The sequence below is a fragment of the Camellia sinensis genome, chromosome 11, assembly GCF_055761805.1.
Source record: "Camellia sinensis isolate YWXY chromosome 11, ASM5576180v1, whole genome shotgun sequence".
Classification (NCBI taxonomy): Eukaryota; Viridiplantae; Streptophyta; class Magnoliopsida; order Ericales; family Theaceae; genus Camellia; species Camellia sinensis.
The window spans coordinates 94,606,209-94,678,297 of NC_138971.1; the positions used below are offsets into that span (position 1 = coordinate 94,606,209).

The window sequence follows — 72,089 nt, forward strand, 5'->3', positions numbered from 1 at the left end:
AAGGGTTCAAAAGGTTCAAAAGCAATTACTGGCCGGCCACCAAATATTGGTGGCCTCCCAGATGTGTACATCACAAATATGGGGTTTAGGGTGCAAGAAAATGGCCCAAGGGTGGTCAACATTGGCTTTTAAGTGAGAAAAAACGGGCGACGAAGGGCGATGGAGGGATAAAACTGGTTTTCTAAACAATTACTGGCCTCCCACCCTTCTATGACCTTTCCAATAATGAAACAGAGGTCCCTGCCAAAAATGAGCTCAAACCGATGCAAAATGGAGGTTCGGGGGCCGAAACGCGCAGCTCGAGGCCCCGAAAACTGGCTATTAGGCACCGGAAGTGGTGTTCGACCACGAAGTTGGTTTTTCGGGCCACAGTGTCCCTCAAAAGGGAGCAAACAAGATGTATGCCAAAAATTGAGGCAAATGGAGGTGGTTAAGTGGTCCCGAACCGAGGCACACGGCCAACGGCTCCGAAAAATCGGAAACCGGACTCCAAACGGGCAAAATGGCCTACGACCACGAAACGTAGCCTACGGCCACTGAGAGATGGTCTACGAGACCTCTCCCTCCCTTTGGGAAGAGAAAACAAAGAAAACAGAGCCTGGTTCGCAAACCGAGACAAAGCATGAAAGAGTCCGAAAGTCCGGAGGCAACGCTCACAGCCGGGACTCTGAAACTTCTGAACGAGCACGATATGCAACATCACCAAGCACTCAATCGGTGACGTCTGAGTTTTAAGGTCGGTCAAAAATGGGGTGTCTACAGTTGCCCCTCTTTGACAGAACTCGAAAGTCATAAGTGACGGGAGTGAATGTCAAAGCCCAGAGACGACCCATTTTTGACAAGGCCGAAGACTTAGACAGACATATGAGATAAACAGAGATGTGCCCGCAGGCGGGGGAAAAATGCAATTGACAATGCAAGAAGCCGAAGGTAACTCAATGATCGTGTAAATGCAGCAAGCTGTAATGAAGCAAGTATTCGCAAATAGATGCAACAGTTTTAAGCAAGAATGCAAAGCAACAACTACATTTCATGCAGTTAGGAATGCAGAGAATTATTCAATTCTCGTCGCGTCTCACACGGAGAAGATACAATACCTGCACGATTCGTCTGGTCGCACCAGCTTCAAATGAACCGTACATACAATATCGTGCCTGCAAAAGAAAGAAACTCAACAAGCACAACAGATTTAACAGCATATGTTCAATGTGATATCGAATGCAGACAATTGCGGTGTTGATGGAGAAGTGCATCGCAATGCGGGAAGAAACGCGCGTGACAACGCGAGTTTAAGCATGGAGGCTCGGTGATATCAAAGAGACGTGCATGACAATGCAAGTATGTGCATGAGAATGCAAGTTATGTGCATGATAATGCAGAACAAGCGTAAACCAGGGTGTATATTTGTCACAAAACAATGAGCAAGGAAATGCGCGTTTCGGCGAGGGCGACTCGATCGCGGTCTCCAGTTCACCTCCCCGAGAGGTTACAACATGTTCAGAAGGATATACCTCACTTTCGATGAGTAAAGGATGAGACATGCATCGGAAGTTGAAGCTGAAGTTCCGGCGGAGCGATTTCGCGACAGAAAGTGCACTTCTCTTGTACTTTTTCAGGTCTCGGGGACTCCAATCCCCCCCAAAATTTGCAGGGACCTTGGGGCGCATGTGAGGAACACCACCGGCCACCTTTATTGGGAGAGGGAGGCCACTGACCAGTTTTTGAAAAGTGAATGGCCGGCCTGCCAGAAAAAGTGGCCGGCCGGCCACTTTGCCAAATCCGGGGGCAGTTTTGTCTTTTCGGCCTCTTTTCTTTAAATACACTTATCCAAACACTTTGTGCTCACAAATGCAGCTCCGAAATCCTCTTCTCTAGCTTCCCAAATCATTTTCTCCCTTAGATCTGTGCTCTATATGCGTTTTCCAACGTCCCACGCATGTTGTTTTCGCGAAATCTTTCAGTTTTAAGCACTTTGAACCGATTAAATTTTGGTTTCGGGGCTTTTTTTCTCATTTTCGCCACTTGAGGTGAGTTTGTCTCAATATTTGGAAGATTTTCTCGGGGGTTGACTTTTGTTGACTTTTTCATTTCCCGAGAGTTGACTTTTGTTGACTTTTTCCAATTTTGGTTCATTTTTTGCTCATTTTTGCCCTTTTTGCAGATTTCTTGAAATGGCGGGTCAATTTCCCCATGGCGGAGGTTTCTCCAGGCGCTGGAGGCGAGCCTGACATCATGTCTTTGCCTCCAAGGGTTCGCCCCTTCATCCCCGAGAGGTATGACCCACCAGTACACCTTTTCCCGCGGGCTGTTTTCCATCATTTCACCGATTTTGATGAGCGAGCACCCGGGGATCTCTTTCTGCGGGAGCCAGAGTATCATCTCTCCTATGAGGCACGAGAGGTATTTACTTCGTTCCTACCTTTTCTGTAACGTATTATGAATTTTTCTTGCATTCTGCTTGCACTCTGTACACACAGTCTTATCACTTCAATTCCTGAACACTCAGCCCATAAATTGATTGTGAACACACGGCACACATCGGTTGAGGGTTGAACACGCAGCCCAACACACTGATTTTCTGAACACACAGCCCAAATTGAAGGTGAACACGTAGCACACAGTGATTGAGAGTTGAACACACAGCCCAAATACTGATTTTCTAAACACATAGCCCAAATTGAAGGTGAACACGCAGCACACACTGATTGAGAGTTGAACACGCAGCCAAAACACTGATTTTCTGAGCACACAGCCCAAATTGATGGTGAACACACAACACACACTGATTGAGAGTTGAACTCGCAGCCCAAATACTGATTTTCTGAGCACACAGCCCAAATTGATGGTGAACACGCAGCACACACTGATCGAGAGTTGAACACGCAGCCCAAAACACTAATTTTCTTGAACACACAGCCCGAATTGATGGTGAACACGCAGCACACACTGATTGAGAGTTGAACACGCAGCCCAAACACTGATTTTCTGAGCACACAGCCCAAATTGATGGTGAACACACAGCACACACTGATTAAGAGTTGAACACGCAGCCCAAATACTGAGTTTCTGAGCACAAAGCCCAAATTGATGGTGAACACGCAGCACACACTGATCGAGAGTTGAACATACAGCACAAATCATTGGTTTTCTGAACACACAGCCCAAATTGGTGGTGAACACGCAGCACACACTGATTGAGAGTTGAACACGCAGCCCAACTTACTTTACTTTGCACGCAGCGTATTCATTTTATTTGCACGCAGCTTATTCATTTTATGCTGAAACATGTATTCATCCTGAATGCAGGTGATTTCTCGCACTGTGCGGGGGTATGGCTCTACCACGGTGAGAGACTGGTACGCCGAGCTCCCGGAGGCTGTTCGGGATTTGGTTGACTTAGCGGGGTTCGGGCCCTTCTGTACTAGGCTGTCTCGTTGTCCTGCCAGGAGGACGTTGATGGCTGCCTTGGTGGAGAGATGGTGGGATACCACCAACTCCTTCCATTTTTCCGCCACAGGGGACTTGACTATGACCCCGTTTGACTTTGCTGTGCTGACTGGCCTGGACGTGGGAGGTTGGCCTATCCCTTACGACGAGGACATGGGCCAGTGGGAGGCCGCCTGGATATATTTGCTGGGGGCTCGCCCGCCTGTTGATAAAACTTCGGGGAGAGTCCGATACACCTGGTTCTCTTCCCATTTCCGGCGGGTGGAGATGGAGCCCGGGACTCTTGATGAGGCAGCACATTCCTCTTCGGGACCACTTTGTTTGCCGACAGGGGGAATACTGTTGGGCTTTTCCTATTGAGTGCCTTGGTGGACCTGTCACAGGTCAGACGGTATGACTGGGGTGGCGCTGGCTTGGCTACCCTTTATTGCTACCTGAGCGCGACCTCCCGCGGACGGGGGGACTTACTTGGCGGCTATTGGAGAGCCTGGGAGGTACTTCCTGCCCTCTTGATTTACATTTCTGCTCCTCATTACTTGCACATGGCACACACACGACGCACTTTATACTCTGTATTGTGCACTTTGCCCTCAGCACTTCGTATTCTGCTTTGTTTTCCGCAGTTGTGGGTCTATGTATATTTCCCGATATTGGCCCCAGAGTTGGTGGTAGCGGAACCCCTCGTGACCCCGTACTCACTTGTATTTGAAGGCCAGCACCGGTCAAGACCTCGGGAGTTTCTTCTTTACCTGCGACAGTATTTCGACACGGTGCGCTCATCGGAGGTACTTCAGAACTCTCAGTTCTTTATGTTTTTATCTTTGATTTGTCCTGTACATCTTCGATTTCTGCTTGGTTTATGCGCCTGTTATCTACAGATTACATGGCAGCCCTGGGCGCCCTTAGGTGAAGGTCTCCGATTCTAGTTTGCCGGAGGTTGGGGTGCCTCCCGGTACAGGATCCTGTTTGAAGGGCCAGTTGGCAGAGCCTGGTTTTTGGGAGATAGCTTCTTGTGTCAGGTTTGGGGGTACACTTCTCAGGACCCTCCCTCAGCACCCCCAGTTGATATACGGACTGCTGATAGGCTCCCTTCCCGGGATGTTGTCAGTGCTATGCTGGGTACTGATGCTTTGCTACATCTTGAGGAGGGGGATTACGATACTTACCGTCACATATACTTGATGCCTCTGTTGACGGGAGTTCGTACTCCGACGATGAGGTCTGCTGGCATGCCATCTTCGAGCCAGGCCCGGGCTCGGGCTGCAGACGCCCCTTCTACCAGCAGGCCTGGTATATCTAGAGGTGGGGGTGGATTGGTTCTCCCGATTCCTCCGACTTATCCTCATCCTGCATGGCTGGACATGCCGACCGAGCTGATGGGGTGGCAGTATGGGACTACCTCTCCGATTCCGATCCCGATAGAGCCTCCGATGCCCGGTCATCGATATGTCAGAGACCCCGACTCACCACCGGTATGTTTTACGGCTTTGATTCATTACTCAGACACTTAGACTTTCATTCTTTATCTGATACCCTTGCCTTTGCATCTGCAGCCCCTTGTTGAGTCTATGGATCAGGTGCTCGAGATGGTAGCCTCACTTGAGGGGATTGTCCTGCGGAGGGAGGCACAGTTGTCTATCATGGGCTTCCAGGTACCCTTTAGTTTTCTGGCATTTATCATACTTCTGATGACATGCTGATTTCTACTGCATTGATAGGCTACTTGTGTAGAGCACATCTGACACACACCTCACTTATACACTGTGTTTACATGTACCTACTTCATGTAGTTTTTGCTTGTATCTGCATCTGATGTACATATTTGGACTGATGCATTTAAATTGAAATCTTTATTCTCAGATGCCTCCGGTATATGCTCAGCCGCAGGCCGGGCCACCTGGGCCTTCTCGAGGAGCTAGGCCATCTGGGCCTTTTCGAGGAGCTGGGCCATCCAGGCCTTTTCACAGAGCTGGGCCATCCAGGCCTTTCCGAGGAGTTGGGCCATCCAGGCCTTTTCGAGGGGAGGGGTCGTCTCGTAGACGCAGAGCACACATTGTAGAGGAGGAACCTGGTGAGGATGAGGAGGAGGAGGAGGCTGCAGACCGTCAGTCGGAGACATCTGCTGACAGAGAGGACGGCTTTGGCCTTGGTTCCGGGAGTGGAGGCGAGGCTGAGGGGGATCCCGAGGATGACGACTCTGATTCAGATGATGGTGATGGCGATGATGGCGGAGAGTCGATTCCGCAGAAGAGGACGAAGAGGGCCTCTTATTATTGTTCTTGAGAGCACAGATGCGGCTGTTTCCTGTTTTATTTATCTTTTTGCTAGTAGTTGTAGCACATTGTACATTACCGGGCAGTTTTATTCTCTGTAAAACTTGTGCCTTAGTCTGTAAAATGTTGTAACAAGCGAGGCATGATGGGATGAAACAGTTTTTGAAAAAAGTATTGTATTTTAAACTTTTAGCATCATATTGCATCATTTTGCATCATAATGAGATTGAATGGAAATGTGCATTGTGCATTTTGCCTAGTTAGGTAGTGAACCGATGCGACAACTTAACTTTCTAAGATATAACAAGACCTTAGCAAGTTTACAACTCGATAAGCAAAAACACAATAGTGTTGACAACTTAATTAAACAAGACTCAAGCAAAAATGCTTAAACAAAGAGTAACAACTCCAAAACACGAAACACGACAACTCGACAAACAACTCGATAAGCAAAACGACAACTCGATAAACAAAACAACAACTCGATAAACAAAACTTAACAAAACGAAGTGTACTTCGGACGATCTGGGCAACGGAACGCGTCCGAAACAGAGGGAAATAGAGGCCTTCGACACATCTGTTGCATGGAAATGCTTGATACTTTCCCTCAGACGGTAAAGCAGGGTTGAAGACACACATTGGAGCATGGCCGACCACTTTTGGGAGCCGGCCGGCCAGATTTATTGCAGAGGGGAGGCCACCGGCCAATTTTGAAAAAAGAAATGGCCAGCCTGCCAGAAAAGGTGGCCGGCCGGCCACTCAGCTCAGCAACCGCCCAATTTTTGACACTTGTCCCCTGAATAGTGTCTTTTCCTCTTTAAAAGCCTTAGCTCTGTGGTTCATTCAATTCATCTTAGCTTTGCACAAAAAATGGAGGCGTTTCTCGTTGAAAATCTCACAGCTTGGATCGTTTCTCTAGATGGTTCGGAAAAGTTGAACTTCCGGGGTTTCGGCTTGAATGCACTATTTATGCTGAGCCGCACTCCGCTACATCTCCCTTTCCTCCATGCCGCGGCGAGGTTTTAGAACTCAGTAACTCATGTTTTTAGCTTCAGCGGGCAAGAGGTATGTCCAACTTTCGAATATTTTCAAGCTTTGATGGAATCTGAATGTCATGAAGAGATCTTGCCTCAGTTTCGCTTTGGCCACGCCCAAGCTTTAGCGCGGATGTGTGGACTCACCATGAATGACGCTCGGTCTCTGATCTGTAATGGGGAACTGGATATCCTCGGTTTGATTCATCACTTTTCTGACGCCGGTGATCGTGGCGACCATCATTGGCAAGGTTTCCGGCAACACGCCCCTTGCTTGTGGTTGCTGTCTCACTTTCTACTTTCCCCGGGCTTTGGCGGATTTAGCATTCGTCTGATTGAAGTTGCTCGAGGCTTGAAAGAAGGAAAGAGCTGCATTGCCATGACCCTGGTTGAGACACTGATGGGCTTGGATTCTATCTATCGCCGGGAGACGACTAGATTTGCTGGGAGTCCACTGCTGTTGCAGGTAATATTTCCCACCCAATCTTACTCATGTATTTGCTCACATCACTCGGCCCTCAGGCTCGGTTTTTCTCACAAAAAACCCTTTTCTCACTTTTCTCTCACCGTACATCTCTCTATTCTTTATTCTCTCATTTTTCGTCCCTCCCCTAGGTATGGTTAATGGACAAATTGCAGGTTGTGGACTCTTGCCCAGCCTACTCAGCTCGAGGCTATTCTTTCGACAGCGCCTAGTCGATGCCCCTGATGAAAGGTGGTGGTTTGACTGGATGTGCAATTTGTCTGCAGGTCGCATTGCTTGGCGTTGTCCTTGGCTCAATCTCCCGGTAATGAGCTATAGCATGTCCCGGCTGATCGGGATCCAATTGATTGGTCTGACCCACTGTGTGTTCTACTTTCCGTTCCGGTTCCTGCGCCAGTTCGATCATGATCAGATTTGTCCGCCAAAGGGGATTGAGTACCCGGCTGCTTTCCCGGTCCGAGGGGCACAACTTGCCCGATATGGCACAGCATGGAGGACTAGAGAGCTCCTGGCTCCTGCTCCCACTTTTAGTTGCACTTTGTCTGATAAGTGCTTGGATTGGCTCAACGAGGAGGCACAGGTTGGGCCTAGCTTGGCGTCAGAGGCTTCGACCAGCTTTGGGAGGGGGCGCAGGGATACTTGACTTGACTATGCCCCGGATTTATTGCTTTATTAGTACTTTCAAGTTTTCTTTATGAATGTAGTAAAAAGCAACTTCGATTGTATGCAAGAGCAGGAGAACTCTGTTTTGAAATCAATGAAATTGAAGGTTGTGGTACTGAAAATTTTTCGCTTTGGTCCAAAAATGGTCTTAGTTGTAAAGAGATTAATTTGAACAAAGTCAACTTTTATTAAAACTTTTCAAAACCATTTTCGATATAGATCAGAACTGGACACGCCTAAGATCTGTCACTGAGATGCACAACCCCAGATCCCTGCAACTGGAAAGTTGCCCCTAGTCTGAAGAGTACCGCGACACTGCATGGCAATGGAAAGTTGCCCCTGGTCTGAATAGCACCGCGACACCGTGTGGCAACGGAAAGTTGCCCCTAGCTTGAACAGCACTGCACTGGAGATCACGATAAATGCTGATGGATAAAGATGACTGAGATGGTCAAAATGGACAAAGTTGATCGGGGAAAAGTTTATGGCTGAACTTCAGGGTGAAGTTGCCTACGTATCCCAAAGATGGGAATCAAGCCTTACGTAGTTTAGGCTTAGGTTCACTCGAGTATTTTCACTCTCCTTTTACGCTCTAACTTTTGCCAAGGTCGCCCTTTGCGGGTTTTCAATCTTGCGAGCTTTGTTTTTATATTTTCCAATTTTTTGTGCTCTAACTTTTGCCTAGGTCGCCCTTTCAGGTTTTCGGCCTAGCGAGCCTCTCAGGGGTGATATTTCTTCAACTTGTCCATGTTGATCGGTTGGGAGAACTCTAGGCCATCTAGATCCATCAGAACCACAGCTCCACCTGACCAGATAGCTTTGATGATGTAGGGACCAGTCCAATTGGGTTTGAACTTGCCCCTTGGTTCGTGGATGGGAGCTCGGTTGTCCTTGAGCACCAAATCTCCTTCCTTTGGATTCCTGGACTTAACTTTCTTGTTGAAAGCCCGGGCAATTCTGCGCTGATAGCCTTGAACATGGTACAGTGCTTTCAGTCTTCTCTTGTCAAAAAGCATGAGTTCCTCAAATCTGCTCTGCTACCAATCTGCTTCGGCTATTTGACACTCAGCCAATACTCGTAATGACGGAACTTCAATCTCGATAGATAGAACGGCCTCCATCCCATAAACCAATGAATACGGAGTTGCTTCGGTAGAAGTTCTAATTGAAGTCCTGTAGCCCCACAGAGCAAATGGCAGCTTATCTGGCCAATCCCGGTAGGTTTCCACCATTTTCTGCAGTATGTGTTTGATATTCTTGTTGGCGGCCTCGACCGCTCCGTTGGTTTGCGGCCGGTATGTAGATGACTTATGGAAAGCCACGTTGTATTTCTGCAACAAGTCAATCACTTCCTTCTTAAAGTGGGAACCATTATCTGAAACGACCTCGTTCGGGACCCCATAGCGACAAATGATGTTGTTTCTGATAAACTTTGCAACGTGTGACGCCTTCAACACCGCATACGATTGGGCCTCGACCCACTTCGTGAAATAATCTATCGTAACCAGGATGAACTCATGCCCATTCGACCCCTTCGGAGTGACAGCCCCGATCACATCGATTCCCCAAACTGAAAATGGCCATGGCGAAGTCATGTTGTACAGCTTCGACGGCGAGATGTTCATGCGGTTTGCATGAATCTGACACTTGTGGCATCGCCGAACAATGCTAATACAATCCTCCTCCATGGTGGACCAGTAGTAACCGTGTCTGAGGATCTTCCGTGCTAGCATTACTCCGTTCATATGTGCACCACATTCTCCTCCATGGATGGCCTCCATCAGGCGCTTCGATTCCTCGGCTTCAACACACAGCTTGTGCATTCCCAGATGACCTCTCTTATACAGCTTGCCCCTGCAGATGATGAACTGAACGGCCATTCTTCTGATCGCCCTTTTATCCTTGGCATTTACCCTTGGCGGGTATGCTTCCTTTTCCAAGAAATTCCAAATATCGTAATACCAGGGGTTTTCGTCCTGAACCTCATCTATAGCAGCGATCGACTCATAGGCTGGCGCAAATTTCTGGTCAATGACAACTGGACGCATCCAGATTCCAAACGGGATGTCTATCATGGAAGATAGAGTTGCTAAACAATCTGTGAACCTGTTGTTCTCTCTTGGAAGATGAGCAAAGTTTAGCTTTTCAAACCGAGGGATGAACAAGTCCAAGGTCTGGTGGTACATCATCATCTTTTCTTCTTTGACTTTCCAGTCTCCTTTTGCTTGAGATATAACAAGGTTTGAATCCCCGATGACGTCCAACCGTCTTGCCCCTAGTTCCAGGGCCGCTTCTAGACCGGCAATGCATGCCTCATATTCTGCTTCGTTGTTCGAGACTTTGAACCGAAGCTTGAAGGCTAGAGGGATACGGGAATTGTCGGGTGCTATCAGCAACACTCCTATCCCATACCCGTATTGATTTGACGCTCTGTCAAAGTACATCGTCCAATATTCGTCGTCGATGTGCAAAATGGCTTCATCTGGGAATAAGTACTCAACCGCTTCACCTCCTTCGACTGGATGATCGGCTAAGAACTCTGCCACCGCTCTTCTTTTGACTGACTTGCGTGCCACATATTTCAGATCGAATTCGGAGAGCAACAACAACCAACGAGCTAGCCTACCTGTAAGTGCCGGTTTCTCAAAAAGGTATTTGATGGGATCCAGTCGTGAAACCAACATTACGGAGTGAGCTAACAAGTAGTGCCGCAGCTTCCTGGTAGCCCATACCAAAGCTAAGCAAGCCTTCTCGAGCGGAGTGTAGCGGGTCTCGTAATCCAACATCTTTTTGCTCAGATAGTAAATGGCCCTCTCCACCTTATCCTCTGATTCTTGTGCGAGCATGTAGCCCATTGTAGTCTCAGTCACTGAAAGGTACAATATCAATGGTTTCCCCGGCTCTGGTGGCGACAACACGGGCGGGTTCTGTAAATACTTCTTGATCTGTTCAAAAGCAGCTTGGCATCGGCCGTCCCATTGGAATTTCTTGTCTTTCTTCAGGAGACCAAAAAGTGGTTCACAAGTCAAGGTTAATTTCGAGATAAACCGTCTTATGAATTGTACTTTACCCAGAAAGCCTCGCATCTCCTTTTCAATCCTTGGTGGTGGCATTTCTAAGATGGCCTTGATTTTTGAAGGGTCGACCTTGATGCCCCTTTGTGTAATCAGAAATCCCAGCATTTTTCCCGCTGTAACACCGAACGTACACTTTTGAGGATTTAGCCGCAACCGAAATTCTCTGATCCTTTGAAAGAACTTTTGCAAGGTGGTGTAGTGGCCCTCTCTTTCTTTGGACTTGACAATCATGTCGTCCACGTACACCTCAACCTCTTTGTGGATCATGTCATGCAGTATTGTGGTCGCAGCCCGTTGATAAGTAGCTCCGACATTCTTCAACCCAAACGGCATTACTCTGTAGCAGTATGTTCCCCACGGGGTGGTGAATGCAGTCTTTTCTCTGTCTTCTGGTGCCATTACTATCTGATTGTACCCTGAGAAGCCATCCATGAATGAGAGCAAAGCATGCCCTGCTGTGAAATCCACCAACTCATCAATATGCGGCAAGGGGAAGTCGTCCTTCGGACTAGCGCTGTTCAAATCCCTGAAATCCACGCACACTCGGATCCTGCCATCCTTCTTTGGCACTGGAACGATGTTGGCCAACCAAGTCGGGTATTCGGACACCAGCAAGAAGCCTGCATCGATTTGCTTGGTGACTTCTTCCTTAATCTTGAGAGCCCAGTCGGGGCGGATCCTTCTGAGTTTCTGCTTGATAGGTCGGGCCTCGGGGTCAAGGGGGATCCGGTGCTGTACAATCTCAGGGTCGATCCCAGGCATGTCTTCGTAGGACCACGCGAAAACATCTTTAAAATCTTTTAATAAAGCAACTAAGCGCTCGCGTTCCTCCGAAGACAACGTGGACCTGATCTGGACCAGCCGCGGGTCCTCCTCAGTACCAATATTCACGGTGATGATTTCATCCGTTAAGGGTTTGACAAATCTCTCCTGCTCCTGCTCAATTAAACGTTGCAAAACCGGATGAATTTCGTCCTCGTCGTTTTCATCAAAATTTTGAAAGTCTGAGTTTATGCAATAAATTAAGGGCACAGAAAAGTACTCAGAAACCACAGTTACTTGATTCTCATTAAGCACATCCAAATCGTCCGAATTCTCGGTTACAACAGACTCAAATGAGAAAGAAAAAGACGACTTGGACATAACTGTGGCATCCAGGTTATCATCCCCAGGATTACCTGACTCAGACTCAGTCGAGCTGGAACCTGATTCCGACTCACAAGACTCGGTGGAATCAGATTCTGGCTCACTACCTGACCCGGTGCTGCTGGACAAAAATCCCTCCTCGTACTGCCAAGTGAGAGAGGGTGCGATAGATGCATCCAAAATAGTCGCTGGAAGGCCCGCAGCCGTTTCATCCCCAATCATGGAAACCGAGGAGTTATCCCCCAAGCACTTTTGGTCGATCGAAGGATCTGAAAGTAGACATGCTAGCGCTACCCCCATCTCAAGTTCGGCGCTCTTGGAATCCACTGCCTTACACTGCCCAACCTTAGGTGATGGGTCTGTCTGCTCTTCGGCAACGTCATCCCCGGGTAGTTGTAGGTCGAAGAAGATCTCGAAACCTAGCACGCGCTTCTTCTCCACGTTTAGCCTCGGCTCTAGGAAGCCGCAAAACGGAAAGTCCTCCCCTTCCCGGACGAAGCGTCCGTTTAGGGTACCCTGAATGGGCCTATGCATTAACTCGAAAGGCTTCCCAGCCTGCTTTGCTCTGGCTCTTCCGACCATCTCTTTACCCTTCCTCACCCAGTCCTCTTTGGTGGGCAGATAACCCAGGCTAAAGGTATGAGGGTTGTGTGGCACTTCGGCCAATGCTGCGACGCCCTTTCGGCCGCTGCTTCCCAATCCCATTCCGGGGATGTGTTGTAACTTGTTCATGAGGTAGACGGATTGAGCACTGACGTACACCCCCTCATTCACAGCCATAATATTCTGCACCACTTGAGCCTCAGCCAAAGTGAACCCTGATAAGAACACATCCTCAGTGCCATGCTCGATTTCCAAGACTGGTGTGGACACTTCCAGCGGCGGATGGATTGATGAATTCCCGAAGACAATAGCCACCCCCTTCCCGTGAGGGTACTTCAACATCTGATGTAAAGTGGAAGAGACTGCCTTGACCTGGTGCAACCACGGTCGCCCCAAAAGTAGGTTGAAGGTTGCGGGAACGTCCAAGGCATGGAATTCAATGTTGTGTTGTCCGGGACCAACCTGGGTCTGAACTTTGACAGTCCCCATCACTTCCCTGCTAGTATTATCATATGCTCTGATCACCTGAGTAGTTGGCACGAAGTCCGCGGGCTTCAACCCGATTGCATATGCTGTTTTGGCTGGACAGACATTAATGGCGGACCTGGTATCAACAAGTACCACCGGTATCCACTTGTCTCTACATTCCACGGAAATTTAGAGGGGTTTGTTGTGATTTGTGCCCTCAGGCGGTAGTTCTTTGTCTGAAAAGGTTAATGCCAGGGAACCTCCTCCCGGAAAAACCAGCCCAACCAGCTGTTCTGGTGTAGTATCTATAGAGAGTTTGGACTTGTCCATGGCAGATAAGACAGCCTGTCTATGTACTCGCGATGCCATAAGCAGTCCCCAGATGGAGTTGTCTGCTTGTATCTTCTTCAGCTGTTTCAGTATAGCTTCCTCTTCGATTTGCTTCTCCTTCTGTTTCTTAGCTTCTTTATCCTTCCCAGATGCCTCGGGTTGGTCTAGCTGCGGGGGCTTGAAGTACCGCCCGCTTCTTGTCATATGATCAACCTCATCGAGGTACCAAGTGTCGTCCGGTTGATTGCTTCCCCAGTCTTCGTCTATGTGGGCAAGACATAAGTCATCGTCTTCCCACCACATTCTGTTGGCATTCAAAAGGCACCTGTCTGGTTCGGACATGTTTGTACTCACAGCACTTTCAACCTGCATGCTCACAGCATCCTCTGTTCTTGTGCCCGCAGCACTTTCGATCCCCTCATGGATTTTGGCTTTCCCGGTTCTCTCAGAACCCTGTTGTTCTACCTGCGTCAGTGTAGTTTGTTGTTCAACTTTCCCTGCATTCACAATGCTTCCGTCCTGAGCGAAATTCTTCGTACCGGCGCTCTCCGGCAATGTAACCTGACTTCCGGCCCTTCCGGCCACAGCTGATACTCTCGCCCCTACCGGGCCCTGTTCTGGTTGGGATTCTTCCACCACATCTGGTTGATCATCCAGCCATCCAGTGGCCTCTGCCGATTCCTCATAATCAAGCCAGTTGACTGCCGTACCCCCTGATTCTTGGTTATCGAAAAACTGTAGATTGGCAAAGTCCTCCTCCACAGTTGTCAAATCATTTGCCCCTTGCCCAAATCCATCCCCCTAGATCACACATAGCTCTTCCTTCTCTGGCAATTCTATACTCAGCCCAATCTGGCTTGTTGACAAGATGTACTCACTTGGATCGTAGGCTTCCCCAGCAAAACTCTGTTCAATCCCAGACTCAACAATCCCATTCTTTCCTGAAGTCTGCCCCGCCCCATCTTCGATGGTCACCACTGTTGGCTCTGGTTGGGTTGTGGAGATGTCCAACATGCACAAGAAGTCAGTGCAGTTGGGAAGGAGCACCTCCGGCTTAGGTGGATGGGTGGGGGTAATATAGATGCTAGGATCGTAAGACACGACCCTAGTCTGGATAAGATTGACTCTTTTGGGAGGTGGAGCTTGATTGTGTGTAGCGAGTGGATTGGTGGTGATGTTGGGTTTTTCTGGCGGCAAAATCACATTTTTGTCAATGAGGTCTTGAATCTCGTGACGTAGCCTGAAACATTGGTCAGTATCATGACCGTGCTGCTGGTGATATGCACAGTACTTGGCTGGGTTGCGAGAGGGAGGGAGTGGATTCGGCAATGGCCTTGGCTCTAGGGGTTTTAGATGCCCCTTTCTGATCAAGACCCCAGAGCCCTAGACAAAGGCATTTATAGTGGGGTGAAGGTTCTTTGGCCTCTAGGCTGGTATTTAATAGTCTGGGTATTACTTCCAGATGCACCGGAGAAGGGTGTGGCTGCCATGGGCCTTGGAAGGGGAGGGGGAATGGTGGCGACCATGATGACCTCCGAAGCTCTTGCGGTTGCAGCGCCACTCGGGCCTGCATTATTGTTGCGGTTAAATGTTCTCCGGGGTTATTCCCTATCCTGGTCGATCAGACCTTGCTTCATCGCATCCTCGATTTGTACTCCCATCTCGTGTAGATCCGAAAAGGTGGAAAAGGGGACTACAATCATCTTCTGCATCAATTTTGGTTGGAGATTGCGCACAATCATTCGAATTTGGTCCTTATCAGTGGGCCTCAAAGTCATCATCGATGCCTTCGCCCTCCACCGAGTTACGAAATCTGAGAAAGTCTCCTTGGGCTCTTGCCTTGTCGTTTCGAGATCACGAGTTGTAATCTCGATCTGGGTATTGTACGAGTACTGTGCGACAAAGGCCTCGGCCATTTCATCCCAACTTCTCTTTACCTCATCTTCTAACTTCGCGTACCAGATAGCGGCCACACCCGACAGGGTTCGCCCGAACAGCGAAAGCTTTTGTGGTCGGGTTAGGCCCATTGGCCGCAGTATATCTGAGAATAATCGGAGGTGGACCATGGGATCTCCGGATCCATCGAAACGATCAATCTGCGGCATCTTGAATCTATCTGGCAAAGTTATGGCCACATCGGTATATCCGTCCTCGATATCCGGAATAGCCTTTACCCCTTGTGATTTCTTGAAAAGCTTCTCGAGCTTGCTCAGTTTTAGAGCTGTATGGTCTATTTCGAACTCGAAAGGAGAGTCCAGGTGGTTGGGTGTATGGGTTTTGGACAGTTGAGGCGGAAGCGGGGGCGGAGCTGGCCCCGTTGGAAGGTCCGTGTCCTCTTGGATGTTCTGGATATTGGGTAAGGTGTTCTGGGTGTTTGGTAGAGCATTCTGGACAGTAGGTGCTTGCTCGGCTAACGGGACCCCTGGTGGTGGAGGAACTTGATGTGAGGCTGATGCTGCATTTTGCTATTGCAGTCTACTGATTAGCTCGGCCTGCTGAGCCATGACTGTGGCCTGTTGTCTAGAGAACTCTGCTTGGCGGGCGGCGTCCTCCTGCATTTGTTTCATGCTCTCTTGGAGCTGGCGCATCATTTCCTCCATTCCGGCTACACTCTGTTGATCCTGCTGACTGACGGGTATGTGTATTTCTATGGCAGAAACTAAAACCTCAGCCCGACTGTTCACTGCTAGGGTAGACCACTGTTCTGGTAACCTCTGCTCAGACACACTGTGTCTTCTCGGTCTTCTTCTGACAATTGGGGGTAGAGAATGAAACACTGGCTGTCCGTCAACCAGATCCTCGGATTGATTGAGTCGGCGACCTCTTATCCAAAGTGCTTGGGGAATATCTACTGGGTCGGAAGCAATTGTGCTAGAACTGCCCTAGTAAAAAGATAAATAAAGCAAATAAAGAAAGAAATAAACAGATAAACGGACAGTATAACAGCTTAAAGTAAATGTATGACACACAGCCGGGCATAACAACACACGGTCGACAAGCTGAATACACACTGTCCTCCAACACTGATTATTATCCCCGAATCACTGTCCCCAAAACTGAATCTCTGATACCCGCAGATAACTGATTCTCAAATACTGACTGATGCCCGCAGGCCTGATGCCCCAAACTCATAAACCGATACATGCATGTCCTTGTAGAGACGCACTCTAAAAGCACATAGCAGATAAGTGAGAGCCAAAACACCCCTATGTTGGGGTAGGGTTTTCCCTGTCCTATTTTGTCAGGAGCTAGGGTTTCACTACGCACGCAGCGGTTTCAAACAACCTATAAACGGGTAAGCAACCTGTCCTAGTTTGGAACGGTCACTATGGATCCGAATATGCACTAGGTCGAATGGTCAAAAAGGGTGCCCCGGTAAAATCGGGGTTTGTGTTCCCATACTGGTAGATCCCACAACTAGTCAGCCTTATGGTCATGTCTTCACAAGACAAGCCTCCGGCAAACCGTTCAGGAACAGCAGATGGCAAACACGGTGTCCTCGGTGCACCAATGCAAATGCAATGCAAAGAAACACACAAGTGTAGTCAAAAACAGATATCACGAGTTCGAGTCAAGTTCTCTAAATCCCCAGCAGAGTCGCCAGAAACTGTAGACGTCCCCCGAACGCCCCGGGGGAGATGAGTCCCCCGTTCTGTTCGATATTGGGCTCACTACAGCTCTGGACTCTCAAATTGTCACGGTTCGTAATCTGTACCAAAGAGTCTAAATTCGGCAAATCGTTTTGAGAAAACAGATTTTTTGAAAGAAGTGCCAAACATGGACTGCTTTGCCAGATACAGAGTCGCCACCTAAATGTTTTATTTTTGGGGAAATTTAGGAAACCCTGACTCGTTTGCCTAACGCCACGTGTTCGTCATCACCAAAGTTGCCTCGGCTCGGGAACTTGGGTACGATTGGGGAAGGTCACTTCATGAGCACCCCCGCTCGCCCGATCAAAGATCGGCCTCTACTAACCATGATATCTATTTTTGAAAACATTATGTGTTCTTATTCCGGTTATTAGCCTAGATTTACTATGTGATGCGCACAGCATACAAGTATAGACTGGATCGCCTGAATTGGAACAAAACATTTCATGTTTGTTTTGTTTGAAAATGGTTTGATGGTGCTACTCGCAAGTAGGCTAAGACATGGATTTGCCACCTTCGGGTGGGCTTAGAAAATATGATTTTGCCACTATCTAGTGGGCTTAAAACACACATTTGATGAATTGTTCCAACCCAAATAACCCAACCTTCACCCACAGGCATTCAGGCAGTTATATCATATAAGCACATAGCCTCAAGGTAAGCATGCTATTCATGGCAGTCACTCACACGTATGCAAGGATGCTAAAGCATAAAACTTACCGAGTACTCCAAGCCAAAACAGAAGCTAATTAGAAATCCATGCATGATCCTAATTATACAGAAATTCCTAATGCAACACATGCAAAAATGCAACTATAGCAGGTTCGGCTATTCTAAACATGGCATATGAAATGCTACAACTAACATGTATTCAACTTGGAATTGAAAATACAATGCAGTTAGTATGATAAGCCGAGCCCGGTGCATGCAAGATAGATGAAATGAATGCAAACATGCTATCATACTGTATGCTAATTGAAACATGCCCTAATCTAACCATCATAAGTGGGTAAATAAAAGGGAGAAAGATGTGGGGTTAGAAGACATACATCACACACACGCACACTTATTACAATATTGCCCTCACGCAGAGGGTCCGAAAGAATAATTACAGTCCAAATAAATAATCACAGTACAAATATGTACAAAAATCCTAATTAATTACCAAATTAACTAAGAAAACAATAAACTGGCATACAAGCCAGGGACTGCCTTGACTCTTCTTCAGATGATGAATGATGCATATCTGGGTCGCCTTTGCACGGAAATCCACTGTGATGCCCCAATTAACCTCTGTTTTGCAATATTTTTTGAAAAGTGCGCCAAGCCCCGGAAGACTACTGATTCTTGATTTGCTGCAACAGAGAGCAAGAAAGGGGCATGGCAATGTATTTTCACAAATGTATGCATGCCTCGATCCTCGTGCCACCAATCACGCATCTCGATGCATGATGGCCGAGGAGTCGAATTGCACGACTCAATATGAAATGAATGCACATGTAAACACAACAAAACCTAAACTCTATCATGGATAATCCGGAGTGTCGGTGACTGGGAATTGAGACACGTTCCGTCACTCGGAGTACGAAACGTGCCTCGTTTCCCGTGCTCGGGCTAACTCCTATCCCAAGCACAATGCAATATGCATGACATGCATGAATTCAACTAATATACAACCTAGCATGCACAATGCTATGAGATGGCATACACAATGCACGATGTAACAAGGCATACGCAATGCTCTAACATACAACCTAGCATACGCAATGCTATGAAATGAAATGGCATACACAATGCAATATGGGCTTACACCAACATGAGTGGACCTCAGCCACACTCACATAGGAGGCCATTGGATGAAAATGAGACTCTCGAGATGCGTTCACACGTGCACGCAAACCGAGGACCGAACCTAAGGCACAAATGCCACTCTAACAAGACATGGCAAGGCATGGAATACGGCATACTAGCATGAAAATTTCAGCACTAAAATATGACCCAAGACAGCCCCGAATCATGGAAACTTGGCACCCGATGCACAGAATGAACCCGAAACACAAAACTAGGCATATGCATTGGCCTATAGCTATACAAAACATGCATTATTTGAACATGAAGTGTGAAGACAGATTCAAGGCAGCCCCCAAAAAAACATGTTTACAGTTTTAAGCAAGGCCAAAAAATGAACACAAATGGGGCTAAGCTAGCATGCAAAAATGGCCCTAAATGTGAGATAAAGAAGCAAGTCATGGCTGCTGGCCTCAAAAAAGAGAGGGCCCTTCAACAATGTTGAAGATGGACCCAAAACATGGCATTTTACAGTTTATGATCAAGCCCAAAACAGTGCACATGCAAGCCTAGAATACTATGCAAAATAAGGCCTAAAAAGAGGCTTAAACACAAAGTGTAAAAGGGAAGCCTCAAAAAGAAAAAGTCCCTTGAGAAAACATGAAGAGGGGGTCAAAATAAGGCCATTTACAGTTCAGACCAAAGCCTAAAAAAATAAGCACAAGGGGCTAACAAATCATGCAAAAATAAGGCCAAAATAGGGATATAAAGGAAAGTGGAAAATAGAAACCTCAAACAGTGATGAGCCCCTCAAAAATGTTGAATAAGGGCTCAAAATAAGCCACTTTACAATTTATGACAGAGCTCAAAACAGTCTACACGTAGGTCAAAAATACTACACAAGAAATAGGTACACAAGAAGGGTAATGAAGCAAGTGGTAGCTAGGGACCTTAAAAATGGAAGGACCCTAAAACAAACATGAAAAATACATCAAAACAAGACTATTTTCAGTTAGGGTCGGAGCCCAAATATGCAAGCATGTATGGCTTAGAAAGGATACAAAAATAAGCTTAAAAGAGGGGAAATGTTGCTCACCCTTGAAGACCAAACTTTAGCAGCCTTTTGGCTTGAGAAAAGGTGCCTCCAAAGCTCTGAGAAGGCCCTCCAAGCTGCTGGAATGGAGTGGTGGTGTGGTGTTAGGTGGTGGTGTAGAAATGAGTGTAGGACTTAAGAGGTTTGAAGCTTGGAAGTGTAGAGGGAGAGAGATACAATATGGGAGCTCAAAGGTGGATTTTCTAACCCTTAAACCAGAGCTGGGAGGCTGGTTTTATAGGCAAAAGAGGGGGAGAAAAGGGGGAAAAATGGGGGGGAAAACAATTCAAGTTTCCCCCCAAAAAGTTGGCCCCCGGGATACAAAATCTAGGGGGAAAAGAGATACATATTTGAAATGTACCTGTAGCAAGGAGCAAGGTCGGCTGGTTATTGAGGTTACAGGTGGCCGGTCGGCTCTTCCCATGGCCGGCCGGCCAAGGGTCAAAAGGGTCAATGAGGATTAGTTTCCGGCCATGCCAAAAAAGAAGCCTCTCATGTGTGCACAACACAACCATGTGGTCAAAAACTGGAGAGAATGAACCAGGAGAGAGAAAAGGCCACTTTTAGGAAGGGTTCAAAATGTTCAAAAGCAATTACTGGCCGGCCACCAAATATTGGTGGCCTCCCAGATGTGTACATCACAAATATGGGGTTTAGGGTGCAAGAAAATGGCCCAAGGGTGGTCAACATTGGCTTTTAAGTGAGAAAAACGAGCGACGGAGGGTGACGGAGGGATAAAACTGGTTGTCTGAACAATTACTGGCCTCCCACCCTTCTACGACCTTTCCAATAATGAAACAGAAGTCCCTGCCAAAAATGAGCTCAAACCGATGCAAAATGGAGGTTCGGGGGCCGAAACGAGCAGCCCGAGGCCCTGAAAACTGGCTGTTAGGCATCGGAAGTGGTGTTCAACCACGAAGTTGGTTTTTCGGGCCACAGTGTCCCTCAAAAGGGAGTAAACAAGATGTATGCCAAAAATCGGGGCAAACGGAGGTGGTTAAGCGGTTCCGAACCGAGGCACACGGCCAACGGCTCCGAAAAAACGGAAACCGGACTCCAAACGGGCAAAATGGCCTACGACCACGAAACGTAGCCTACGGCCACTGGGAGATGGTCTATGAGACCTCTCCCTCCCTTTGGGAAGAGAAAACAGAGAAACAGAGCCTGGTTCGCAAACCGAGGCAAAGCATGAAAGAGTCCGAAAGTCCGGAGGCAAGGCTCGCAGCTGAGACTCTGAAACTTCTGAATGAGCACGATATGCAACATCACCAAGTGCTCAATCGGTGACGTCTGAGTCTTAAGGTCGGTCAAAAATGGGGTGTCTACACACAGCAGCAGGGATGGTGTCAGCAGGCGCGACGCACGTTAACAGAGAGGCGCGGCGCATGATAGCAGGGGAGCAGCCGCAGCACACGGAAGCAACCAGGGCTGACGTCAGCTGACGTCAGATACACATGGCTCACGATAGCAGATGAGGCTGCGGTGCACAATAGCACGGGACAAGTGCAGGAGGCGCATATGGCGCGTTGGATAACGGGACAACGCGTGGCAAATATTCTGGCGGCGCGTGGAGCGTCAGATGACGATGAATCTGGTGGCGTTGGCTTCGTCTTGAAGAGACAAAGAAGCTGGTGCTGTCCAATATGTGAAACAAAAAAAGACTAGATACGCAGAAACCAACGTGAAAAGGAAGCAATCTGCCAGACAGAAAAAAAAAACCCTAGGCTAGGAAAAAAAAAGGTGATGCAAAAGAAAAGGAGGCTAGGAAAAAAACCTTAGGCTCTGATACCATGTTATGAGAGTAGAAAGAGAAGAGAAAAGAGAACTCTTGTATTTGATATATGAATGAATAGGTACACACTTCTTTATATAGGAGAGAAGATAAGTATATATAGAGAATATACTATAACAGATATATACAAATAATATCCTAATATTTCTTAATATACTATGTTAACAATAATGACTAAATAAATAATTTCGTCTTACACCATTTAGTAAGAGTTGCCATCTTACCGATATGAAGGATCTGAGTGTGTATGCCATGAAACCATAAACATGCCAAGAACTGAAAACTTTTTGATATTGCAGTCTTGCATAATGCAACTGCGTATGCCAGCCCAGATATCAGAGATTTGTGATGATTCATGAGATTGCATATTATTCTTGAAGTGACAGCATACTTTGTAGCTTTAGTGTAGTGTGGAAAAGGAAAAGTAATCGATGATTTGATGCCTAATTGTCCTTGTCAATAACCTCGTCATAGTAATTGAAGGGAAGTGGGACTGACTTGAATGCTCGATATTTTCCAACATTGTTCAAGTGCTCATTCTCCAACTTGGTCAAATACAATGTATTCCTCAAGCCAAAAACTAAACAATAAATAATGAAACTCAATGACAATGGCTATACTATATATTTGCAATATATTTGCCTAGCAATGTTGTGGCCAAAACAGTTTTTGTTCCTTCCATGGAAAATGAAACAGCTTATTGAAAAGATGAAGTTGGAAGGTTGTGAAAAGGGTCTTCAAAAGCACTGCACAATCTAAAAATGGTAAAGATACCTGAATAAGTTCCACATTCCATGGCGAAGGATTTCTAGGCAGGCAATTATACTTGATATTGTCTTTCCACGCAAGGAACACAAATTAAATTTCAACATCAATTGCAGCCAAGCAAATCTCAGTAGAATGTCCAAAACCTGCAAGTGAATCCCAAAAAATATTGGAGTAACAACGGCAACAATAAATGGAAGTAATTGGTAACATATTACCACAGCTGCATAGTATACACTTTTATGTGAAAGTAAAAGTTCATCTCTGAGACAAAAATACTTTGATGTCCTTTGTAGAAGCCCCCAGTCTACTACAATATCCCAATAAGTATTCATCAGAGTCGCAACAGCTGAGCTGATCACAGCCAACATCTTCCAACTTATTCCTTTTCTTAGTTCGAAAGCCATCCTAATGAAAATGGCAACAATTGTCAAGAAGTATCTCAAACCGTTGTATCCATGACTCGCATCTTTCTCTTTGAACAAACGACAGAGGCACTTAAAAAGCAAGTACTATTCCTCTGTCAGCACTCTGTTTAAATGTGCAAGTGAATTCTATACTATTTAAACCCCCCAAAAAACAGTGGTGAGACCTGGAGGAAGCACATCCAGTATGGTATAACTGCTACAATGAAATAAAAAAACATTGTAGACATCATGACTTTGGCACTTGTTTCTTCTTTGAGAGAATTCAGTCAATCCATAGTAGCAAATGTAAAACTCAAAACTCCTTAAACCCTCAATCTGAGGTCAAACAATAAGCATAATCAGTTATAGGAGCCTGAAGCTATAAATAATTTGGCTGATAAAACACAACAATTGCATTGTCACAAGATGGAACCTGGCCAGTAAGCTGGTCTGCCAAGAAAAAATCTGGAAGTGTAACCTGAAAGAAAAAAAAAAAATCTAGAATGGAAACCAACCCATCTAAAAAAAAATTCACCTTGTTAATGAAGTCACACCCCATCTTAATCAGTTACCTTATAGAGGAGAGCACAAACACAGCAAAACCTACAACGGATTAGGAAGAAACAGCTTGACCGATATAAGATGTTGAAAGGACAGAAGGTTATGACAAGAACACCCTGCATATAGAAAATGTTGAGGAAAATTTCTACCACCACAATTATACCTTAAGAAATTTAAAAAAAAAAAAAATATGTAGCAAGATTTAGAATCTCACAATAGCTAGGCCCAGAGGAAGCAGTTCAGTATATGTCTATAATCTCTAGTCCTTGAGTCCAGGTGCAAGTGTGCTAGGAAAGTAGGAAGTGCAAGCACTGCAAGACCAGTGCTAAGGAGAAAAACTTCCCGGTAGCCCAATTCAGTTCCCTGCTTGAAACCAAATATGAATGGATAGTTGATCCGGTATTGCCTCCAGAGGCATATGTTTGCAGCGTACAAGCGCATATGTAGGACAATATATGCAAACAAACTACAATGAAGTTTGAGTCATATTTTCAATGGAAGAAAAAAATTTGGAAGAACTCATTTATAATGATTTCTGTACAAATAAAGAGGATCTTTTCAGAAGTTCTTATTACCTATGAAGTGGGAAAATATTTTCCATGTACAACGTGCCCTGTTCCTTATCTATTAATTTTCCAGATTCCATAAGTAGAACTACAACAATCAGTACAGCAATTGAGCAACCAGAAAAGAAACCTGAAATTAAGATTGGATAGAAAAGAAACTTACTAGTAGAGGCCTCAAAAATTAAGATTGGATAGAAAAGAAACTTTTCTCTTTTTTGCTCTGGCCTGAGTGACTTCATCCCTTCTCTGCGGTTAGAGTTTGAGAAGTGCTTGATGAAGGTGGCCTCCACACTTTCCAATAGACTAGTAACCTAAGATTGCAAGAAATGAATCCACTTGTTCACAAGGAATTGCTTTTATGCAGATAATATGAGTTTTCAATGAATGCAATCGCTTTCATTTAGGTTCTTTGTATTTATGCAACAAATAAATAAGCTATAGATATATACCCATTATAATTCATGAAGAAAGTACTTTTGCCATGTTAGAAGGGCAATTTATTATTATTATTATTATTATTATTATTATTTTGCCTCTGGATATGGACCAGAAACAAATTCCATGATGTTGGATAGGTTAGGCATATTAAAGTAAATAATACACAGTTGATATCTCTTTGAAGGAGGTGCTAAGAAGTGCATGGTTGTGGCCTTAGGGATTCACTGAGATCATCAATGACAGTTCCTCATCCAACTGCCAGGTCAGCAACCATGATCTTCTTCCATCATAGTCTTCCAGATAACACGAGGAGGTCTAGTTCCATTTTGCAAAAGATGTAATTTTTTGCAGTATAATCAGGTTCTTGTTCCCCTCGTTACCCCTTTTTTATAGACATCAATCCGCATCCATAATTGTGCGTTGTATTTGCTACTCCATAATATTAGTTTATTTGAGTGAATTGTTGCCCCATAATCTAGAGAGTTTCTTTAGTTGAATGAACTCAATTGAAGCCATCAGGGTACCCCAACGGTTTAATGTTGTCATTGAAACCAACTGCAAACCTGGAGGCCTCGAGTTTAACTCCCTCTGTCCACACCTTGGCTCACCAATACTTGTGGATTGTGCATGGTTGTCGATATTCAGGGTTTACCCTGTAGAGGTGTTTTGGCCATGCCTTTGAGGGGTTCCTCACAATCAAAAATAGAATAAGAAGCCTAGCAAAGCTCTAAACTCCAATAACTAGGGATAAGGTCACTTTATTTGGTATCTAAACACTGATTTATCCTTACAGATATATGTTGTGGTTTATTTGGCATCATGAAAGAACACCGAGGATAATTTCTCTCATTATGTTTTTTAGTGTGAAGTTTCCAATCTATCTCTTCATACTGAAGAGGAAGATCTCAGATTGCATTTTGTGTAACTTCTTATAAGGCTCAAAACTCCCCAGCCCTCGCCCAACACACACACATGCGCACCTCACCGGCACACCTTTATCCCCAAAAGTTTTGCACATCACCGCAACAGGATAGTTATCAGAAATGTGGACACCAGTTAACAGAAGGAAAATAGTTGTTTTTTCATTACTATAGTCGTAGATGTACCCCATATATATATATATATATATATTTACAGAAGATCACAGAATCCTCAGTAAGGACGATCCACATTATCTTTTAATGCAAGTATGGAATACAAAGCATTCAAACAAACCTCATCAGAAACTCCAAGGTAAGATTTGTCAACTATTTTCATGTATGATCTTGATGCACTCCTTGATGTGACCTGCATTAGTGCAAGAACGATAAATAGCATTTGTCATAAAATAATAGGGAAAAACTGGAACAAGTTTCGGACTGGCTTCTGAATGTCATTTCTTTACCAGTAATACATACAATGAAAATGCAACTTAGGGTACTAAAGAACTATTTGGGTCATTTAATTCAAATTCTGACCTTTTCGTATTTTTTCATGATCTTGGAAAATGCTGAGAGGTTCATGTGTGAGTGAATTTTTGACTACACTGCCAACTCAGTATTCAGCTGGAGAGCACTTGACAGAATAGATGGCGCCTGATTGACCTGCAATAGAAAGAAGAGACTCCGGCGGTGGTTCGTCCACCCGGGGGCACTCCGACAATCAAGTCAGTTATCTCTCAAAGATAAATCAAGTGCTTAACTCACTGTTCAGAATATAAATTGTGTACTATAGACCCATGGGGGTGCCTTTCTTTTATAGTTAACTCAATCCTAGTCCCAATAGAAGCCTTGCTTCAATGGACTTTAGCTCAGTACTTATCCTGGACTCTTCAATAGATAAAGATAAACTCCCTAAGAGCTTTATCATTATCCAGGCTGAAGTCCTTCCTCATTCTAGGACTCTTGTCCCTTATCCGCTTATCCCGGATTCTGATATCTTCGGAGATAACCTCGGCCTAGTTGAGATCACCTCGGCATCATGACCAGGACACGTGGCACCTCGACTGACAGGTCGGCGTCACCTTGGCCACGTGTTGATACTTAGAAAATATATCCCCACAACTGCCCCCTAGGTTCTATTATCTCGACATCCTGAGGTGATGAAACCTATATTGTTATGTCATATAGCCTGTTGGCCGTCTCGCTGTATTATCCTTTTACCGAGGTCACAATACATTGGCTTCACACAATCAGGTCTTGCAATCTTGTCTCATCAAGGTTTCAGAATTTCCTATCAGTCGATGTCATTGCTTCATTAAACCAAGAACTCCAAGAGTTTTATCACATGTGTGAGCTGTTATGCAAAATAAATCAACCGTTTCTGCCACACGTCTTCCCCTCACTAGGTCGCACCTGATACGTGCCCGTAAGTCGTCTTGCGCCTGCGTGCGCCGTCTGACAAATTCGTCATTCTAGGCTCATCAATTACATTTTGCCGCCTCTTCTCGTTTTTTGACAAAACTCGTTCCCTCTCTTTTCATCTCTTCACTTATCATCGTTTTTGTTCAAACTTTCTCTCTCTCTTACTTTCTCAAATCCTCCATTGTTCCAAGCTCTCAAGCTCTGTTACCACCGCCGTTCACCTCCTCTGGCGACGCTCTTGCTAATCTTTTCCGCTGCTGCAATTCGTCTGACTTTGGCCAACTCAACACCAGCTTCTTTTCTTCAGTGAGTTACTGTTTCTTCCTGATTTTAACTTCTTGCTTCAGTTTGTCTTGCTTTACTGAACTCCACTGCTCTGCCTCTGCAATCCTGCTCATATCTTTGATATTTCAACTTGTATCTTGTTTTCCACCATTTGTTTGTTTCCTGAATCTGTTTTTGCCCCATCTGTTTCCTGAATTCACACTGTTCACACTTTTGTTGATTTTTGCCACTGTTCTTGGCCTGACATACCTGTGCGAACTTTTGTCTTGTGTTTCTTGATGATCCATCACTGTTCTTGACTCTGAATTACTGCTTTTGTTTGTGTTTTCTGCATTTTCTCCAGATTCTTGCATTCAATCTCCATTTGCTTAGACTTAGGTTTGGGATTTACCTTAGAACACACGAATCTTAGGGAAAACTGGAACAAATTCCCCTCTGATCTTCACAAATTCTTACCCCAGCGTGAACTTTAGGTCTTGCCGAGGTCTTCTGAGCCTTTATAGAACAATTTCCAATTTATACACCTTCCCCCTAAGCCGACGTCATGGGAATGTGGAAGCATAGGGTAGACACCCCGACCAAATTAGAGCACTTTAGGCAGGAGTTTGACATTCCGGCCGACGTTCATCTACGGTTGGTTGGGGAGGATGACTCCATCATGCCTACAACTGATTCTATGCCTTTCCCTATTGTAGCTTTTATCGAGTGTGGACTTAGGCTTCCACTCAACATCCTTTTTCGAGAAGTCCTCCATTATTATAAGTTGAACCCGATGCAGCTCACCATCAATTCCTACCAAGTCATCAATGGCATAATAGCCTTAGCCCGACAAGAGAATGCTAGGGTTACCGTAGCCGACATCCAATACTGTTATACTATGTGCGGCCTTTCACTGAAAGAGAAAGGTTACATTTATTACCTCAAGCCGAGGTCAACAGAGTATAAAATCGTGGCCGACCTCCCAGACTCCAACAAGGGAGCTGGGGATGATTACTTCATTACCTCGGGGAACTGGGAGTTCGCTCCAGATGAGGACCTCCGCCTCTACCCTCTTCCTCGAACAGTTTTTGCAGAGGGTAATGGTAAGAGCCCAGAGTTTATACTTACTTGTTTTTTAAAGTCTTCAATACTTTGTTTTAATGTCTGTGCTATTCTTTTTGCTGTTCTACCTCAGCCACCAAAGGGCTTTTGCCAGTCTTTCTTCCCCAGCAAAGACTTGAAGAAGATTTTGGATTTGCCAGTCTACAAGCACAGAGCCCCCCTGCTGCTCAATTTTATTCCTACCTACAAGTCGGTTCTTCCCGACATTCCAAAGAAGAAGAAGGAGAGTCAATCTCCCCCTTCTGCCACAACTCCTCAAGCTGCTTCCACATCTTGGCCAGATCAAGGATCGACCTCTAATCCAGTAGAGCAACCGTTAACCTCGGCTCCATATCTGATCCCTCTATCTTAGCGCCGTCGACGACATCGAACTGCTTTTGCTGCTGAGATAGGCCGCCAAAAAGCAGTTGCAAAGGATCTTTTGGCCAATATTTCTGACTCAATTGATGCTCAACCAACACCAACTCAGCCAAAGTTGAAACAAAAATGGATAAAGAAGGCTCAGCCAAAGGCAACGGTGACTCAAGTTGATACTGAGGACACCTTGCCAATTTCCAAATTGGCTTCGAGCGAGAAAGCCCCTTCTGCTGCCGAGAATAGGCCCGCCGAGGCCCAACCATCCGAATCCACTAGGTCAAAGAGGCCGAGGTCCGAATCTGCAACAGCCTCGGGTTCCATGAAGTCTGATGCCCCCTGGGCTCCACCCATTACTTTGGAAGATAGGCCGGTCAAAGTTGGCGATAGGGCTGACAACGTTAATGTCAGCGTCGCTCTTAGTACCGCTCTGCTTCTTCCCGGCGACCTTGACCGAAACGCCGAGATGAACGAGTATGAAAATTTTTCTTTGATTCTCCAGCATTCTGTCCAAGTAAGTCTTCACACTTGGTACCTTTCTTTCTTTTTGATACTTAGAAAATTTTCTAATAACTTCTGCTCTATCCATTTTTCTTCAGGCAATCCAGCACGCCCACTCCTTCTCAATGCAATCTTTTGAGACAAGGAAGGCATTGGCCGATAAGACTAGGGAGGCTACTAGTCTGCAGAAGACCAACAAAAACTTGCAATAAAAAACGAAGACTCTGGCAGATCAGGCCGAGGCCGCTGTCAAAGCCAAAGACAACGTTGAAGAAAAAACGGATGCTGCCAAGGCCATAAACAAGGTCCTTGAGGCCCTGAAGAAAGAGGCCGAGGATAAGACAGCTGAGGCCCAAAAAGAGCTATAGGATGCCTTGGCCACTAAAGATGCTGAACTCAAGGCCGCTGATTAGAAAGGATACAATGAGGGGGTGTCCAATCTTACGGCGGACTACGAGCGACATGTGAAGCAGGCATGCAACAAGGGTTTCACCCTTGGTTGGATGACTTTACTGAAAAAGCTCGAAATCCCCGATGACTCCCCCCTCAGGAACACCGACGTCCTTCCTCTGCCATTCCCCCCAACTTCAAGACAATCCGACGACGATTTTGAGTCCGAGGAGGAAGCTTTGGTGAGGAAGTCAAAGAAAGCTGTTGGGGCCAAGTCCCTTGCTCAAAATGAGCAAGTCCTAGACTTGACTCAAGATGAGGAGGGTGAGGAGGGTCCCAAAGAAGCTACTCTTGAGAAGGCAACGTCGGACGTGCCTGTTGCCGATAAGAGCCTCAACCAAACCCTCCAGGAAATAGATGCCGAGCTAGCAGCTGAAAAGGTGGCCGACATGTCTTCGCAGCAGTCTTCTGAGCTTTAGACCCAACCTGCTAGTGGTGCTGAAGAATCTTGATTTGATTTTCTTTTTCTTTTTTTTTCTGTACCTTGTACTTTTTATTTTTCTGGAACAATGCAAGTACTACATGTGGCCGACATGCCTTCTTTTGAATATCAATACAACTTTCTCTTTCCAATGCTTGTATGCTCCTATACTTAGAATATTTCTGCATATCTTTAATGTACACCTGAACTGTGTAATCTTCTCAGGGTGAAATACCTCTGTTATAGATACCAACGGTTTACATCGGCAAGTACATAAGTACTTATTTTAATACAACCTTGGCCTTTACTTGTAAATTTTTTCACAAATTTCAACAAGTGTTAATACATGATCTCGGTCTAACTTTGTAAATTTTTCTCAAATTTCAACAAGTGTTAGACATAACATTGGTTTAACTTCAACTTGTAAATTTTTCTCAAATTTCAATAAGTGTCAAACATGATCTCGGCTTAACTTCAACTTGTAAATTTTTCTCAAATTTCAACAAGTGTTAACCATGATCTTGGTTTAACTTCAACTTGTAAATTTTTCTCAAATTTCAACAAGTGTTAAACAGGATCTTGGTTTAACTTCAACTTGTAAATTTCTCTCAAATTTCAACAAGTGTTAAACACGATCTCGGTTTAACTTCAACTTGTAAATTTTTCTCAAATTTCAACAAGTGTTAAACACGATCTCGGTTTAACTTCAACTTGTAAATTTTTCTCAAATTTCAACAAGTGTTAAACATGATCTCGGTTTAACTTCAATCTTGTAAATTTTTCTCAAATTTCAACAAGTGTTAAAACCATTTCCCAACTCTCTGCCCCTTAATGTGAACTTAAGTTCCACTTGGGTTCTCATTATGCATGTATTCTAGAAATATCAGCAAGTATCGTATTAGTCACAGGTGTAAAAGAAGAATCAAGCTAAAATTGTACTTATTACTTTGGTAAATAACAAAGAACATGAAAGTCTAATGATAAAAAAAATTCAAATTGCAAGTATTCCAGGGCCTTGGAAACTCTTTGCCCCCATTATCTTCAAGCCGATATGCCCCATTGCCCAATATCGAGATGATTCTGTAGGGTCCCTCCCAATTTGGGCCAAGCTTGCCTTCTCTGGGATCCTTTTTTGTTGCCGACGACCTTTCTCAAGACGAGGTCACCGATTTGAAACTCCCTTGGGTTGACCTTTTTATTATAGGCCCTAGCAAGCTGCTGCTGGTAGGCTGCCAGTTGAATTGCAGCTTTCTCCCTTCTTTCTTCTAGTAGAACCAGATCTCCAGTTAATAATATGTCATTGGTCCCATTCTCTACTCCCTGGGTTCTTATCCCTGGGATGCCGACTTCCAGAGGAATGACTGCTTCTGTGCCATAAGCCATGGCGAATGGAGATTCCCTAGTTGATCTTCTCGGCGTAGTCTGATATGCCCAGAGTACACTCGGCAGTTCATCCACCCACTTTCCTTTTGCTGCCTGTAGCCTCTTCTTTATCCCATCCAAGATAACTTTGATGGATGTTTCTGCTTGCCCATTGCTTTAAGGAAAGCTTGGGGTTGAAAAGTAATTCTTGATTTTGAACTTTGCGCAGAAGCTCTTGATTAGCTTACTGTCAAACTGTGTTCCATTCTCTGCAACTATTTGTCACGACCCAAACCCGCCCCTATAGGTTTAGCATCGTAACCGACCAGTAATCCTTGGACAACCAAAGGCCTCTGAACAAATTAACAAAATTAAGGGGCTAGCGGAAGCAAATACATAAATATAGTTGTCCAATGAGCTGTGCTGACTTATATGAAACGAAATATTTAAAAACTTTATATACAATAACCGGTAGTCAACCATAAATTATACCCACACACATTACAACATTTTAAGTACAGCTAACGACATCAAATCAAGTCTTAAATAAACAGAAACCACAGAACTTAAACACAGGATGCTTCGGGAATCTCCATGTGAGGCACAATGGTTGGTTGACAATAGAACACAGATCCAGACAAAAGCCTTCTGGCTCGGGCTCCAGAATGCTCACCTATACATATATATACACACAATGAGCTAAAGCCCAATGAATAACATTAAGGTAAAGGGGTTAGTGAACGAAATCCGAATATATCATAAGCAGAAAATAGACCAGAGCATAATCATTCTCATATCAGAACATAACAATGGTACATTCCATAGTACAGAACGTCTTCCGACTAGAGTAATTGGTTCCGGATACCGATTAAACACATATCACCACAATGAAGTGGCTAACGAGATCTCGTAATTACTTGTATGTCATCGACTCGTATTTTCATGACGTCCCACATGACTTGGGACTATCTATGGATGCCATAATAGAATTCAAACTTGGAATATTCGTTCACGAAGACAGATATCATTTCAGAAATCAGAACTTCTCATATTTCATTTTGAACATAATTCATATGAACGTATCTTTATAATAACGTTACTCACAGTGGTTCCAGTAAGCGGTCAATCAGTCCTCGAGTCTTGACCTACAATCACAAAATACATAACACAAGCATGTCTTAACATTACACATTCAAGTGGCCATTACGGCTTAGCTTTCATTACAATAGCTCACATTCTTTCTTATCACATTGCTTAAAACACACTCTTATAAACTCTTAACTTAGTACATTCTTTTCTTAGTGCGTTTCTAATCCATGACCTCATTACTATGGCTTACTCAAGGCTTGGGAATGCCTAAGATGCAATGAAGATGCCAAAACATGCCTTGGAACACTTAGGCAAAATTTTTGAAAATAAGGTCCACGCTCGAGCATAGCTTTCCTCGCTCGAGCGGACATGCAAAATGTGAATGGTCGCTCGAGCGCACATTCCTTCACTCGAGCGATCTGTAAAAGACATGAAACTTCTGGGAGCTTGCAATTCACACTCGAGCAGACTTTTGGTCACTTGAGTAGAGTGCACGTACTTAGAGTGGTCGCTTGAGCGTGAACTCCCATGCTCGAGCGTAGATGTAAATTCTGGAATTTCCAGATTGCACCTTCAAGCTCAAAACTCGAATTCCAACCTTCAAAACACATCTCTTGGGCCCCAAAACTTGAGATAACATAGTAAACTTGTAAAACATGAAGAATTACAGATTATTTCATAAAATCATAGCCCAAGAGTTTGTTAAAAACTCACAATTTCAACTTAAAACATGATGAATGTTCATGAACACAACATGCATGGGTTTTCTTAGTCTTGAGCTTCCCAAAACATGATCAAACACCATAAAACAACTTGCAACTTGATGATTTCCCCAAATGAAGATGAATTTCAAACATGCAAGAGAGGATTCATGGAAATCATGCTCAATTTGTAAGAAAATGTACATGCATGCATGAATTGCCACTAAAATCTTCCTTCTAAGCTTAATACACACCCTTAAACACATAATCTTCATGTTGACAACTTAGATTCATAATTTAGGGGTTGAATTCATACCTATGGTCTTGAATTAATCTAGCTCTAGCTTAGTTTTGATTAATCTAAGCCAAGGTCTTCAATTATCCTTCAATTCCTTCATCTCTCTCTCTAGAATTGCACACACACTCTCTCTAAAAGAAAACCTCAGATTTTTGCACTAAGGGGAGCAAAGAATTGAGCTCAAAAATGAGTTAAGGCTCATATATATATTTATGGTGCTAAAACAGATTAATTAGAATATTAGGCTAACCAAACATGACTTAATTAATTGCCTTGAATCAATTTTTTTTAATAAAACTTGCCATATGGTTCTAAAAATTCCAAATAACACATTGATGTAATGAATTTCGGTTTCGGACGCCGATAAGGCTTCCAATTTTCATATTAAAGCGGAATACCAGCCATATATTTCTACAAGTAACAGATAGAAAGCCAATATCATACAAAATGCAGAATAAACACATAATTTCTTTTAATCCTTCCATTAACATCATTAAATACGGATTAGTGGCTAATTACGGATAGGGATTGTTACACTATTGCTCTTGGAATCCCAAACCAGGTGATGATGTTCTTCCATATGAAGCTCTTCACATCCACATCTCGAATCTTGGCAAGAGGTTCTGCTTCTATCCACGTGGTGAAGTAATTGTTGCCACCAGCAGGTACTTCCTTTGTCCAGTTGCTTGGGGTAGTTGTCCAACAAGATCCATGCCCCATTGGTCAAACGGCCAAGGACTAGATACAGGGTTTAGGTCTGCTACTGGTTGGTGTATCAAAGGTGCAAAACTTTGGCACTTTTCACACTTCTTGACATAGGCTTCTGCATCTTTCTGTATGTAGGGCCACCAATACCCTTGGGTAATAGCCCTATGAGCTAGTGATCTGCCCCCAATGTGGCTTCCACAAAATTCCTTCATGTATTTCATATAAAAAATCTTCAACTTGTGAATAATGTACACACCTCAAAAGGGGTCCAGTGAAGGATCTTCTGTAGAGATGTCCCTCTACTGTCAGACTGAATCTTGCCGACTTCAATCGATCTTGTGTGCCTCTTTGTGGTCATCTGGCAGCTTTCCTTTTTTTAGGAATGCTACAATTGCATCCATCCAGCTTGGTCCCATGTCCACACACATTGCTTCACGCTCCGTGGTCAATGGTTCGATGCTTGGGCCGATAAGTAGTCAACCATTATTGTCCTTGCTTTTCCAGGTTGTATTGCACTGGCCAGGTTGGCCAAGGCATCGGCATGACTGTTGTCATTTCGGTTAACCTGCTGTAGTTGGCAATTCCGAAACAAGGCCACCAACCTGCCTACTTCCTTTGCATATGCCGACATACGTTCATCTCGAGTTGCGAACTCGCCTATTGTTTGGTTGACTATAAGCTGAGAGTCACAGAAGACAATTACCTCATCTGCTTCTACTGCTACTTTCAGTTTCAGTCCTGCAATCAGTGCTTCATACTCTGCTTCATTGTTTGAGGCCTTGAACCCCAAACGAATCGACTGTTCTAATATATGTCCATCTGGAGATACCAGTACTACTCCCGCCCTCGCTCCTTGTCGGTTTGGACTCCCGTCGACAAACAGTCAAAAGGAGTCGCCGATGTAAATGCTGCAGGGTCTTAGTTTTTCTTCTTTCCTTTGTTCCATTACCCTCGGCTGGGCTCCTCCTTGCTTGTTTGGACATCGTTCACGTCAGCTCAATGAAGCCCGATGTATGATGGATTCTGGCATGAACTCGGCCACGAAGTTGGCCAAAACCTGGCCTTTGATTGCCGTTCTGGGTCTGAACTCCAGGTCATACTGGCCCAAGGCCATTGCCCATCCGGCTATTCTGCCTGCCAGATCTCCTTGTTGCAACAGGGACTTCAAAGGGTGTTCAGTTAGCACCACAATTTTATAGGCTTGAAAGTAATGGTTTAGCTTCTTTAAAGCCATTACTAAAGCCAGCGCCAACTTCTCTAGGGGTAAATACCTGGTTTCTGCGTCAGCCAGGGTTTTGCTCACGTAGTAAACAGCCCTTTGTTTCCCTTTTTCTCCTCAGATTACCACTGCGCTTACCGCATGTTCCGAAACTGCTAAGTACAGGAACAGTTCCTCTCTAGGTTCTGGATTTGAAAGAACTGGAGCTGTTGTCAAGTACATCTTCAAGTCGGCCAAAGTGGCTTCACATTCTTCGGTCCATAAGAAGTCTACGGCTTTCTTCACTAAATTGAAGAAAGGTTTGCACTGGTCTGAGCTTCTGCTTATGAACCTATTCAGGGCTGTAGCCCTTTTTGTCAGCATCTGCACCTGCTTTGCCGACATCGAGCTCTTTAACTCTAAGATGGCCTTGATCTGATCTGGGCTAGCCTCAATGCCCCTTCTGGTAACCAGGTATCCCAAGAACTTACCAGATCCGACTCCAAAATGCACACTTTGACGCATTGAGTCGGAGCCGATATGTTTTAAGGATGTCAAAGATTGCTTTTAGGTCGGCCAGAAGACCCTCAGGTTCTTTGGTCTTCACGGCCATGTCATCAATGTAGACTTCCACTGTTCGGCCAATCAGGTGTCTGAACATCTTAGTTAGCAATCTTTGGTAAGTTACTCTTGCGCTTTTCAACCCAAAAGGCATCACTCTATAGCAATACAACCCTTTTGGGGTGATAAACGTAGTCTTCTCTTCATCTGGGGGGTACATGGCCATCTGATGGTACCCTTTGTAGGCATCCAGGAAGCTCATCTGTCCTTGTCCTGAGGTGGCATCCACCAGTTGGTCGATCTTGGGTAAAGGAAAACTGTCTTTGGGGCAGGCCATGTTTAGGTTAGTAAAGTCCACGCAGACCCTCCATTTACCGTTCTTTTTCATTACCACCACTGTGTTTGATAGCCATGTCGGGTAATTTACCTCTCGAATGACCCTGGCCTCCAGAAGTTTGTCTACTTCCTTCTCAACTGCTTCAACGTGCACCAATGTTGGTCTTCTTGCTCGTTGGATTATAGGTTTGGCCGACCTGTCAACGTTCAGTTTATGGAAAGTGACCTCAGGGTCAATGCCAGGCATTTCGTAAGGCGTCTAGGAAAACACCTCAATGTTTGCTCTCAAGAAAGCCTCTAACTCTTTTCCTCTTCTTCGGCTAAGCCCGCGTTGAGAAGGAAGAAGCGTTCTCCATCCCCCTGTCGGATGAAAATTTTCTTCAGTGCCTCTTCACTCTTCTTGGTTGGCTCCTTGCCGACGTCCTCTAGGACCTCCACGTCCTCATCTTCGATCTCTGCCCTCTCTGGCTCTCGTATGCTGTAGGTGGATTTCATTGCTACCATGGAGCAGTTCTTTGCCTGCAGCTGATCTCCTCTGACCTCCTCTATCCCATGCTCTGTTGGGAACTGCAATAGTTGATGCAATGTTGAGGGAACAGCCCTCATTGCATGCAACCACGGCCTTCCCAGAATAGCATTGTAAGGGAAGGGTGTGTCGATTATGGTGAACTCTGTCTTTATCTTCCTGGTGCCAGCCTGCACCTCCAAGCTTGCTGCTCCCAGTGGCCATGTCGGCGTTCCATTGAACTCGACTGTAGGCACCCCATTTTTGACCATCCTTAAGACTCGGTTCTACTTGCAGGTACATCCGGACACAAGTTCGATTGCTTGTCGGGTATTCGACTTTCGCTGCGGAACGTCACAGGTTTGAGCTTTCCAAACCCTGTATCCTTTCAGCCCCATTCTTGGACCATGACTTGGTCCTTTCAAAATGTGCTTTTTGGTGCACTGCCGGCCCCTTTTTGGGCCTGCCGACCCCCGCTTTGTTGCTATCGGCCATTGATTGAGCCTGCCAGCCATCAATGAGCCACTGTCGACCATTCCTGATGGCCGGCAGCACCCCTGTCTCAGCATGTTTCACTCTCGATCTTTTGACCCAGCTGGAATCCTTTTATCTACCCTCCATACACGTGTATGGAGGGATGAAGCTCTTGCCAAGCTTCTTGAAGAAGCTTTGCATTGCTTTTCTCCTATATAAGGAGAGAGCCTCTCTCCTTACTAGAGGTTGAGCATTTTGAGAAGAAATATCTCTCTCTCTCTCTATATATATATATATTGTTGTTGATTTGTGCCTTGAAGTCCATTTTCCTTGCACTTTTACACTACAACACTTAGAGATACATCACCATCTTTGGGTTGAGGTTCTTGGGAGGACTTCTTGAGCTCTGAAAGTGAGGTTTTACCCCCTGAAGTTACTGGTTTCGAAGTTGATCTTCAAGGATGAGTTTCTTCCCCTTTTTAGCACTTTTTTGTACCTCATTTTGGCCATCCTTGAATATTGTTTTAGGCCTTGATTTTAACTGAAAAAAGTCTTGTATTTGAGTTCTTTTGAAGTTTGTTTAAGGTCTTTTTGCTGTTGAGGGTCTTCAACCCTCTTGTTGGCCTTGTTTGGCCTTGTTTTGAGCCATGCCTTAAGGCCTCCGAGCTAGCCTTGGTTTGGCCTTCAAACCACTGAAATCTAGTGTATTTTTAGTGGTAGGCATATGGTTTTGAGGCCTCAAATTAGAGGGGGTGGCCCCCTCTCTTTTGGTTTTTGTTTGCTTGCATTTTTGGCCTTCCAAAGGAGCATGCCTCTCTGTACTTTTGAGGCTTGGTTCAGGCCCTTTTTTGTGCCTTTTAGGACCTACCTTGGCTCTTTCCATGGCTGGTTTGGTCATCTTTTGCATGCATCTTGTATGTGTAGTGTAATCCCATTTGTAGCTCATCAAAGTAGCATGTTTGCTTAGTTTGTGTTGAGTCCATTTCAGTAGGTTTTTCGTGATGTTTTACCATGCCTTAGATTTTTTTTGGGTTGGTTTTGTCACTCCATGCATGTATAATACACTTGTAGTGTAAATCTCATAAACTAGCTTTATATGCTTCTTGCTTTAGCATGTTATCCTAGCTTATGTTCAGTCCATTTCAACATGTATTTGGTCATCATTTGTCGTGTCATGACTCAATCTTTTACTGGTTCGGTCATATTTTTCATGCTCCATATACTTGTAGAACAAATCTTGCTTACTAGCTTTATGTGCATGATGCTTTAACTCATCATCCTAGCATATTTTGGCCTTGCTCCAGCATGATTTTGGTCTTATTTTGAGGTGTTCTAACACTGTTTTGGGCTGCCATGGCCATATCACTCATGTTTTGTATAGCTATAGTGTAAATGCTTAGGCTAGCCTTGGGTTTTGAGGCCCCTACCATGCCATACATGTGATGTTTGCATGCTTTGCCATCATTTTACATGTTACTTCAGTTCATGAAATGTGGTCATATACCTGCATTTGACATGCTTTGAATGCCTTGGAGGTTTGGCTTTTTATGCCCCATGAATGGATCATTGTGCATGCCATTAAGCCTAAGCTTTTGGCTCATCATATCAGTGCATTTTTGGTCTTGTTATACCATGATGTAACTCTGTTTTATGCTGTCCAAGTCATGCCATGTTTGGTTTTAATAGGTGTAGTGCATTGCCTCTTTTATAGCCTTGCATGCTCCATGTTCTTGGCCTTGTGTTCTAGCCTATGTTGGCTAGCTTTGAGCTTGTTTTTGGTCTTGTTTGGACCTGCCTTGGGACTATTTTAGGTTCCCTTAGCCCTTTGGGGCTTGCCTTGCATGGCCATGGCTTAAGTCCCTTTGTTAGTTTCGAGCTTTGAGCTTTCTAACATGCTATGCTCACATTGTTTAGTTGATTTGGCATCAATTTACATGAGATTTTAGAGGAAGTAGTATTGTGCATTAATCTTTGAGCCAATTGGCATGCATGTTTGCCTTGTCTTTTCATGCTTTTCATGCTATCAATTCATCACTTTTGGCCACTGATTTGGGCCTATTCGAGAGCTGTCCATTTTGGTTTAAGTCCATCTTTGCATGTTGTTGCATGCTTGTCTTGCATGTTGTCACATGTCGGCTTCATTTTGCATGTTGTTGCATGCTATGCATGTTTGCATGTTTAGGATTGTATGCCTATTGCATGTCGGTTGCATTGCATCATGCTCACATACTTGTTGCATGCTTGAGTTATTGCATTGCATGTTTGCCATGCTTGTTTTGCATTGTCGTTTGGATGTGTTAATCCGAGCACGAGGAACGAGGGGTGTTTCATACTTCAATTGTTGAAACGTATCTCAATTCTCGGTCGCCGACGCTCTTGATGATCCATGATAGAGTTCTAGGCACTTATGTGTTCGTTTGTGCATTCATTTTCATATTGATTTGCACAAGTTGGATCTTTGGCCATCATGCATCGGGATGCGTGATTGATGGTCGTGGATCCAACTATGCCTCTCCCTTGATGTTTTAAGGTGATATGGGGTGGCGTAGTGCGTACATACCCTTAGGAGACCATCAATTTTCTCTGTTTTGTGCTCTACTGCAGCTTGGTGTCCTAGCACATTAGTGGCCGGCAGTGCCTTGCAGATGGCCGGCAGTGCCTTGTTGTTGGCCGACACCCCTTTATTTTTGGTCGGCAGTGGCTACCCATGGCCGGTAGGCCATTGATGCACTCCCCAGTATGTTTTTTGTAAGGTTCAGCAGGAATTCCTTGAGGACACCCTGCAGACAGAGCCTCTAAAGAGCGACCGGAGACCATTTCGAGGCGAGAGACCGAATGCGAGCATGCATCCCCTTCCACTTCTGAGAGCAAAGCTGGAGCAGCTTTGTTTGTTGTTTTTCATTTGTTAATTAATTAATTTGTTAATTAATTAAGTGTTATAATAATTAGTTGTAGCTAGTTATTCAATTCGGTTATGTAATAATTAATTAGCTTGTTAGTTAGTTAGTTGACCCGTATGTATTATTTATTCGGACCTTCCGTCGAGAGGGCCAATTTTGTAATAAGTGTGCGTGCGTGTGTGTATGCCTTCCAACCCCACGTCTTTCTCCCTTTTACTTACCCACTTTTGTTGGTTAGTTTTAGGTCATGTTTCAATTAGCATACTTATGCTTTGCATGTTTGCATCCATTCATCTGTCTAGCATCCTTATGCTTTGCATGTTTGCCTACACTCATCTACATTACATGCACCGGGCTCGGCGCATCATACTAACTGCATCGTATTTCAAATTCCAAGTTGAATACATGTATCAATTGTTGCATCTTATATGCCATTTTAGGATAGCCGAGCCTATTTCTAGTTGCATTTTGCATGCGTCGCATTAGCCATCTCAACATAGCTAGGATCATGCCTTTGATTACTAACTAGCTTCCGTTTTGGCTCGGAATACTAGGTAAGCTTTTATGCTTTAGCACACTACATGTGTGTCATTGCTGCCATAAAAGCATGCTTGCCATGAGGCTATTTGCTTAGTTGATATAACTGCCTGAGTGCCTGTGGGTGAAGGTTGGATTGTTTGTATTGGAACAATTCATTGAAATCCGCATTTTAGCCTACTTACGAGTAGCAAACTTCAAACCATTTTCCAAACAAACGGATATGCGATGCTTTGTTCCAAATTAGGCGATCTAGTCTATACTTGTGTGTTATGTGCATCACATACTAATTCTAGCTAATTAACTGGAATAAGAACACATGTGTTTTCAAAACGAGATATCATGTTTAGTAGTGGCCGATCTTTGATCGGGCGAGCGGGAGTGCTCATAGCTGACCTTCCCCAATCGTACCTAAGTTCCCGAGCCGAGGCAACTTTGGTGATGACGGACACGTGGCCTCAGACAACGAGTCAGGGTTTCCTAAATTTTCCCAAAAAAGTAAAATATTTAGGTGGCGACTCTGTATTTGGCAAATCAGTCCATGTTTGGCACTTCTTTATAAAAATTAGTTTTCCAAAACAATTTGTCGGATTTGGACTCTTTGGTGATTTATCGGTCTTGCATTGCACTTTGCGAGATCAGATTTAGAACCGTGACATTTGAGTCCAAACTGTAGTAGTAAGCCCAAATGAACGGAACAGGATTTTCCTGAGACGTTCGGGCGCGTCTACACCGACCATTGGGCCATTAGATTGCTCGATATCATCTGGGTGAAGGCCAAGCTCCTTGTAACATCCGACATACATGATGTCACAGGAGCTACCTTTGTCAATCAGGATGCGCTTCGCTTGGCACTCCCCAACCTGGAGGGATACTACCAAGGCATCATTGTGTGGATGCTGTACCATCTCAAGGTCAGCTTCAGTAAAGGACACTACTGGTCCCTGGCACTCCTCGGCCCGATGTCATTGCTCCCCGACCTGGTACACGTGCTGCAAGTGCTTTACCTTCTAGGTCTCCCCCCGTATTTCGTTTTCGTTAACCTTTGAGTGAATTACATTAATTACCCGAGGTCCTCCTGCTTGCGGTTGTTGTGTTGGGGGGGGGGGGTGGAGCTGCTGGTGCTTGAGGCAATCTTGCCTACTCTTCCCTTGTCCTGGCCTCATCTATAAGGTCCCTCAAGTGGCCTTGCCTCACCAGGTCTTCTAGGTGTGTCTTCAGGGCTCTGCAACCCTGAGTCAGGTGCCCATCCTTATTGTGGTAAGCACAATGCTTACCAAGGCTTCTTCCCATGAATTCTCCCGGCACCCTAACTGGCGCTCTGAAATAGGGTTGGGATCGGATTTTATCCAAGACTTTGTGAATTGGGATTCGAAACACAGTTGGGACTGCCTATGCAGCCCTCAATCCTATCTCTTGCTTGTTAGATCCATTGTTACCTCGGCCTCGCTTCGGCGAGTCGTTTCCTTTCTCTTGCTTTGTTTCCTTAGTTGCTGATGTGTCTTCCTCGGCTCTGGCGTACTTCCCAATTCTGGCCATGAGCTCTTCCATGCTTTTTGGCATTGTCTTTGCCAAAGACTTTCGTATTGGACAGTCATCTTTTAGGCCGTTCTTGAAAGATACGACCGCCACCTCTTGGTTGCACTCGGGTATTCTGTTGAACACCTCATAGTATCTTTTTGCGTAGGCCCTAAGGCCTTCATCCTTGCTGATTCTTAGAGTCATCAAAGCATCTACCCTTAATGGTTGTAGTTTGTTTGTCACGAATCTGGCCACAAACATCTCGGCCAGGCCTTCCCAGGTCTCTACACTTCCCTTTGGCAATTTGTGAAACCAGTCTGATGCAATCTCCCTGAAGGATGAGGGGAACACCTTACAGAGCAACGACTCGTTCCCAGTGTATAGTGCCATCGAGTTCAGGTATAATCCGACGTGAAAGTTGGGGTCCGACTTTCCGTCGTATATTTGGAACCTCGGCATACTGAATCTTTTTGGGGCCTAAAATTTGTCCAACTCTGCCGAGAATGGTGTTTTCAGCTTAACAGGGGAGGTTACCTCCGCATCTTGTTGCTTCCTCTTGAGGTAATCTCTCAAGTCCTCATTTGTCCGCCCAGGAGCTCGGCTATCTCCCGATTTCAACCTTTTTGGTGCACTATTTTCGGCTTCGTTGTGAGCCCTCTTCAACCTTTCTCTATTAGTTGTGTCGAAGCATAGTACCTGCCTTTGAACATTCCGATGTTCTTTGGGGTCTGCCTCCTTGGTGTGATGTGTCCTTCGAGACTCTTTCCTCCTCGACTCTCCTCGCCCGACCTCCCTTGAAGGCCGGTGAGAGTGTCTTTTACTCCTGGTGTGCTGGGGAGCTATAAGGATTGTTTTCTGCCCTCCCTTCTGGGCATTGGCCCCTGGAATCGGCATGTCCTGCAGCGGGAATGGTGGCTGCATGACATTGTTTTGCATCATAAAATTGACGATCGATTGCAGGTCTACCAATTTGTTCACCATCTCTTTCACCTCTTCATCCCTCCGCAGGCATCTATCCTTCCATACCTGGAGGTCATCCTCGTTGTAGTACCCACTTCGATCTGGTTTCTTTGGCACGTCGCCATCCTGGCCGACGTCTTTCTTTCCATGATTCTGGTTCTGAGTCTCCTCGTTGCAACCGTCTTTCTCCATATTAGGATCAACGTGTTTATCGTTCCTAGCAGGGGTTTCATCCCCAACTTTATCCTTCTGTCCGTTGCTGGCCATCTATTTTCCTTTCTTTCCCACAGACAGCACCAAGTGAGTGAATTTCTGACCACACTGCTAACTTAGTATTCAGCTGGAGAGCACTTGGAAGAATAGATGGCGCCTGATTGACCTGCAACAGAAAGAAGAGACTCCGGCGGTAGTTCGTCCACCTGAGGGCACTCTGACGATCAAGTCAGTTATCTCTCAAAGATAAATCAAGTGCTTAACTCACTGTTCAGAATATAAATTGCGTACCTTAGACCCATGGGGGTGCCCTTCTTTTATAGTTAACTCAATCCTAGTCCCAATAGAAGCCTTGCTTCAATGGACTTTAGCTCAGTGTTTATCCTAGACTCTTCAATAGATAAAGATAAACTCCCTAATATCCAGGCTGATGTCCTTCCTCATTCTAGGACTCTTCTCCCTTATCTGCTTATCCCGGATTCTGATATCTTCGGAGATAACCTTGGCCTAGCCGAGACCACCTCGGCGTCATGACCAAGACACGTGGCACCTCGGCTGACACGTCGGCGTCACCTTGGCCACGTGTTGGTACTTAGAAAATATATCCCCATAGTTCATAAAGCTGGTTCATTTATTTGCAAAACAACAAGTATATATATAATAATTGACAAGTCAGAAGGGAAAATGTGAAAATGAGAAAAAAGAAAAAGAAAAAGAAAAAAAACCACGAACATCTTTCCACAACCGAATTCACATTGACCATGTTCTGATTATTACCTATAATTCTTTAGGAGACGAAGCTTCTGATAGAATTCGAGAAGTACAAGTTTCAACCTTTCTTAAACTTTTATTAGCTCCTCTTTATTAAACCTCAAGTCATTTTCCTTGGAATCCTTCAGAACACATTTTATAGTTGATATTGGACTTTTAAGTGTACTATTAATCTTCTCATGATCAAAGATTTCTAGAGAATCTGGTTTGTAATCACTGGCATTCACCCCCTCTCCGCAAACATTGGTAGAATTCAGCGTGACAATGGTATTGACCGCTAGAGAAGTATATACTCATCTTGTTGACAATTAGCATATAAAATCCATATTCTCCCTTACTGCATATGCGGCATGTAATAATGAAATTTAAGGATAAAGTGATCCTTCGAGTGGAGGAAGTTTATTATGATATGAACCAGAACTACATCACCACTTGGATAATCAGTAGACTCTTGTAGCATGGACCTGTTCCTGCACATTTGGCATGGAGATATGAATTATATTTATTAACAACATTTTTGCATAAACTTCAAAGTGATGCACATTTTTGCAGTTTTGCAATGTCTTACAATTTTGTTGACCTGACATGCATTCTGGCTGCTTATTCTATGTCTAGAATGACCATTAGTTTACGAGTCCTATGAACTATCTATCACTCCAATATGGTCTAGATAAAAATCCATAGAAAGACGTCCGAGAGAACCAGAGCCATCAAAATCAGGCTTTTCCACCTTAATCCTCAGTTGAATCAAAGCATCCATTTGTTTATTGAGCATAGCTGCTTCACTTAATACTTGTTCCACCTTGTCCTTGTAAAAACTATTGACTTTGTTGAGCTCATCATCATCAAGCTTTTTGAAGAACGTCACTTCTTTCTCAGCTCCTTTATATGACATGAGGAACTTGGTTTTGTATAACTGTGGGGACATAATTTTTGAATGACAACACGTGGCCGAGGTGCCATGTGTCCTGGTCATAACGCCGAGATGATCTTGGCTAGGCCGAGGTTATCTGCGAAGATACCAGAATCCGGGATAAGCGGATAAGGGACAAGAGTCCTAAAATGAAAGAAGACTTCAATTTGGGTAAAGATAAGCCTCTTAGAGAGTTTATCCTAGTCCTATTGGGATTAGCAGTAATCCTAAGTCCATTGGAGTTAGGCTTCTATTGGGACTAGGAATTTGTGGAAGCCATGCTGGGGGCAGATCACTAGCTCATAGGGCCATCACCTAGGGATATTGGTGGTCCTACATGCAGAAGGACGTTAAGGCCTATGTCAAGAAGTGTGAAAAATGCCAAAGGTTTGCACCACTGATACACCAGCTACCAGCAGACCTGAACCCAGTATCCAGTCCTTGGCCGTTTGCCTAATGGGGCATGGATCTCGTTGGGCAACTGTCCCAAGCAACTGGACAAAGGAAGTACCTGCTGGTAGTAACAGATTACTTCACTAAGTGGATAGAAGCTGAGCTGCTAGCCAAGATCTGAGATGTGGACGTGAAGAACTTCTTATGGAGGAGCATCATCACCAGATTTGGGATTCCGAGAGCAATATTTGCCAACAATAGAACACAGTTTGACAGTAAGCTAATAAAGAGCTTCTGTGCAAAGTTCAAAATGAAGAATTACTTTTCTACCCTGAGTTTTCCTCAGAGCAATGGACAAGCAGAAGCATCTAGTAAAGTCATCTTGGATGGGATTAAGAAGAGGTTGCAAGCAACAAAGGGAAATGGATAGATGAACTGCCAAGTGTACTTTGGGCATATCGGACTATGTTGAGAAGATCAACAGGGGAATCCCCCTTCGCCATGGCCTATGGCACAGAAGCTGTCATTCCGCTAGAGGTCGGCATCCCAGGGATCAGAACCCAGCTAGTAGAGAATGGGACTAATGATGTATTCTTAGCCCGAGATCTGGATTTTTTAGAAGAAAGATGGGAGAAAGCTGCAATTCAGCTAGCAGCATACTAGCAACAGCTTGCCAGGGCTTACAATTAAAGGGTTAACCTAAGGGAGTTCCAAGTCGGCGACCTAGTCTTGAGAAAAGTCGTCGACAACAAGAAGGATCCCAGGGAGGGCAAGCTTGGCCCAAATTGGGAAGGACCCTATAGAATCACTTTCATATTGGGCAATGGGGCATATCGGCTTGAAGATAATGAGGGCAAAGAGTTGCCAAGACCCTAGAATACTTGTAATCTGAAATTTTTCTATCATTAGATTTCCCTTGTTTTTTGCCGACGTAATGAATAAAATTTTAGCAGAATTCTTCTACATTTATGATTGATAAGATACTTGCTGATGTTTCTGGAATACATGTATAATGAGAACCCAAGTGGAACTTAGGTTCACCTTAGGGGGCAGGGAGAAGAAAATGGTTTTAACACTTGTTGAAACTTGAGAAAAGTTTACAAGTTGAAGTTAAACCAAGATGATATTTAACACTTGTTGAAACTTGAGAAAAGTTTACAAGTTGAAATTAAACTAAGATGATGTTTAACACTTGTTGAAACTTGAGAAAAGTTTATAAGTTAAACCGAGATAATGTTTTACACTTGTTGAAATTTTATGGAAAAATTTACAAGCTGAAACCAAGGTTATGCTAAGAAAGGTACTTGGGTACTTGCCAAGTTAAATCATCAGTTTGTATTACCGAGGTGTTCCACCCCGAGAAGGTTGCACAAAGATTGAAGTGTATATTAAAAATATACAAAATATACTAAGTATGGAAGCATACAAGGCAAACATGCAAGCATTCAAAACAAAAGAGTTGAATTAAAGGCACATCGGCGATGTAAAGAGTTTACATTACTTCAAAAAGAAAAAACAAAGTACAAAATACAAAGGAAAAAGACATCAAAGTCAAGACTTTTCGGCGACAACAGATGGTTGGGTCTGAAGTTCGGACGACTGCTGGGAAGACACCTCGGCAGCCTTTTCTGCCGTGAGCTCGGCATCAATTTCTTGAAGGGTTTCGTCAAGGCTCTTGTTGGTAAGAAGTACGTCGGCTGATGCCTTCTCAGCTGTAGCATCTTTGGGAACCTCCTCACCCTCCTCATCTTGAGTCAAGTCCAGGACTTGTTCATTCAGAGAAGAGGACTTGGTTCCAGCAGCATCTTTTGGCTTCCTCACCAAAACCTCCTCCTCAGATTCAGAGTCGTCATCGGATTAGCTTGGAGACGAGGGGAATGGCAGAGGAAAGACGTCGGTATTCCGGAGTGGGGAGTCATCGGGGATTTCAAGCTTGTTAAGTAAAGACATCCAACCAAGGGTGAAATCCTTATTGCATGCTTGCTTTACTTGCTTTTCGTAATTTTCTGTGGCATCGGCCACCCCCTCATTGTAGCCCTTCTCACCGGCCGCCTTGAGCTCGGCGTCCTTCGTGGCCAAGGCTTCTTGCAGTTCTTTTTGGGCCTGGGCCGTCTTTTCCTCGGCCTTTTTCTTCTCGGCCTTAAGAACCTTCTTGATGGCCTCAACAGGTTCTGCCTTTTCTTCGGCATCAGTTTGAGCTTTGATGGCAGCCTCGGCCTGGTCTTCCAACTTCTTTATTTTTGATTGAAAGCTTTTGTTAGCCTTTTGCAGACTAGCAACTTCTCTCTTCTTATCGACCAGTTCTTTCCGGTTCTCAAAGGATTGTATTGAGAAGGAATGAGCACGCTGGATGGCCTGAAAGTGAACAAGATAAAAGTTATTAGAAAATTTTCTAAGTACAAGAAAGAAAGCAAAATGACCAAATAAAGACACTTACTTGGACAGAGCGCTGGAGCATCAGGGCATAGTTTTCATATTCGCTCAGCTCGGCATTCCGGTCAAGATTGCCAGGAAGGAGGAGAGCGGTACTAAGGGCAACACCGACGTTTATGTCATCGGCACTATCATTAGCCCTAACTGGCTTATCCCCGATGTGGTTGCAGCAGATGACCTCGGGTTTTTTGATTTTGGGGATTTAGATGGTTGGGCCTTGGCTGGCCTCTTCTCGGCAGCAGATGTAGTTCTCTCGCTCGAAGCTAATTTCGAGATCGACAAAGCATCTTCGGTGTCAATTTGAGTCACCTTTGCCTTTGGCTGAGCCTTCTTAATCCTTTTTGTCTTCGGCTTTGGCTGGGTTGGCGCTAATTGGGCATCAACTGAATTACGGATGCTGGCTAAGAGATCCTTAGCAACTGCTTTTTGGCAGCCCATTTCAGTAGTAAAAACACTTCGTCGTTGACGTTGGTGGTAGGATATTGGGATCAGATAAGGAGCCGAGGTTGACGACTGCTCGGCTGGATCAGAGGTCGATCCTTGATCTTGCCGAGATGTGGAGGTAGTCTGAGGAGTTATGGCAGAAGGAGGAGACAGACTCTTCTTCTTCTTCTTCTTGGGGACGTCGGGAAAAGCTGACTTATACGTAGGAATGAAATTAAGCAGAAGAGGGGCCTTCCGTTTGTGGACTGGCAGATCCAAAAGTTTCCTCAAGTCTTTGCTGGGAAAGAAAGACTGACGGAAGCCCTTTGGTGGCTGAGGAAGAGCTGCAAGAAAAACAGACATTAGAAACAAATAGAGTATCGAAGACTTTGAAACAAACAAGTAATGTGGACACAGGGCTCTTACCATTACCCTCTACAAAAACGGTTCGAGGAAGAGGGTAAAGATGGAGGTCCTCATCTGGAGCGAACTCCCAATTCCCCAAGGTAATGAAGTAGTCGTCTCCAGCCCCCTTGTTGGAGTTTGGGAGGTTGGCTACGATTTTGTACTCTGTAGATCTCAGCTTGAGGTAGTAAACGTAGCCCGCATCTTTTTTTAGGCCACACATGGTATAGCAAAACTGGATATCGGCTAAGGTGATCCTAACGTTTTCTTCTTTGGCTAAGGCTATGATGCCATTAATAACTCGATAGGAGTTGATGGCAACCTGCATTGGGTTCAACTTATAGTAGTGAATGATCTCACGAAAAAGGATATTGAATGGGAGCCGAAGTCCGCACTCGATGAAAGCTACAACAGGAAGGGGCATGGAATCAGCTGTAGGCATGATAGAGTGTTCCTCCCCAGCCAACCTCTGATAGACATCGGCAGGGATGTCAAACTCACGCCTAAAGTGATCTAACTTGGTCGGGGTATCTACCCTATGTTTCCACATACCCATGTTATCGGTCTAACTAGGAGGAACTAGGTTTCAGAATGAAGGTGTTTTAAAAGGGTTATTGGGATCTCAGCAAAAAACTAAAAACTTGCTGGGTAAGAATTTGTGGAAATAGTTTCAGTTTTTCCTAAAAAATCGTGGGTTCTACAAACAAATCCCAAACCTAGATCTATGGAAATGAAGATTGAAGGCACGAATCTGGAAAACAAAAAAGTAAGAATGCATTTCAGAATCAAAAACAAAAATGGACTATCAAGAACATTGTAAGTACGAAGGCTATAAGGTCAAGAACAGTGGCAAAAGTGCAGAAAAGTTATGAGCAGTGCGAGTATTCAAGACATGGGCAAAGAACAAAATCGTGAAATAAATACACTCAGATACAAGATTCATAAATCAAAGACTTGAGTAGAACAGCAATGGCGACCAAATAATGAAGTAAAACTTCTTAGAGATCAACAAATAAAACAAGAAGGAGCAGCGGCTTACCAGGGAAATGAAAGCCGGAATGGGGATTGCCGAAGTCTGACAACGGTTGTAAAGGCAGAGGATCGGTGAAAATCTCACCGGAAGTGGTCAACGGAGCAAGTTGCAGAACTAAGAAAGCTTGAACAAATGAGGGTTTGAGAAAGCTAAGAGCTAGAGAGAGAAAAAGCTAGAGGATTAAACAAAAAGTGAAGTGACGAAGAGAGGGAGAAAGTTTTGTTAAAACTTGAAACGGCGGCAAAACTGAATTAATGTGCCTAAAACAACGTGTGCGTTAGACGGTGCACACATACTCGAGACGATTTAGACGCACGTACCAAGTACGATCCAGTAAGAGAAGGACGCGTGGCTGAAATGGTTGAATTGTGATGCATGACAGCTTATACGCGTGAAGGAGTTCAATGGAATTCTTGTTCTTTAAAAGACATGTCGGCCTGTATGATGACCTTGGTTAAGACACTTTAAGCCAGCATACTGGCAGGAAGTAGCGATATAGGTTTCATCACCTCAAAATGTTGAGGTAATAGAACCTAGGGGGCAATTGTGGGGATATATTTTCTCAGTCCCAACATGTGGCCAAGGTGATGCCGACGTGTCAGCCGAGGTGCCACGTGTCCAGGTTATGACACCGAGGTGATCTCGGTTAGGCCGAGGTTATCTCTGAAGATATCGGAATCCGAGATAAGCGGATAAGGCATAAGAGTTCTAGAATGATGAGAGAACTCAGACTGGATAAAGATAAAGCTCTTAGGGAGTTTATCTTTATCTCTTAAAGAGTCCAGGATAAGCACAGAGCAGAAGTCCATTGAAGCTAGGCTTTTATGAGGACTAAGATTGAATTAACTATAAAAGAGAGGCACCCTCATGGGTTTAAGGTATGCTTTTTATGCTCTGAATAGTGAGTTAAGCACTTTTGCTATCTTTGAGAGATAACTGACTTAATCGTCGGAGTGCCCCCGGGTGGATGAACCACCGCCGGAATCTCTTCTTTTTGTGACAGGTCGTTCGGGCTTAATCTATTCTGCCAGTGTTCTCCAGCTGAGTGCTTGATTGGTAGTGTGGTCGGAAATTGACACACACAATTTGGCGTCGTCTGTGGGAAAGAAAGGAGAATAGATGGCCAACGACAGACAGAAAGAAAAGGTTGGGGACGACACTTCTACTGAGAGTGGGAAACATATTGACCTTGACATCGAAGAAGACAAATGCAACGAAGAGACTCGTGATAAGAATCACGGAGGAAAGGACGTCGGCTAGGAGGGCGACATACCGAAGAAATCGGACCGGAGCGGGTATTATAACGAGGACGGCCTCCAGGTATGGAAAGAAAGATGCCTGCGGAGGGACGATGAGGTGAAGGGAATGGCGAACAAATTGGCGAACATGCAAACGGTCGTCAATTTCATGATGCAGAACAACGTCATGCAGCCACCGTTCCCGCTACAAGATATGCCGATTCCAGCTGCCAAGAAAGGTGCCCAGAAAGGGGGGCAAAAAACGATTCCTACAGTCCCTCAGCATGGTGGGACCAAAGGACATTCTCACCGGCCTTCGCGGGAGGTCAGGCATGGAAAATCCCAGAAGACATGATCTCGGCCTAGATGATTAGGACTGAGAAAAGAAGAGAAGAGCTCAGCCTAAAGTGAGGAGATCTCAGATTCCAGAAGACAAGATCTCGACCTAGATGATTAAGTCCGAGAAGAGAAAAGCTCAGTCTAACTTAAAGACTTTTTATATAAGGTCCACAAAGGAGTAGGTGGAAGCCATGTAGAGGACTGGAGAATGATGCTTGAGAGTTGGAATTTTCAAGCCAAGATCAGTTTAACACTTGTTGAAATTTTAAAAATTTACAAGTTAAAGTTAAACCGAGGACATATTTAACACTTGTTGAAATTTTAAAATTTTACAAGTTGAAGTTAAACCGATGCCATGTTTAACACTTGTTGAAATTTTAAGAAAAATTTACAAGTTGAAGTTAAACCGATGTTATGTTTAATACTTGTTGAAATTTTAAGAAAATTTACAAGTTGAAGTTAAACCGAGAACATGTTTAACACTTGTTGAAATTTTAAAAATTTACAAGTTGAAGCTAAACGAAGGTCATGTTTAACACTTGTTGAAATTTTAAAAATTTACAAGTTGAAGTTAAATCGCGGTCATGATTAAAGAAAAGAATGATAAAAGTTCCATTACCTCAGGATGCTGAGGTAATAGAACCTAGGGAGCAGTTGTGGGGACATAATTTTTGAATGACAACACGTGGCCGAGGTGTCACCGAAGTGCCAGCTGAGGTGCCACGTGTCCTGGTCATAACGCCGAAATGATCTTGTCTAGGCCGAGGTTATCTGCGAAGATACCAGAATCTGGGATAAGTGAATGAGGGACAAGAGTCCTAGAATGAGAGAAGACTTCAGTTTGGGTAAAGATAAGACTCTTAGAGAGTTTATCCTAGTCCTACTGGGATTAGCAGTAATCCTAAGTTCATTGGAGTTAGGCTTCTATTAAAAAGGAGGCATCCCCATGGGTCTAAGGTATGCCTTTTATACTCTGTCTAGTGACTTAAGCACTATTGGTTATCTTTGAGAGATATTTTACTGACTTGATCGTCGGAGTGCCCCCGGGTGGACGAGCCACCGTCGGAATCTCTTTTTTCTGTTGCAAGTTGTTCGGGCTTAACCTATTCTGCCGGTGTTATCCAGCTAAGTGCTTGATTGGCAGTGTGGTCGGAAATTGACACACACAATAACTTTCTTGAGTCTTCGTGTTGCATTGTGTTGACTGCTATATTGCTAGCTTGTAAGTTTAGACCACTGAAAACTTTACACAGCGTTAATCTCTGCTGTGAGGCTCTTATGGGTGTTGGGGGTTGTTTACTTCGTTTAAAGTGTCGGATATCTTGCAATAATCGTTTGAGTCCATTATAGTCCATATAGGCTTCTGTCCACTCAAGAACCTTCTATTTCTTGAACTCTTTCCCAAACTTCATCTTTTTGTTTCTCTAGATGTAATGGGATATTGGTTCAGATTCTGCTTTAGTAAGACTGATTCTCTCTTAAAAAGCCAGAAGGTTTAAGATAAGCAAGACAATTAGAGAGAAACCAATTTGAGTGGTGGGGTCTGCTATGAAACTTTTCTTTAGTGATCTAATTAATGGACAATACCTTATAAATTAGGAAGTATGGATACCGATACGAGAGATGATGATATGGATATAGCGATATGTTAAAATCTTAAAAAGTAGGATACGGGTATGGCATGAATACATTGTAAAAAAAAATATTTTTTATAATTTTAATAATGTAATATGCATGAAAATAAAATTTAAAGCAAATTAATAAATAAACAGAGGGATTCATATTAAATAAATAAATATTAACATTAAAGTTCCTAAAATTAAAAATTTGGTAAAGAAATACTTATAGTAAAACAGTGTAGGGGAAAAAAAAGAGAAAAAATAAAATAAAGTAACCTAATAGATAAAGGGGGAAAAAAGAAAAAAAAAAAGAAAGAAGAAGAAGAATGAGGGTAGAGAGTATTGACAATTGAAAAAATATAAATAAAAAATAATATGAAAATTGTGAAAAAAATTATATACTCATTTGGCGTATTTAAATACAAAAGATAAAAAAAATAGAATAAATAAATAAATAAATGGATACTTATTTGGTGTATTCCTCGCGTATCCCTCATGTGTCCTCGCGTATCCTGTTTTATCCTTCAAGCATCATTCACATATCCCTCTTGTCACGGCCCAAACCCGCCCCTAAAAGTTTGGTGCATGACAGACCTGAACATAGGCCTCAAAACGGAATTTTAAAATAATACTTAACCAAATACGGGGCCTTAGCAGAAGCAAATATCAAGATAAAGATAACATCCATTGAGCATGTGCATACATGATGGCTTAGATAGATTTAAGCCTTTAAATACACTTCCAAATATACATATACAATCACAGAATTTATATAGATCTCACACACACTTACATATGACTCCATAAAGTACATAACTCCCAGTAATCAAAATTAAGGCCTCAATACGGAGGCGTACCCCAGGTAGCTTGGCAAACAGATGGATCTCAATACAATTCTAATGTCGATCCCTGATGGCTCACCTACATAAATATATATAAAAACAGAGTGAGCAAAGCCCAGTGAATAATAGCAATGTAAGGAGGTTAATTCATAGAGCATAGTCTTAAAGAGTGTAAATAAGCTCATCAAGTCATACACAGATCTTGTTCATAATTATATCTCAAAACAGCCTCCGGCCCACATGTGATACAGAACGGCCTCGAGCCCATATAGGATACAGAATGGCCTTAGGCCCACAGATAATACAGAATGGCCTCGGGCCCACATAAGATACAGAATGGCCTTAGGCCCACAGATAATACAGAACAGCCTCGGGCCCATATAAGATACAGAATGGCCTTAGGCCCATAGATAATACAGAATGGCCTTAGGCCTACATAACGACAGCTGTCCACACATTGTAGGGTAGGTAGAACATCGACATGAATACTACCTCCCTTGGCCTCTGGCCATGAATCATAATCAATTTACATCATAATGGCCTCAGGCCCACTTTTATTAACACAGACAGAACGACCTTAGGTCCATAACAGTGCCATTGTTCAATTATGTCCGTTAATTCAATCAGAGCACAATGTCAATAGTATATGTCATTCTCAACAACCATATATAAATCATAAGCAACAGAAGTAAGTATAACATATCGTTACACTACTATTACTCACAATGATAAGTTTCTGACAGCAGTGGGACGATGTCCTCGTCTGGGCCTACAAACACAATGCACATAGCATCATAAGAATATACCCGATTCCTTACTTTACTCTTTAATCAATTAGTCATATCGGTTCTAAACTCATTAGCCTTCAATAAGTCATAATCCATGTCTCAGAAGATAGGAGGAATTGATAGGAAAATGGGTCAGACGAAGAAATGGTACAAAATCGGTAGGGAGAAAGTGAGCAACTCTCACTAATTTGGGAATATCTAATTCTGTATTTAGAATTTGGGAGTGAGACCACTACCATTGGAAACTAGACTTTCGAGGCTTGATTTTAGGCTCAAGAATCACTCAAAACGGAGTCTGGATGCAAAAGATATGCTTATTCAAAGTTGGTTGAACAGAGCTGTCCCCGCACGTACGGGAATGGGGCTGCACGTGTGGGACTACGTGCCTTTTTAGCAGATTCAAATTTGGTTTTGGGACTGGACTGCCACACGTGCAGGACGAACCGCCGCACGTGCGGTTCTGGGTAGTTTTCAGTCCAAAAAAGGCTTCTTGATTCGGACCTTCTCATTTTCAAAGTTAAACCTCAAATTCATGTAAATCAAAGCCCAAAACCCTTTAATACATGATAAATATCACATTATTAACTTCCCTCAAACATCATAACCTCAAAATGCTACTCAATTCCCAAGCACAAGAACAAAATTAAGATTTAAAACACAAGAGCATAAAATAGCCATGGTTTGGGGTTCAAAGCTCACATCTTTCATATTTACATATATCTTCATTCATATATAGCTAATCATGCAAAACCTCAAGATTGGAGCTCAACTTCCCATAATCAACCTCAAGATAAACAAATATAAAGAATTTAACTCTTCAATTAAGCAACTCTTAAGGAATCAAGGTTCAATTTCATGAAGAGAGTTCATTTCATCCATAATCCAAAACTCCAATTCATCTATATATTACATATTCCAAATCAATCTTTCATGTAATTGATGCTTTAAACATAAGGATTCAAGATAGATGGTCATACCTTAGTTCAATCTTTGTATTTCTCTTAGTTTCCTTCACTTTCCCCAAGCTTCCATGGATGGTGAGCTCTCTTTCTCTCTTGGAGAGCTTCCTCTCTCCTTTGCTCTCCATTCTCTCGGTTCTCTCCCTCAGATATTTTATTTGACTTCAAAGTGATGAGTTCCACCACTCATATGACACATCTATACATATACATATACACACATAAACTTAACACAATGGGGAGAGTCAAACACGGCCTTACGAATCGCACGAAATCAAATTTCAATTAAACTTTCCTGGTGACTCTAAAAATTGTGCTGATAATAAATATGTCCTCTGTTCTGGTTTCTGAAGCCTCTAAGGCCTTCAATTTGTAGTACCAAGTTAACCACGCAAACGTGCATTAACGAATCAAACAAATTAGATTTCCAATTAATTTTTCCAAATAATTCTAAAAATTCCCATTAACCTTTCCAAGCACTCAATTTGATTTCTGAACCCATAAAGGTTGGTAATTTCAATTTTAAAGCCGTAACTCAATAGATAATTCCTCAATTCGAACAGATATCATTAAATTAAAATGCATTAACTCACAAGGACATAAAAGTAATTTCGGATACGGATTTTGGGGTCGTTACACCTCTCCCTATCCGAAATTTAAAAAAAAAAATCAATCGGATGTTGAATTTTTTGATACATATCCCACCGTATTAGATATGTATCCGTATCCGATACTCGTACGGTACTTTTTTTTTTGAATATCCGTGCTTCATAGCGTATAAACATGGATTGTTGAATTTCTTTGTTACTAAAGAGAAAGCAATTCCATTTCTTTCAAATCAATGCTAGCAAAAGCACAATTGGAACAATAGATCACGAGCACGCATGCGCAGCTAAAAATAATAACTTTGATTCTGAGAACGATTTCATTATATAAAGCAAATGTGTACTGGTGTTTTTGCTGCTAGAATATTATTGCACTAACATGATGGAAATTTTAAGTCATAAACAGGAATAAAGGATATGCACCATGTACATTCTCCTAAATGATGGCCTTCCAGAGAGAATATTGTAAAACCATTCCAAAAGACTGGCAAAGCACTGGTAAACAAGTTTAGTCCTTCATACATCCAAAAAGTGTGTATTCCCTTACATCAAAGCATTTTTCTTTCACATATAAATATTTTTAGAGAGTTAAATGTGATGAATAATGATAAAAATTTCAAAGAAAATGGCATTTACAGAAAAATGTACGAGTGAATAACTATGTTAAATTAACTCTTTTGAATGTATGAAGTCCTATGACACTTGACACTTGAATAATATAAGGGATATAACCATGACTCAATGCTTAAGGGGTTAAATACATGAGTTTCATTATGAGGTTTGGAGTTTCATGTTGGATTTAACTAATCCTATGAACACTATTTTTCCCAGAAGATAAAATAAATATATTAAGAAATATAATTATTTTGTCATGCACATGTGCCCTTAGACAGAGGATTAGATGAATCTGACATTTAAACACATACTCGTATTGGACACTCATTCCTGGGTCCATGTAACATAGGTGAACAATAATGTCTAAGATTCATGCCTAAATGGAATTTTGTTTCTACAGAGAACAAAATTTATCCAAGTTTAAAAAAAGGGATAAATTACAGTGACCTCCCTTACGATTTAGAGAAAATATAATAAGTTCCATAATTTTGACATAATTACTTTGATCTCCTTTTAATAAGGTGAAGGGACCCAAATTAAAGAAGATGATGTGAAGACAAGGAATATATATATTTAAAATAGATGACATCATTATTTTTCATCTATGACTAACAATTACTAATGAAATGTTTTATGTGGACTAAAATTTTAAAGAAGACTAATGTAATTATGCCAAATTCGTATGACTTCATGTATTTTTTCTTCTAAATGTCAAGGGAGGTCAATGTAATTTACCCTTAAAAAAAGGCAACAAATAAAGCATTGAGATTTCATAGGGAAGCCAGCAGTGGCTAAATCTCATAAAAATATCAAACAGGAGACAACCCCTATGACGCTTTTGTTTCTGGGTCTGCTCGAGTGTAAAAATTCGCACTCAAGCGGAAAATTTTAACTCTCGATATCTTCTGAGTTTGCAGGCGGGATGCTCGAGCGCAAGAAGTGGCGCTCGAGCGGAGAATGTTGGTTCCCAGTTGTTTTACTGCAGCTTTGTAAAACCTCTGGGACTTGTCATTTTACGCTCGAGCAAGAGATTCGTCGCTCGAGCAGGCCTCTAAGTTTGGGTCTTACGCTCGAGTGGAAATGGTGACGCTCGAGCGGACTGCGCGAATTCATTAACCTTAAAAATGTGATTCTAGATCATTCCTTACACTTTTCTATCTTCCCTTCTCTCTCCTCGTTTCTTAAAACCCTAGTTCCTCATTCTAGAATACCTTCCATTCCACTAAGATTTGGCTTAGATCACCTATCAAAAAGTGAAGAAGACTTGGAGATCTTGCTCTTCTACCGATTGAATCTTGGTTTTGCAAAGGATTTTTCAAGGGGCTTCATTTTCTTTCTACTTGTAGAGGTAGGAATACTTTTACCCTAGTATTTTTTTTTTTTTTTTTAATTTTGAAGAGATTTCATGGTGTGGTTGTGACTTATGAGCCCATTTGAGAATAGTGTTGGATTAATCCCATGTTTTACATAAATGAACCATTTTACTTGACTCTTGCTTGAAATTTCCTTACATTCTTTTCTCAAAACATGTATATAATGTTGTTGAAACCCATATCTATGATAAAGGAGACAAACCCCCAAATTTGATAAAATCTTAAATTCTCAATTTGAGTAGAAAATCCCAATTTGAATGGAGTTTTCTTTACTTCATGAAATGTTATAAATAATAAAGGAATGAAAGATGTGGATGTGACATGGCAAAGGAAATGTGTTTGGATGTTATTTTTTGTGAATGTTGTGTGGTATTCCATTCTTTGGTAATGTTAGATGAATGTGGATGGAACAAAATGTGATTGGATTGTTAACTGTGCATGTGTCTGGATAAGAGTTGGTTTTGGGAAAGTGTGGTGTTGTGTTGGTACCCGCGCAAGGAGTTTAAAAAGGTTCCCAAATGCCTTGTCTAGGCTTATCGCTGGACGAATGTAGGAAAAATGATTTTTGGGTATCCACACAGTCCCGCCGTATAATAGTCGGCAAAAGTGGAAAAATGGATGATTTTCTTTGGGTGTCCACTCCTCGCCGTATAATAGTTGGCAAATGTGGAGGCAGTTTTTGAAACAAAAGCAAAATGTTGTTTTAACTTGGACTCTTACAGATGGACTCATGGCTTGTTTTCTATGGTTGTGAATGTTCAATTGTTGTGATTGATGACGTGAATAGTGATTGTCATGGCTTGGTTATTATGAATCTATATAATTGTTAAAAATTGCATGTGGAGACGAACGTCTTTGTAAAGTTTTGCTATAAGGATACCATAATCTTACTCAAAGGATTAAATACTTGGTTAAATGTGTTCCTACAGGGCAAATAGCTTAACCTTATTTTATTTTTCAGGAATTGACAGAGCACCACCTCCTTGATGGATGGGATCAAGCAGTAGCTCCTTTTGGAAATAGTGATTCACATGTATGTTTTTTTGAATTGGGATTTCTGTAACAAAACCATCAATTTATTTTGTTGTTATTGTAAGCCCTTGAGGCTTATATTTTGTAAGGCCATCTAGTTCCTTGAACTGGTCTATGAATTCTGAACATTGTAGGATTGTACTTGGTGAATTGTAATCCCTTACCTTTTTAGCTCAATGCAAAAGGTAATTTTTTTGGGGTATATTATCATATTTGTCTTGGCATATTCCTATGAGAGAATTTCAGGGCGTTACAACCCTCCCTCCAAAAAAAAGGAAGATAAATTATCAGTAAATCCTAATAGTTGGATTTAATTCTCATCAAGTTCTATTGAAAATAAGTCCTAGTAAAATCGTAACTAAAAATAATTTTTGTGATATTTTTTACATATATCACTAACAATTAACAATTAATGACTTTTTTTGTCACAATTTTTATAAATTGTCAGTAAAACTTATAATTAGTGACGATTTTTTATGACCGATTTTAAAAACTCACTGAGAATTAAAAATTAGTGACTTTTGTGACGATTTTTTTAAACTGTCGCTAGAAATGTTTTGTGACAATTTTCAAACTGTCACTAAAAATTAATAGTTAGCGACTTTTTTTAATAGTACTTGATGAAAAGCACCGTAAATTATCGTAAAACCTATTGGACAATAAGTAATAGGATATACACATAAGTCAAAAAAAAAAAAAAAAAAAAACTTAAATTTTAGATTTTCATATTTAACTGCCTATAACATCTGTATGAATTTAAACTTCATCATTACATTTGGCATGTTTGGATGTCACGCAAAATAAATAAATAAATCCTTTCCAGTCTTCCATAACAGATATTTCCAACGTGAGATAGTGTTTTTCTATAAATACATGACCACCCCTCATGGTTTGAGGTTGGAAAATTTTTCCAAGAGCCTATAGTTTGCCAAACACTCTTCTTCTTCTCTCTCTTGAAATATACATACACTATCCATGCACTTCCTAAGCCAAAAACTAGAGACTTCTTTCTGAGATTATTGAACACAAATTTCAGTTCTTGAGAATAATCACCTCGTGGATTATGAACTAAAGAGCATCCTCTCTTCAAGTTCTTCTCTTTTTCTTGTTGTTTATACATTGTTTTGGACTGGTTTTGAGGGTTAAAACATGTGATTTAAAAGCTGCCAAAGGTGGTGGGGTTAACCACCATTTCTTGAACCTTATCTCATAGCTTATATCCTTGTTCTTCCCACTTATTTTTTTGCTTTTAGCTGCTGTTTTTCAGAGTTTTCAGAGGCTAAAATATGCAATTTCTAGGTCCAAAAAGGGGAGGGGTTGGCCACCCTTCTTTACGCTTGCTTCATAGCTTTGTTCTCTTCCATTTTTGTCTATATTTTTCACCCTTTTTAAAATGATTCCAACACAGTTTTGTTAGTTTTTGGGGATGTTTTAATTGTTTACTTAATTTATGCTTTGAATACTATGCTTGTATTATTGTAAGTCCTCACAGACTTGGTTGTTTAGGCCGTAGACACTAATCTATTTGAGTTGATAGATTTATTTACATATTTTTTATACATATACTCACACTTGTAATAATCACCTTTGCATAATCATCACTGCAACCTCCCTTTATTCTTTGTTCATTTTGATTAAAGAGTTGTGTTTAATAAAAGGTTATTGTTCAAGCATAAGAAAGAGACTTTCCGTGCTTAATGATTTAATCTCTTAAGAGGTTCATTACCAAAGCATTACATTTCTCTTATGCTAAGCACAACCTTTTGTTTGTAACTTCTCTTTATCGCCGGTGCATTTACTTCCAAGGGACTAATTTTCTAATTAGACCCTTGGAAATCACTAAGGAAAGTGTCATTGTAGCTTGTTATCAAGTTTGGATTTAGAGTCATTATCGCTTATTTTGGGTTTGACTTAGAATTCATTATAGCTTGTAAATGAGTTTGGCTCTTCCTTTGTAATTTTCGCCCCCATAGAAAAGGACTTAAAAGGCTCATTTCTCGGGTTAAGTCAATGCTTGATACTCTTTATTGCTTTTGGACTTAGTGGACGTAATTATCACTTCTGGACAAAAATTGGATGTTATATTGAACTCATTAAGTCTTGAATTATTACATACTTTGTAGTGATGTTTAGTGATTCAAGAAGCAATGTCTACCCCTTCCCGTAAGGTAACTCCATGATAGGGAGGAGGTGTTGTTGGTCTTTTATTTCCTTTTATTAAGCTTTTGTCCTATCGGTTCTAAGATCATCACGTACCAAACGTGTGAATATTGATGATTTGTGAACCGAATCTACTCCTCCCTTGATAATCTTCATGATAGGGAAGGGCAAAGAGGATAAACATATTCTGGAAATACTCTGTTTTTGCTCTATTTTGATTATGTGGCAATAGGGCAGTTCCCAAAAGCAGTGGCTGGCTGGTCACCACTTTGTTCGGCTGACCACTTTCCAAGGTCGGCCGGCCACATTTTTTTGTACAGGAAGTGACATTTTTGTGGCAAAACAGAGCAGAAACTGAGGCCAAAACATAATAATTTTCTAACTGCAAAACATAATAGAATCTGGAGCAAATAGAGAGGTTTCCGAATGTTCTCAGTTGTGCCCTTGTGGCTCCTCGCCCCCCCCAATTCCATTAATTTAGTGTTTTAATAATTAATATGTTGTAGTTGATTTCATTTGAATATGTAATACGAATATGTAATAATTAGTTAAGTTAGTTTATTCCATTGTGTTATAATATTTAGTTTAATTAGGACATTTATTCAGACTTTCTTGTATGAGGGCACACTTGTAATATTGTGTATGTCTTCCAACCTCCATTCTTTCTCCCTTTTATTTACTTGCTTACGTTGGTTGCATGTAGTATCATATTTCGGTTTCATATCATTATTATGTGTAAATATCCATTTTTCATTCATTGAGATTCGGTTCATCAATCTAACATTATTGTCATGTCCTACTTACTTGAATATGTGTGTTGCTACATGCTTTGAGTTGATCCGTATGATATTGTGAAGAAGCCGAATTCGATAGTTGCATTTTGTGTGTTGCATTAGTCATTTGCATATTAGAGCATGCATTTTTCTAAATATTTTCTTCTATTTTGGCTTGCCTCGGTTGAGTACTAGGTGAGCATTTTTGCTTTAGCATATTGTATGCATGTTTATGGTACCATATCAAGCATATTTACCATGAGGCTAAGTGCTTGTTTGATATACCTCTTTGAATGCCAGTGGATGAAGGCTATTTTGCTTGAATTGGGATAATTTGATTAAATGTACATATGGGCTTACTTTTTCAAGTGGTACATATTCAAAACTCTTTTCAAACAAACATGAAATCAAAGCATTCTAAAGTGGGTGGAATAGTCCATACTTGTGTGTCTTACATATTAAGTTAACATAATAAATTGGAACGAGAGCATATAATATACGTAAAAATCACATCATGATTAGTAGAGGCCGATCTTTGATCGGGCGAGTGAGGTGCTTAATTCATGACCTTCCCCTCTCATACCTAAGTTTCCAAGCCAAGACACTTTGGTTATGATGGACATGTGGCCTTTGGCATGAGACACCGGTTTCCCAAATTTGCCAAAAATATTTAGGTGGCGACTTTGAAATCTGGCAATGCGGTCTATTTTTGGCATTTTTTATTGTAAATAGATTTTTCAAAGATTTGTCGGATTTGGACTCTCATTTGTGTTTTTCTATTTCACATTGTACTTGTGAAACCAGATTCAGAACCATGAGAGTCCGAATTGTAGGGCTATCGTATTTGAGGAGACTAAACCCCTCAGAGGAGCACAAAAAGCAAGCTACAACAACACACTAACATTCCTTAGAATCAAAACCATGATACTAACTTTGAAGTTGTAACCCAACTTCACACCACACTAAGATTATGATGTCCCACGAAATCAACTTGAATTCAATACCTTCTACAATATGAACTTACTCAACGACAATTATTTACATCATTAATAAATAAATTAATCTCATATTACAAGAGAATCTCTCAAAATAAAATTCAGTATACATCTCTCCCCAAAATAATATCACGCCTCCATTACTAAATTCTAATAAAATCATGTTTTCATTACTTCAATCCAATCACTACTAAAGCCACTCCACCATTGAAAAATAATTTAACTCAAAAAGTCATTCACCACAACTCTTCAAAATGAAGATAAAATATAATTCTCACAACTGTTCAAGTCACAAAACAACGACACCAACTATCATATCAAACCCACCACCAATGTCTACACGACTCAAGACGCAAGGTTATACCAACAAATGCTTATAGTTGTAGTTACCTTGAAATTTCTTCTAAAGTCTCTAGTCAACTCCCTCCTACTCAAACTCCAAAGATATAACCACAAGCTATAATACCACTCATTCACTCTAAGAAATTTTTTCTACCAACAACATTCATTCCAAAACAATCTGCATGACTAATCAAATAACAAAGTACTTCGTATCAATTTATTTCCTAACATGGTGTCTATCAAATAACTTCTTCTAAAATAATTTCACCACAAAACACAATGGAAAAAAATTGAAATAAGGAATCATCATCTATCAAGTAAAACTAAATACCCCTTAATTTCACTTAAGCTCAAGTACACCTAACTTAAAACTGAATGGCAACACTAAAATAATATATCAAACAACAATATTCTCAGGAAAACGAAAGACCAATACAAGGAAATTACGGATTTCACATCAAGGATACACAACAACTTATGGTCAAAGGTCAAAGATGCAAAATAAATCTCCATTTTGGTTTTTTGAACCACATTGTCATTGCACACACCAAACTTAACTCAGAATACTCATGTATATCTCCGAACTTCACAATTTATAGCTTTTAGCTAAGGGGTAACTTTAAAAATTAACATTAATTACTCTTGGTGGACCAATAACAAATTTCCATGTTCAAATTACAGTCGCATCAACTATCCCAAAACAACTAGTCATAATCTTTATTGAATCATAACATTCTCACAATTTCATCCAAAAACAGTTTCTCCAAGAATGCTGATTTGTTAACACAATTTCTTATCATCTTGGTAAGCATCCATCTACTACACTCAGGTACATCAACAAATAACTCCAAAACAATTGACCCTACTAGTCCCAAAGGCATTCAAAACTAGCCTACATATCCTTACCTTCAATACTCATAACACAATTTCATAGATCATTATTTTCCATCACTAGAAATTTAATCACATAGTGCAACTTAAATCAAATTCATTCTCACGCCAAAATTCTTTACCTACTTCGTTTACCTATGATTTATAACAAAATTCTGAATTAAATAAATTGTCTAAGAAGCACATCCCTCACTACATTATACAATTTTTAACATGCCAAGATCACATTTATTCTCCAAACACGTACCAAAATAATTGGCGTAAAGCCCAGCATTAACCTCACAAGTGATTTATCAAGCAAGTGAATCAACCTGACTATAAGTAACTTCCGCCATTCTAAGAAAATTTGCACTGCAAAATATTTCCTTTTGATGACACTCTTACAAATTTTTTATTTTATTTTATTTATTTATTTTCATGTTAAGACCACACATATTTCTAAATACATACCAAGATAATTGGCTTAAGACCCACACAATCCTCATAAATAGTCAATCAACCAGTGACAGCAATCCAACCACAATTAACTAAATCCATCCCAAAGAAATATAGAACTAGCTTTACTTATTCTAACATCATCACTCTAAGACATTTTACTTTAAGTCACACCACTTATCATTAAAATCTCAACACTGTACTACTACAACTAGTCTAATTTCTAACCAACTCTATCTCCAAAATCCTTTATATAGCTCACTTCCACAATTTGATATAAGACTTCAAAAATAGCTACTCCTCACAATGACCAACCATTTACTGTGCATCCTAGTCTCCACCATTTGAAGGTCACACTTACACACACAATTCTACAAAACCATTTAGCTTATGATCCAATGTAAATTCTAAATCATCTCGACCCATTTGTCTGGCCCTAGTAGTCTATCCTACCCTTTTTCCTAAAGAGAAACATCTTCAAGATAGAGACAAAATCAACTCACAATTTAATACTCCGCCGAAGTTCCCACACGAGTTAAACATACACCTACACATATATCTACGCCACACAAGGCAAACCACAATAGCACATAGTAACATAGAGCACATACGGGTCACTCTTATAGGATATCAACTTGTCCCACGGTGGCCAAAGACTTCTAAGTGGAAAAGGCATTAATCAGGTGCCTTTCCAAAAGAATTTTGATGAATGCAATAGGCGCAAGTTGTATCCTAGAAGCTTAACCCCATACCCACATAAACACACAAAGCATACAAAGCACATAAGCGCCCCATCCAAGCCTAGTAAACCTATTGTGACAAACGTCACTTCCCACGAGCCCAGGGTATTCTAACCGGGTTAGCTCTGATACCAATCTGTAACACCCCCAAATTAATTAAATTAATATGCTTTTCATAACCTGATAAATCCAAAATCTCTCTAAGCCAAACAAAAACGTTAATCTCAAAAGTCCTCTTTTCGATCAAACTACATATCAAATATTACAATCTTCATATTCTTGTCTTAGTAATAATAACATTTACATTGTTAAAGAAACTAGAGAGTAAAAATAATAATGCCTTAATGGCATACAAACATCAAGACAAGGCCTTGTTACAACAAAATGGACACGCGGTCCCAAACATGTACACTCAAAGCTTCCATGTAATACATCCATGAACCATCATGTTCTAACAAAACAAAGAAGTTCACCTCTTTCTCATAGGAGTGATTGTGCATCATCAATTCCTGCAATTGTTAGATAGGAATGAGCTAGATGCCCAGTAGAAATACTTTTAACAAAGTATCTAATTATTTGAAAATCCATATGGCATTATCACAAGCAAAACATTTCTTGTTCAACTCATGTTAGGAGTTTCAGCCACAAAACATAGATATTATAATTTCCATGAAAATCACATTTCAACACCAGGGGGCAAATACACTATGAAGTCCCTAAAGAGAGTCCCAAATTAAATACACAAGTCACTTTCATATAAAACTACCCTCACATATACCAACTATTATATGGCAGGACATGGGTACCCAAAATCATCCGTTTTTTCGCTTTTACCAACTACAATATGGTAGGACAAGTGGGCATCCAAAAACATTTTCCCACATTTGTCCGGCGATAAGCTTAGACAGGGCAATTGGGCACCTTGACTCCCAATGCAGGTATCAATAACACATAACTCTTTTAAAAAACTGGCTCCTTACCCGAACTCCCACGCTATTTACCACCTCCTAAAACAATCTTTCCAAGATTTCCACAAATCCCAAGAATTTATACAATCATGAAAACAAAGGTAAATATCACCATTCAAATAATTGAACTATTATAAAGACATAATTTTCAAATTTCCAAAGAAAAATCTCAAAAGCTTTAATTTCATGAATCTCAAGTCCAAAGAAATCTCATTCTCATAATTCAATCATAAATTTAAAGAACTGAAGGTTAATTCCATTTGAGCATATCATTGTTCAATTTCAAAAATTAGGGTTTTTATTCAATTTGGGGCTTTTTCCCCTCCATAATGTAAAATGCTATTTTTCAACTAAAGTTTTCATAATCCACAAAAATTAATATAAATTTTGCGAATATATATATGAGAAATTCCATTTTTGAAATCAAAACTCAATTTTTGTAAACCCAAACATCAATTATAAAACCAATGTCACAATAATACCAAATAAACATCCTCAAAGTAAAGAGATACAAAATTAAAAGTAATCTTACCTCAAAGATGAGAGTAGAGAAGCTAAATCAAGAGGATTCCTTTGAAAATCCAAAATCCAATCAATTAAAAATGTTGATCTTCACTTGTTCTTCATCTTTAATGCAAGATCCATGGTGGATTGTTGGTGAAAAATGGGTGAAATCAAGGTTTGGAGGTCAAGGGTTTCGAGTATGGAGGAGAGGGAGAGAAGAGATGAAGAAAGAATAAAAATTTTGGGCCAAAAACTCATTTTAAAGTGACTGATATCGACCAAACCGCTCAGGCGGACAAAGCTTGGCTTGAGCAGTGAAAAGAAGCTCCCAAAATCTCTGAAATTTGCACAGACCGCTTGAGTGATGAGAAGTTTGCTCAAGCGAATTTGCTTCCAACACACATTCAAATTTCAAACGGACATAACTCTCTTGTCCGGACTCCGTTTTAGTCGTTCTTGTGTCCAAATCGAAGCACCGGAAACAAACTTTCCAATGGCTCTAGCCTCACATCCAAATTTAAAGTGTGGAAAGAGAAATGCGAAAAAGAGTGAAGACTACTCATGGGACAATTATCCAAATCAATGTTTTTGGTCCAACCTTACTTTACCATTATAATACCACCTCAATCAATATTCCAAACTGAACCAAAGAGGCTCCAAGTACAATAATAAGAGTGTCAAAAGAAATCTCGTGAGTTAAAGAACTATAATGTGTTACATGGGCGGTGCAGAAAAATGTAAAAATTGACATTTTCAAATACCCATGTATGGAATGTGGGGCTATACATCTTCACCAAACTTTTGTATTTTGGGCATATCTCTCTCATCCGACATCTGATTGAGATGAATCAAGTGGCGTTGGAAAGTTAACTGGGATACAATTTTGTGTGAAATAGACATTTTCAAATTCTAACTTTTAGTAGGTGAAAACAGGACCTCAAGACGAGCCCCAAAAATGATAATTTTGGCTGAAAATAGTTTTTGGCATGAAATTGGTAATACTACAACTCTAACAATTTCAAGTATTTCTATGGTTAAAATTATGATACCTTTCATCATTGGGAAGCATTTCAAATGCCTAAGTCGTAATGATCGGTCAAAATGGGGTGTTTTTTGGTACGAATCGTAGAAGGTGCACATGCTGTAGTGGTACTTACTGCGGCACCCACATTTTCAGTTTGATTTCCTAAAGCATGCATTCTCAAGACTCATAACTTGCTATTAGCCATACTTTTGTCAATATCAGTGACTCTTTTGCCCTTACCTACCTAACCATATGCTTCCCAGCTTCCTAGGATGTGGGCCAAAGCAAGAGCTGTGTCTCTTACCAAGCATAAGGGGGTTCCTTGGTCTTGTCAGTGTGACTGAGGCAGGTCCATATCCTGTTAATAGAAAGGAAGTTCCTTACTTTTAGGATGCCTTGCTGCCATCTTCGTGGGGTCGCCGTGGTATGCTGGTATCTCAGGGGCCTGCTATTAGCTGCAACGACTAAGCTTTGAAACCTGCAATCAATGCTAAGCTAGTGAACTTTGGGGCCTGTATCAACACCAAGCTAGTGAGCTTCGGAGCCTGCTCTTAGTTCCAAGCTAGTAATGTTTTATGGCCTGCTATCAGTGCCCAACATCAGTCTCTATTTGCCAAGAGGATGCCTCTCTCAAATGCTATTATCATATTGGGCAGTCGTGCTTCAAAAGGTAGTTACAGCATTTGTAGTCACTTTGGCTACTCTTTTCTTCAACAAGTGCACTTTGAATATTTGTACTCCAAAGGCGGCGCCACAATGATCTTCTAGTGGAATGGTGGTACTAAGATGGGTTAGCTTAGATATTAAACTATAGCAAGTATTATGTCAGTAGGTTCCCGTAGGCATTTTCACCGTTGAGGGTCCATTCGAGTCCAATGAGTCAAATCTGGTTCAACCTTCTAATTGGCCCACTTCTCCTGGGCTTTCTCCATGCTCATTTAATCATACTTGCTCGTCTAATCGAGACGACCTTATCAGTTAGGTTAATACTTAATTTCAGCCCCTCTACATAATCTCTCTTGTTAAAGCTATCACTAGCTTCACTCCCATGGCTAAAGTCAGTCATAGCCTCTTTCATTTCATATATAAATCTGAAAAATGCAAAACAATACATTCATTATAATCTCCTTCATTACAATTCCACCCACCATGACCAATACAAATTACATCTAGAAAGATGTGTTCACAGACAATAAAAGAGAACAAAAACTCATAAGATCAATATGAAACTGCGTAGTGGTTTATATCCAAAATGGCACCTACTAATGGGGGGTTTCCATGTGGAAACTATTTTTATGGTGGAGTGAAGAAGAAAGTCGAAGCCGTCATGATTAAAAACTTAAATCATTGTAAGTAATGGATGTGATATGAATTCAAGTTTGAGTAAGACAACTAACATTATTTAGTTGTTACAAAGTAGGAAGGAGTTATAGCCCAATCCTTATTTTCTCGCTATAACTATCAAGTAGCTCTGATCTTAGAAAAAGACTTCGGCTATGATACAAGACATTTGTTAAGGACCATATATGCTTTCTTGATAATCACATCTATTATCTTAGCTAACATAATTGATAAGACAATTCTTAAAAGATTGAAAAGACACATGATGAGATTTGAAGGCTTTTTAAGAATGTGAATGATTATCTAAATTTTAAAGACCTTTTAAAAATATGAACAATTATCTCAAGTAGTGAGTGATTGCTCGTGTTAGAAAATTACTAAGGAATCATAATTTTAAGAGGTAGAAGTCCCCTAGTTATCTCTAATCGGGATGTCCAATATTAGAAAGAGAGAGCATCAAACTCACACTTGAAATGACAATTAAATAAATAGAAAAATAAATCAATAAATAAAACACATATTTATAAAAATTTAAATAAGCAAACAAAAAAAAAAATTTTTTTTCAATTAATATCTCACTATTCCCCTCAATTTTAAAATATTAGATTTCTCAAATGAACATAAAACAATATTACTTATATATTGTTGATGTAATGTGCTTGTTTAATTTTGTGTCCCAACAATCACTTATGTTTAGTTAACTCTAGTTATGTTTTGGGTTGGGTTTTGTTAATTAGAGTTAATTTATGCAGAGGAAATTTGTCTATGTGTTTTGTCATACTTGGGTTGATATAATTACATATACAAAGCTTGTAAAGGAAGCTAGAAAGTGAAGAGAAAAAAATTTGTTCAAAGGGCTGTTCTAGTTAGACCCTTTTCCTCATCTGTTTGACTCTTCTTCTTCTTTATTTTCTGTTTAAAAAAAAAAAAAAAAAAAGAAAGAAAAAAAAAACTAGATCTGATTTTTTGTGTTTTAGATTGATTTCTTTGTAACTTGTTTCCAAAACAGCCAACATAAAGTGGTATTAGAACCGAGTTCGAAGTGGAAGCTTGGATTTGAAAAAGGGGCTGAAAATAGAGGGTATGTGACAAAGAAAAGTGGGTTTTGCAGAAAATCTCCATGGCTAACTCAAGCAACCAAAATAGGGATATCGAGCAACCATCTATGCCCATTTTTGCTGGAGAAAATTATGATTATTGGTGTGTGAGGATGAAGACCTTATTTCAGTCCCAAGGTTTATGAAACTTGGTGCAAAATGGGTATGATGAACTCCATTCAACAACTACATTAACTTCAGCATAAGAGAAGCAGCTAGGGGAAACCAAAAAAAAAAAAAAAAGAATGCTAAAGCACTCTTCTTTATCCAACAAGCACTCTCTAATGAGTTGTTTCCAAGAATCATTGAAGCCAAGAAATCAAAGAAAGCATGGGACAATTTACAATAAGAATTTCAAGGAGACGAAAAGGTAAGAATCATCAAACTCCAAACTGTTAGAAGGGAGTCAGAATATTTGAAGATGAAAGAATCTGAAACTTTAACTGATTATTTCTCTAAACTAATAGATATTGTCAATCAAATGAAATCATATGGTGAAAGAGTTGAACACAAGATAATTGTTGAGAAAATGCGGGCTTGTTTACCAGAAAAATATAACACAGTGGTGGGAAGAATTGAAGAAACAAAGGATATTTCTGAAATGAGTGTAAAAGAATTGATATGTTCTTTGAAAGCTCACGAACAAAGGTTGTTAAAACAATTAGAGAAGCCTCTTGAGAGTGCATTCCAATCAAAAGTTAATTTGCATTCTAAAAGTCAGGGAGAATTATCAAGTAATGAAGAAACAAGAGTTGAATCATCAAGAGGTGGTAGACAATGAAAAGGAAGAGGAAGATGAAGAGGTAAACAAAGAAATTCATCAAGGGGAAGAGGTAGAAGCAGCAATGATAGAAGTTTAAGTGTGGAAGAAATACAAGAAAGTGCAGAATTTGTGAAAGGGGAAATCATCTCTAGAAGGATTGTTGGTTTCGAGGGAAACCACAATGTTATAAATGCAAGAATTTTGGCCACCTCCAAAAGAATTGCAAAGTCAAAAGAAATCAACAAGCTAATTTTTTCAGGGGAGAAAGATAGAGAATGAAACTTATTTTATGCTTCTCAAGCAGCCTCAGAACACAAAAATGATGTTTGGTACCTTGATAGTTGGTGTAGCGATCATATGACAGGTGATAAGTCTATTTTCTTGGACATGGACACTTTAATTTACTCTCAAGTTAAAATGGGAATTGGAGTGTTGGTAAATACAAAGGGAAAAGGAACAATAAAAGTTCAAACAAAGAAAGGGACTAAGTTTATTCATGATGTGTTGCTTGTTCCAGACTTGGAGCAAAATTTACCAAGTGTTGGATAACTTGTGGAACATAGATATGCAAGAATTCAGATGGAGAAGAACTGAAGCTTCCCACTTACATTCAACTATGCTAGAAATGTTGCTTTGAAAGCTCATACGAATGATGAGTCATGGTTGTGGCATAGAAGACTTTGGTATTTGAATTTTCATAATCTCAAAGTGCATCACCAAAAGAATATGGTCCAAAGACTTCCAAGTATTGAGGAAATACATGATGTTTGTGAGGGGTGTGCATTTGGGAAGCATCATTAGCAAGCTTTTCCCAAAGGAGTTTCTTGAAGAGCCAAAAAAATGTTAGAGTTAGTTCTTACGGATGTTTGTCGG

At 41.9% G+C, this 72,089-nt stretch overlaps 1 pseudogene; it reads right to left on the bottom strand.

The window, feature by feature from the left end:
* Window positions 1–22,291: 22,291 nt before the first annotated feature.
* LOC114320752 (phosphate transporter PHO1 homolog 10-like) lies at window positions 22,292–52,762 on the bottom strand (annotated as a pseudogene).
* Between the last annotated feature and the right edge of the window lie 19,327 nt (window positions 52,763–72,089).